Source organism: Palaemon carinicauda, chromosome 4, assembly GCF_036898095.1.
Source record: "Palaemon carinicauda isolate YSFRI2023 chromosome 4, ASM3689809v2, whole genome shotgun sequence".
Lineage (NCBI taxonomy): Eukaryota > Metazoa > Arthropoda > Malacostraca > Decapoda > Palaemonidae > Palaemon > Palaemon carinicauda.
This window is the reverse complement of record NC_090728.1, coordinates 28,886,394-28,958,482: the sequence shown is the minus strand read 5'-3', so window position 1 is coordinate 28,958,482 and position 72,089 is coordinate 28,886,394. Positions and strand designations below refer to the sequence as shown.

The following is a 72,089-nucleotide window of genomic DNA, read 5'->3' as shown; positions in this document are numbered from 1 at the left end:
CTTTATCGCCTACTATCTGCCGAATGTAACCCTTAGGTCCCTGGACACATTTACTCTAGTACACATTGAAGCTACTCAGTAGGTGGTATAAACTACCCTTGGCTCCTCTCATGGGACCAGTAACTGTGAGTCAAGGGCTGAGGTTATGTATAGGACTGGATGAAACTGAAGACTGACTGGCTTTTTCTTTTCCTTTCAATCTTCCCCTCTCTTGGGGTACAACATCAGAAGATTTCTCCATCTGGACTTGATCTCACATTCAGGTAAGCCGAAATTGCTCATAGCTATTCCATTCCCAAACATGGGAGAGTCTTTTCCCACACTCCTTTTGAGGTGGAATGTGATGTAGTTTGGCAAACCCATAATCATAAAATGGACTTCAAGTTGCAACATCTTCAAACCCATTACAGTGGAACCTCTACATACGATCTTAATTTGTTCCAGAAACTGCTTCATATGTTAAAACAATCGTATGTTGGAGAAAATATTCCATAAGAATACACTGTAATTTGTATAATTCGTTCCACAGCCCAAAAACCTTTAATAACTCCTTGATAAATTACTACATATAATTATACATAATAGTAACATAATTGCATAATATGAAAGAATGTTGTAAAAAAGATAATTATAAAGAAATAATGATTTTTATAGTCACTTTACCTTAGAGACAGGCCAACGCAGGTGTAGATTTGCTACGCCAGGAGGATACCCTCTCTCTCTCTCTCTCTCTCTCTCTCCTCCTCTCTCTCTCTCTCTCTCTCTCTCTCTCTCTCTCTCTCTCTCACTCTCTCTTCTCATCTCTCTCTCTCGCTCTCCTCTCTCTTCTCTCTCTCTCTCTCTCTCTCTCCTCTCTCTCCTCTCTCTCTCTCTCTCTCCTCTCTCTCTCTCTCTCTCTCTCTTCTCTCTCTCTCTCTCTCTCTCTCTCTTCTCTCTCTCTCTCTCTCTCTCTCCTCTCACTCCTCTCTCTCTCTCTCTCCTCCCTCTCTCTCTCTCCACTGTTAGTGTAGAGAGGAGATTTATTTGAAGAACATGTTAATGCTATGTTTAGAGAGAAACAAAAAGAGAGAGGACTTTTTTAAAAGAGCTTGTTAATGCTATCTTAGTTTTCTTTGCTTCACTTTTTTCTTTCTTCTGTTCATCACGCTGGCCCTTCTCACAAATGATCGTTGCCAACAATCCCTTTGTCCTTTATCCCTATCAACAAAAGGCATTCTATCACTTCCAGGGTATTGCTACGATGTCTTATAATAATGGTGATCCCCTTCGATGGTATATCTGCTTTAATGGCTGCCTTCTGCTTGATGATCGTCGAGATCATAGGCCTATTCCGGCCATATTGTTTAGCCATATCACTCACATGCACACTGCTCTCATGTTTTTCTATAATTTCTTGCTTCAATTGTAATGAAAGAATTGCCTTCTTTCTTTTCTCACCACTACCTGTCCTGAAACTTAGCTTCTGAGGCACCATGCTTATAGGTAAAATCAAAAAGGAAATGTGAGAAAAGGAAGAAAATAAGCACTGTTAATAACAGACCCAACAGAGGACAACCACACAATACACACAAGAACAGAGAACAGAGCACTCGACGCTCAATGGGGTCCCTCTTACGTGCTGCCATCTACTGGCGTAAACAAGATCTACATCGGATGTTGGAGCATTACTTTGGGTGTCGAGACAAAAATTTGATGGAATTTTACTTCGGATGTTGGAACAATTGTATGTAAAGACAATCGTATGTAGAGGTTCCACTGTACTTGCCAGGCCTACTACACAGAGTACTCCAGCTCAAGTACAACCTCTTTTTTTTGGGGCTCAAGCCATGTCATCCTGATGGAAGTTCCTTAAAGTAGCTTCCTAAGAGATATATGTACTACAGTGATATTCCCAGAGAATTTTACCTTTAGGTATCCAGAATTCTAACTCCTGGCGCAAATATCCTTAAATTTTCTCTTAAGGATATCGCATAATATCAGAGGACGTATTCTTGACATGCCACATAGCAATCTGCACTCCTAATAGCATTTACACTTCAAGGGGGGTGTGGCAGAATAGAAGGGGAGCCGTATCAAGGTTACTCCCGTTCTTGTACTACTATTGAGTATGACAACAGCGCCATTTCCGAGATGGCGGACATTCCTTATTTTGTAGCGATTTCGCTCAGTGGTGTTCCCTGGTGATCTAACTTTTTCGATCGTTTTGCAGGATTATAATTATGCATTCTCCATCTCCTTCCGAAATTTTCTCTTAAGGATATCGCATAATATCAGAGGACGTATTCTTGACATGCCACATAGCAATCTGCACTCCTAATAGCATTTACACTTCAAGGGGGGTGTGGCAGAATAGAAGGGGAGCCGTATCAAGGTTACTCCCGTTCTTGTACTACTATTGAGTATGACAACAGCGCTATTTCCGAGATGGCGGACATTCCTTATTTTGTAGCGATTTCGCTCAGTGGTGTTCCCTGGTGATCTAACTTTTTCGATCGTTTTGCAGGATTATAATTATGCATTCTCCATCTCCTTCCGCCTCTGGAAAGTTGAGTATTGGGTCTTTACTATGAGTATATTTTAGTTCCTGTTTCACAGTGAAATTAGAGTAATTTTTTTGTGCTTAGGAGCTAGGCTTGTTGCCAGAGGCACCATGGGCGCTGTCGTTCGTTAGGCATGTGATATTTAGTTAGTAGAACAACTTCCCGGTTTTAAATAGCATTAATTAATTTCTAATTATGTAAGCTATTTAGGCAAATTATACTTGTAAAGACATTTATAATGTGCATAATTTTCTTTTCTATGTCGATCATATACTTAGAGTTTCGGTGAGTTAGGTAACCGAGATATCGTCTCGCCTAGGTAACCTAACCTAGGCGTTTTATTATACGTTCAGACATTTCGCTGGTTGCCCTCGTGTATTGTTTTCAATTCAAGTGGAGATAGATATCTCCTAGAATTATATGAAACATTACACGTCTCCATGGAGGTTTAAGGGTAATCTCTCCTTCCCTCTGAGCGTAGCTTCAGGCTACAACCCTTGTGGGTCGGCCCTGAATTTTATTCAGGCATGACTAGCCTAGGGTTTTTCTGTCTCTTCCCTTAACCACAGGTTGTGGTATACCAGCAGGTTTTGGGATTCAGTCAGAATCTCAGAGTATTTAGTCTTGTGTTGGCGACCTGCCGGCAGGGTGAATGGGTCATAGGATATCATCATTCCCCTGCCGGCTAGGCTGCCGACATTAAAGGCTAGCCCTCCCTAGCCGCACTTGAAGTGTTGGTATACCATCTTCTCCTTGCGGTCTAGAAGACTAGTCCTGTGCTCGCAGCCCCCTAGGCTGGCGAATAGTATTCTTCTTTTGCCTAGGATGGCGTCAGCACTGGAACTCTGTTTCTCCCTTAACTGTATTGGTAATCTCTAGGTTGGAGAACTGAGTCTCTCCTGTCACCTAGGATACCGCGGATACTAAAACAGAGTTTCTTTAAGGCGTGGTAGGACTGACAACTTTGCCAGCTCCTACACCTTATACAGGACCCTGTTCCCTCTCCCTCTGTCCACTTTATGATGGCCGAGCCATTGTCTTTCACTGGGCCGGCGTCCTGCAACCTTACCGTTGCCGGTGGGTTGCCGGGGCCGGCCAGACTCCCTCTTTACGGCCGTTTTCCGGCTGCCGGTAGCTATGTTAGCTGCAGGCAGCCATGACAACTGCCGGTGACCATGTTGAATGTCGGTGACCATGTGTCTTTCAACTGCCGGCGGCAATGCATACTGCTGGTAGCCTCATCATCTGTCGGCAACTATGGTCTCTGCCGGTGGCTGGCGAATGCTGGCAGCCATCGGTGGCTGGCGGCTGCCGGCAGCCATGATGGCTGTGAGTTGGAAGTCCCTTCTGTCCCCAAGGTTCTTCAGTTCTCCCTTGGACTGCTAGCCACAGGTTCTGTTGCTGGAGTACCGCCGGCCAGGCCGGCACAGATAGGTGCTGACTCAGACGGCAGCACGCCGACTGTACTGGTATTGCTGGAGGCTAGCCTGCCGGCAGTGTATCGGCGGCACCTTGCCGGCAATAGTACTGTAGCTGGATGGAAGCCTGAATGGTACATTCTCCCCTTCCATTTGAACCTTCTTTCTGGAGAAAGGCAGTAAAATTAGACCTTTACATCCTTAATTACTGTACAGTATACATACACAGTAAGGAGTAGCCTTTACTCCATGCTATCTCTCTCTCTTTTAGCTAGCATGCTGGATATGCCGGCAAGATCTAGCTATGCCGGCAAGATCTAGCTATGCCGGCGACATGCCGGCTGAACTACAGTATATGCTATACAGGTAGCCAGTATATCTGCAGTATAGAATATACTGCAGATAGAAAACTACTATATATATTATACTAGTAGTTATTTCTAATATTTCTTGGGTATCCCTACACAGGTATTTGCTGAGCCCAATCCCATATTGAATTAATATAATTTCTTCAATATTCTGATTAGAAATCAGTTTTTAGATTACCCTACAATATTAAATATTTTCAAGGCCGGGGGGTTACACTCCTAACCCTTAAAGGGTAGAGCCTTTATCCTTGAGTCTCCCTGACCAGGAAACTCTATGATTTAATATTGTAAGGAAGGCCTCGGCAATTTTGTTGGGTGGGATACACAAATATATGTCTTTATTTTTCCCTAGACCAGTTGCGTCATGCCAGCTGGACCGCGCTGTCAAATGCTTGCTACAAAAGCGGCATACTGGCCGAACTACAATATATGATTGTACAGTAGCCAGTAATTTGCAATATATATATACTGCAAATAGAAAACTACAGTACGATTATACAGTTGTTATTTCTAACATAGCTTGGGTACCCTTGTGCGAGTTTCTGCTGGTGCCGCTCCTATATTGAAAGAATAGTATTTCTTCAATATTCTGATTGAGAATCAGACATCCTGAGCCCACAGTGTTAAGAATTAAAAGGGACAGTGAATTTGTACTTCTCTACCCCTAGGGGTAAGAGCCCTTTTAGTTGGAGTTCCTTGATAGAGGAATCTCCCTATAGTTAATACTGAGGGGAGGTAACAGCATTTGCTTGCAGGGGGTACACAAGTATGTGTCTCCTACTATCCCTTTAGCTTACTATCCTAAGCTATTCTGTAAAAGATGACTTTTGCAGTTTGATTATCAGTGAGATAATCCATTATATACTCATTCTGTTTTCCTTTCATTACAGGAGGAACACCAGATGACTTTTGCTGCAGTCTTCTGCAAGGCCAAGAGTAAGTATTTTTACGGTCATAATACTTGCAGGTTTCATGCCCCCTGCAATATTATTTCCGAATCCCTACATTATTGGAACTCGCAGGTTTGCAATATATGTCGGACATTAATGTCTGAAGGTTTCGAGAATCCCAAGTCTATAGGGACTAGGGATACAGCTCAATACAAATTACGCAACTGGGTGAGAGGCTTCCAGAAAATCTCTCCGGGACCTTACCTACTTAATGATAGGATGCGTAAGCTACTATTTCCGAAGGCAAGTAAGGAAATAGTGGTGCCTCAGGCACCAATTACATCCTCTGGCGGCCAGATAGCCTTTGGGAAGGAGGGCAGGAAGTGCCCGGGGGTAGAAGGGGAAAATGTCGTGTCAGAATTGCCTCCGCCTATGCCGGCTTTAGAGCCATTGATGTCGACATCTTCGTCTGCTACCCCTCTATTAAATAGAATGTAACAATTATGTATCCAAGTTAATAATCTAATAGAGAGCTTTCGTAAACAAATGAAAAGCAGGAAGTAAAATGCAAGATAAAGCCTTGCAAAGCTTCTCTTGTCGCTTCCCTAGGGTCATTCAAACGACCCATGGATCAAGACCTACCGACATGCTCCAAAACCAATCCCTGGAGGTTTGCGGAGCTGATGCCAATTTCAAATGGCAAACTTTACATCTTGGAAAAGATGGGTGCTGTTCCTTTGGACAAAATCCAATTTTGGCCAAGCTTTGATGCTTTCCCTAATTGTTTTGTTTGACTGAGGTATGAACCAAAGTCAAGAAAAGGAATGGAATCGAAGGAGGTCATGATTCTCGACCATGATAAGGCACAGGCTATCCTGTCAAGTAGCCTGAAAAAGTCGGGTTACTCGGAGTCGAAGGTATTCTCACTGGATAACAGGCACCCTTCCTTTCTTGCTCCTGCTTCAATTTCATTCCCTTTATGGGGAAGGCATTTAAATTTGTTGCCGAGGCAGTAGGCCATGTCCTGCACTCGAGGAGTGCAAGCTTCTGTCACCAGCCTTTCCCAGACTGGAGAAGGACTGGAAGGAAGTCCATTCAACTTTCTCAGTAGGTAGATTAGATGCGGATGTCGCCAGTCAACAATTTAACGAACGTCTCCCTAAACTATCCGAGTTTCTCTTGTATAATGAACAAGAGACAAAGGAGAGACTTGCAGCCTCCCTTTCTCTACAAAACTACATAGAGTTGTGTTCAACCTATCAAAATACCCCAGACATGCTCATGGTCCTAGCCAAAATGCATATGGCTGCCATAGTGAAGGACCTTTACGCCTTTATGAAGGCTAGGAGAGTATGTTGAGAGTTTGTTTTCGCTGCTGCAACAGTGAAACAGGAAACAAGGAAGCTAATATCTTTCAACATCTGGGGTAAAGACCTCTTCCCAGACGAGGTAGTTAGGAAAGTGATTAAGAGCGCCACCTTGGAGAACATGAGTCTTCTCCAAAAGTGGGGCATCCTTTCAAAGAGAAAATCTTCGATGGTTGTGGGTCTCCAACCTAAAAAGAAGACGGGAAAAGCTGGAAACATCCGGGCTGTGCAACAATATCCCACAGTTCCAGTGACCACAGTGCCACAGGCAGGTGGTCAAAAGTTTAAACCTACTGATTATTCGAAGCATGAAGATGCTTCTGGTAGGAGGGAGGCTCCTTCAGGATCGTCGGACCTTCGATCCTTGGGTCCAAGGCCTAATCAAGATGGGACTATGATGGGAAACAGAAATGTCTCCACCATCATTTCCTTACCTTCTCCTACAACCCAAAACCCTCCTGGAGGAGTATACCGAGAGCTCTAGAGCATACAGGTGGTAAGGAAACTATAGTCCATAGAGTTCCAGGGAAGGCTGTTTTGTGTTCACGAGAAGGACTCAAGAAATCTCGGAGTCATTCTGAACTTGTCGCCATTCAACAAGTTCATTTAAAACAGCAAGTTCAGAATGTTAATCCTTCTGAACATATGAACCTTGTTTCAAAACGGGGTATTCGTAGTCTTGTCAGACCTGAAAGGTGTCCTTTGGCAACTTCCAGTCAATCACCCCCTCCCCTCCTATCTAGGATTCAAGTTACAGATAGTAACGCACATCCTAGGAAAGATACGTGTCGGACTAGACACAGTCCTAAATATCTTCATAGGATTGGCAGACTTAGTCAGGTAAAATCAAGCCTAAAAATGGTTCAGGCAACAATGTACATGGACGAGAGGCTGGGGTGGGCAGCACCCGAAGTGGCTGGTCTATGTGCATCCAAGGAAATGACTCTGTTCCCGGGACATCGCGGATGCAAGATAAGCTTCTAGAAGTCTCGATTCTGCCCAGCTCAAAGGTTTCAATGGTTGAAAAACCATTGAAGCCTGTGGTCACATCAACTCTCCTTTCCCTTGGGAATATAAAAGAAGATCGCAAGGTCAGTCAAGAGACTCAGATAATCAGTTAGATTTCCAAGACGCTAACAGGGAGAAGCTCTGAACTCTCCCCAGTTTGCAATAGTGACAGACCTAGTGCTAAGAGCACAGCGGAAAGATGCGTCAAGAGCCTGGCGAAAATACGCATCAAACGCTTGAAGAGATCTAAAAAGACCGATATCGGTCCCTCTTTAATCGCTTCTCTAACAAAAGTCAAAGCCCGAAAGTCCCATGACTATGCTGGTCCTGTCATGAGTGGGGAAGCTGTCTCCACACAGATCAGACTTCCTACGACTGATCTGGGACACCGAAGCGATAATGAGACGTCGCAATCGACAATGCTAAGGAACGTCTCATACAGTCTAGGTGAAGTTACCCATCGCTTTCTTAAAGGGATGGCACTTGTCAGCAGTTCATATACAATTGATCCACAATGTGACAGTGGATGCTCTATTTCGGTTCAAGCCAATAGAGTTGGAATGGTCCATGGACGCAGACCTATTCCCTCCCAGATGGGAACAAGTTCCGGAACTGCAGATCGACCTCTTCATCACGAGCGTCTTCAAGAAACTACCTCGATATATAGCCCCATACGAGTGTAGTTTATAGACAGCATGTCTCTAGTATGGAAGGGATGGACTCGGGTATTCCCGTTCATCCCATCCAATCACCTGCTGAAGGTCCTCAACAGGCTCAGATACTTCCAAGGGGGAGTAGCTCTATTGGCTCCCATGTAGCCCAAGAGCAATCTGTCCTCCTTAATGAAGGAACTGAAGCTGAGGCTGGCCCTAGTTCTGAACCCAGGTCTATTTCAGAAGGTTCAGAAATTAATTGCCTTCGTTTTATCATGGAGAACCCGAACCCTTCATTTCATGATTTTCTTGCCCTAGCAGTTAGAAAAAGATTTGGGATCTCAGAAGACAATATAGAATTCTTAGAAGAATACAAGTTGAAGTCAACTAGAAGACAATATGAGTCTTCTTGGAAAAAGTGGATTGCGTTCGTGAAAGCAAAAGGACCGAAAGAAATTTCAATGAACTTCTGTCTGTCCTTCTTTGTCCACCTTCATAATCAAGGTCTGGCCGCCAACACGATAACTACGTGCAAGTCAGCCTTGACTAGACCTCTTCTATATGCCTTTCAAGTGGATCTGGTGAATGAAATCTTTAATAAGATTCCGAAGGCATGTGCAAAGCTTAGGCCTGCAGCACCACCAAAGCCCATCTCTTGGTCTTTGGACAAGGTCCTACATTATGCCTCATCGGTGAACAATGAAGATTGTTCCCTGAAGGATCTAACCCAAAAGGTTTTCTTTCTGTTCGCTATAGCCTCCGGGGCTAGAGTTAGTGAAATAGTGGCCCTATCTAGAGATGAGGGCCACATTCAGTTCACAGAAGTGGAAGAACTGAATCTTTTCCCTGATCCAACCTTTCTTGCTAAGAACGAGCTACCCACTAAGAGGTGGGGTCCCTGGAGAATCTGCCTTCTGAAGGAAGATGTCTCTCTATGTCCTGTAGAGTGTCTAAAAGTCTATCTTCGTAGAACTTCAGACTTCAGGGGAGGACAGCTCTTTTTAGGAGAAACCTCTGGATATCTTTCTGTAAATATTTCATTGGTTTAAAAAAGAACATGACTGACTTAGAAGCCAGGTCTCTTTTTATGGAACATGTTGAAGTAAATAGTAAATCGACTTTTATATATACTGATGGCTCCAAGTCTGATCCTGGCATTGAATTTGGAGTATATAGTAGTTTTTTTAATTGTAGAGGTGCATTTCCTCTAGTATCTTCCATATTTACTGCCAAACTTTATAGCATACTAACCGCTATTGAGAAAATAGCGTTAGAAGAGGAAGGCAATTGTCCTACAAGCCTTAGAAGTTTTTAATGCCAGTACAGTAACTGTTTAGTTTTAAAGATTTTAGAGTAGCTATTTATTATTGGGCTGATAGGTTATTTATTATTGGGCTGATAGGTAAAACAGTTCGATTTTGCTAGGTTCTGGAACACATAGGTGTGACTGGAATTGAGTAGGCAGATTTACTGGCAAAGCATGCTGCAGCTGAGTTACTTCCTAGAAGGTATCCCATTCTCTGTGATGATTTTTCACCTAGCATCAAGAATTTTATTTATAATAATTGGTAACAGCATGGGGATGGTTTAGTTGATAATAAGATGAGAGAATTAACAGATGTTATATCTCCTTTAAGGTATAACATGATGCCCCGAAAGTGGGAGACCTCTCTTTGTCATCTCTGCATTGGTCACACTTGGTTGACACACAAGTATCTGCTAAGTGGCCAACACCAGCCATATTGCGACAACTGCTTGGTACACTTGACAGTGAGACATTTGTTGAATTAATGCCCAACTTAGAGCACCTTAAGAGATATATATCTGTTTGAGGCTTGAGGTGAGGATGGCAGGTTCATTCTTTCCAAGATTCTTGGACAGCTTGTGTTTTACTATGCCAGCAGTATTTTTAGATTTATCTCCAAAGCAAGTATTCTGAAATATATTTAAATTTCCAAAGTATATCTTTTGCTTTTATGGTTTTAAATTGAATACTCTTTTGTTCTTAAGTTTTAACAAACAATATTGGCGTCAATGACCTTCGATGTCAGGATACCAGAGAATTCTAAATCAATCAATCAGTGTAGGTGGATCATCACTTAACACAGGATCACCATGCGCACGATCTCCACACTCCTGGTTTCCACTCACAAAGGGTCCATGCGTTTCATGATCAGTCTTTTATATGCTTGTCAGACACAACCAGATCAGACACCTTGCATGTGGACCCCTTGCATGTGTTCTTCATTGGCTTTCAGGTCACAGAACTTCTAGCATCTGCTTCATAGCTGGGGACCGACCATCTTCACCTTCATTAACTCCGTTCAAGATGAATATAGCAATTATCGTACAGATTGCCATCAGGAAGAAGACTCCCCACGCTGGGTGAACTTGAAGGATACGTACATCTAGTTACCCATCATTTGGTCCTACAGGAAGTACTTTCTCTTTGTCTTCAGGGTTTTGATTAACAGTTCAAAGCTTGGGGCTTTGGACTTTCTACCGCTCATGAATGTTCAAAACCTCTTCTGATGCCTACTCGAATGAAATTCGCCTCATGGGATTTCTCAATGATATACTTTTCCTGTCCATATCCAGGAAGTAATGCACCAGGAGTGAGACTGTTGGTTCTCCATTTTCTATGGTCTAAAAATCATGTTCAATCAGCAACTCCAGTCTCATAGCCAAGCAGGAAATAGAGTAATGGAATATGCTATTAACACATTAAATGATTGTATCAACAAAAATAGGGAGGTAGCGCAGCTATTCCTGTACGACCAAGAACTTCTGTCTTGACTGTGGCAATGTCTTCTGAGACCTCTCTTGTTATTGCCATACCAGTGATACCTCTGGGGTTGTTGGAAGTGTCACTGGTCAGCAGTGAAACAGGAAACACAGTGTGATCTGGTTGGGGACTGATTGATGAAAGCCTCCCAAGAAGAGTTTCACTTGAATCCTGCCTCCTGGTATCCTGCTATTTGCAGACTGCTCCAAGAAGGGTGGGGCATACTAGGGGAACCAGATCACCTTGGGGACACGGTTCACAAAAGTAAAGACTTGCTTTTCAACCTACTGGAAGTCCAAGCAACACTATTAGTGTTGCACACTTCCCAACAGGGTTTGATATGTCACCCAGTAGCATGGAACAAGGGCAACTGCACTGTTACGGCTTACGTCTGCAAGCAAAGGGGTATTGGTTCACAGACCCTTTGTGATAGGGCAGGTAGATTCAGTATGCACCTGGGGTGAAAATGTGATAGAGTTGTGTGTAAGGTCCATTCCAAACAAGAGGAATGTTCTAGCAGACACCTTCAATTACAAGGGGCACGAAGTAGGACTAGTGAGGTCCTTATTTTCAAGCATGGCTGAAAGGCTTCTTCCTTTTTGGGGATCACCATAGAATTACCCGGTTGGCTCTTCGTTGATACAAAACTTCCAATATACTGCTCTATAGTTCCAGAACGTCTTCCAGTAGTTTGCTCTCCAGTCCCAGAAATGTCAGCAGTGTTCGAGACACCTTTGAACACACCAGTTTCTTCTGGATGCCCTAGCCTTTTCACCCATTTATATAGTTTACCAATTACTCAATGTTTTGTTAATATCAGCCTTAGGATGACCCTGGCAGCTCCCAAGTGCCACATACCCACATACCTCTTTGAGGTATCGGTAGAACTACCACCTGTTCATGGCATCCTAAAAGGTATACTTCTCTGTTTGGAGCCTCTGCAATGTATAGCAATTTTCCTCATCTTCTTTTGTCAACAGATCACAGATTAAAGAGCTCTGATCCTTCCTTTTGGAGGATCAGGTTTGGCTCAGGAGTAACTCCAAATATTCTTCTCACTCCAGGAACTCAGGCCCATTTTGGAATGTTGCTCGAGTCCTCAGGTCACTTTATTGGACTCTACAAGAACCTTTGACCAGACATTAGATGGATCTAATCCCCAGGCTTCCCCTGAGCATCGGGCTTGGAGTTACGAATAGGTTTACTGCCTGGTATTTTGTATGTCACGAATCATTTTCAAACTGAGGAAGGCCTTCTTTACCTTTGAACCTGAGTTCATATCCAAGATCCAGAATTTAGCCGACACAACTCTAAATTCAAGTCCTCTATTTTTTTTTTCTTTTCTTCCAAATGGGGCCCGGAATAACTCGCTCCTCTGTCCTATGATGACATGATGTCAATACCTAGAGAACTAATGTCCCTTTGTGGAGCACCAGAGCTCCCTCACAGGACAAGAAGAATCTCATTTAAGATAACAGTGGGGACATAAGACTAGAAGAAGAAGAATATCTAACTGGTCACCTCCTCTTTCTTCCCTTCTATTTGGTTTGGGTGAAGCAGTCATTCTATTATGCTATGAATCCTATGTAGGTAAGCTTCACGACCAAGTAACTTTTCTTTATAGATAAGTTTTTTATGCAAGTATCTCCCTTGTATGGAAGGATGGTTGAAAGTATGCAAACCAGTTTCTTATAATATCCATACAATCAAACAACATGTCTTTATAGATATTTGTTCTTCCATGACTGCCTACCAGTCTCCTAGTGGGGACCTAGCTGAACACCTGTAACATCTTCATGCTCAGATAGTTAGGAGGTTGACAGAAGTCATCACTTTCACTTCTCCACAGGACCAAAGTGCTTTGGCATTTCCCAGGTTAGCAAACCAGCCAGTTTGGTTATAAGGACGTCCTCCTTCTTGAGGATGAATCTCCTATGAAAGCACGATGGGTTGTATTTATTTAGGAATAAATCACAAATTCTTTTAAGGTAATTTGCTTTTTTTCTAACTATACAAATCTGAATCCTTTCAAGTTACAGTGTCCACCTTAACCTCCCCACAAGTCCTGAGTTATAGATCAAAGTGAGGGTGCTCTACCTGTTGGGTGGGTAGGACCTACACGTCACAAGAGGCAACTGTGTTAACTCTTTAAGAATATAAACGACCATTCCAACTTCGTTGAAGTCATAGTCCAATTAAAAGACTCTGGTTTGTATACACTAGTTGAAAAAAGAAATATTTTTTAGAATGTTTAATTTTTTAATGGTATATTTAAGTATTGGTAAGTATGGCGTACCAGGTGAAAATGAGAGTGGTGAGAGACTGGTAGACATGTGTGTTGAACAAGAGATGGTAATAAGTGCTAGCTTCTTTAAAAAGAAAGATAAAAATAAGTATACATGGGTAAGAGTGGCAAATGGAAGAGTAGTAGAAAGGGCATTAATGGATTATGTGTTGGTAACTAAAAGAATGTTTGGAAGATTGAAAGACGTGCACGTGTTTAGGGGTATGGCTAACGGTATGTCTGATCATTTTTTGGTGGAAGGAAAATTAGTTGTAGCAAAAGAGTGGGGGAATAGAGTAGGTGGATGTAAAAGGGAGGTAGTGAGGATTGAAGAGCTAATAAAACCGGGGGTAAAAAGTAAATATCAGGAAAGGTTGAAAATGGCATATGATGAGGTGAGAGTAAGAGAAACTGGTAATTTAGAGGAGGAGTGGAAGTTAGTAAAAGAAAATTTTGTTGGGATTGCAAGTGATGTATGTGGCAAGAAGGTTGTTGGAGGCAGCATGAGGAAGGGCAGTGAATGGTGGAATGAAGGAGTGAAGGTGATAGTGGAAGAGAAAAAGAGGGCTTTTGAAGAATGGCTGCAGAGTAATAGTATAGAGAAGTATGAAAAATATAGAGAGAAAAAGGTGGAAGTAAAGCGCAAGGTACGTGAGGCAAAGAGGGCAGCTGACCTGAGGTGGGGTCAGGGATTGGGTCAGTCATATGAAGAGAATAAGAAGAAGTTTTGGAAAGAAGTGAAGAGAGTAAGGAAGGCTGGCGCAAGAATTGAAGAGACAGTGAAAGATGGAAATGGAAGGTTGTTAAAAGGAGGGGAGGCAAGGAAAAGGTGGGCGGAATATTTTGAAAGTTTGCTGAATGTTGAGGATAATAGGGAGGCAGATATAATTGCTGTTCCAGGTGTTGAGGTGCCAGTGATGGGAGATGAGAATGAGAGAGAGATAACAATAGATGAAGTGAGGAGAGCACTAGATGAAACGAGAGTAGGAAAAGCATCTGGTATGGACGGTGTGAAAGCTGAGATGTTGAAGGAAGGGGGTGTGACTGTACTTGAATGGTTGGTGAGATTGTTTAATATGTGTTTTGTGTTGTCAATGGTACCAGTAGATTGGGTTTGTGCATGTATTGTACCACTATATAAGGGTAAGGGAGATGTGCATGAGTGTTGTAATTCAAGAGGTATTAGTTTGTTGAGTGTAGTTGGAAAAGTGTATGGTAGAGTATTGATTAAGAGGATTAAGGATAAAACAGAGAATGCAATCTTGGAAGTACAGGGTGGTTTTAGAAGAGGTAGGGGTTGTATGAATCAGATTTTTACAGTTAGGCAGATATGCGAGAAATATTTAGCAAAAGGTAAGGAGGTGTATGTTGCGTTTATGGATCTGGAGAAAGCATATGATAGAGTTGATAGGGAAGAAATGTGGAATGTGATGAGGTTATATGGAGTTGGTGGAAGGTTGTTGCAAGCAGTGAAAAGTTTATACAAAGGTAGTAAAGCATGTGTTAGAATAGGAAATGAAGTGAGTGATTGGTTCCGGTGAGAGTGGGGCTGAGACAGGGATGTGTGATGTCGCCGTGGTTGTTTAACTTGTATGTTGATGGAGTGGTGAGAGAGGTGAATGCTCGAGTGCTTGGACGAGGATTAAAACTGGTAGGCGAGAATGACCATGAATGGGAGGTAAATCAGTTGTTGTTTGCGGATGATACTGTACTGGTAGCAGACACAGAAGAGAAGCTTGACCGACTAGTGACAGAATTTGGAAGGGTGTGTGAGAGAAGGAAGTTGAGAGTTAATGTGGGTAAGAGTAAGGTTATGAGATGTACGAGAAGGGAAGGTGGTGCAAGGTTGAATGTCATGTTGAATGGAGAGTTACTTGAGGAGGTGGATCAGTTTAAGTACTTGGGGTCTATTGTTGCAGCAAATGGTGGAGTGGAAGCATATGTACGTCAGAGAGTGAATGAAGGTTGCAAAGTGTTGGGGGCAGTTAAGGGAGTAGTAAAAAATAGAGGGTTGGGCATGAATGTAAAGAGAGTTCTATATGAGAAAGTGATTGTACCAACTGTGATGTATGGATCGGAGTCGTGGGGAATGAAAGTGATGGAGAGACAGAAATTGAATTTGTTTGAGATGAAGTGTCTAAGGAGTATGGCTGGTGTATCTCGAGTAGATAGGGTTAGGAACGAAGTGGTGAGGGAGAGAACGGGTGTAAGAAATGAGCGGCTAGAGTGGATATGAATGTGTTGAGGTGGTTTGGCCATGTTGAGAGAATGGAAAATGGTTGTCTGCTAAAGAAGGTGATGAATGCAAGAGTTGATGGGAGAAGTACAAGAGGAAGGCCAAGGTTTGGGTGGATGGATGGTGTGAAGAAAGCTCTGGGTGATAGGAGGATAGATGTGAGAGAGGCAAGAGAGCGTGCTAGAAATAGGAATGAATGGCGAGCGATTGTGACGCAGTTCCAGTAGGCCCTGCTGCTTCCTCCGGTGCCTTAGATGACCGCGGAGGTAGCAGCAGTAGGGGAGTCAGCATTATGAAGCTTCATCTGTGGTGGAAATGTGGGAGGTTGGGCTGTGGCACCCTAGCAGTACCAGCTGAACTCGGTTGAGTCCCTGATTAGGCTGAAGGAACATAGAGAGTAGAGGTCCCCTTTTTGTTTTGTTTCATTGTTGGTGTCGGCTACCCCCCAAAATTGGGGGAAGTGCCTTGGTATATGGATGGATTTAAAAAAAATTTTGTTGATGTTATTCTTATATTTGATTACTTACCCACCACTAAATCACACACCAATGTGTGATTTAGCTTATGATTTTAAGGTAATTGAAGGTATGGAAACAGAAACAGGATTATTATTATTATAAAATCTTGTTTCTATACTTACCCTTCAATCATAATGTATGCCCTCCTCTTTCTCCACTTGAAATTTTTCTCTTTATGATATGTATTGATATAAACAAGTTAGATTCATGGGACAAAGACACTTCCTGGCTAGCCTCCTGTGTTTTTACCAGATGACATGGCATAGTAATACTATGGTTGATGATCTTTTAGGAGAAAGATTGTTATGAAATTTCTTTATTTATTTCCATTTTAAGGTTATGAAGTTCAAATTTGTAAATCAGTTGTTTATGATTCAAAGGTAAGCACTGAAATACACTTATATATCTTATAATAAAAATGTTTTTTATAATTAATTTTAAATGAAAATTACTAAATTACTTGAAAATTAATTTTGCTGTTGTTAGTAACTTTATTGGGAGATACCCAAGATGAAATACTGTATGACTTGTGCTTATATCATGGCCTAATAGGTCATAGACTAGCCAACAATAAAATATTCCAGTAATCTGGGTCTATTAAAGATTTAGTATGCTTCTTTACCTCTCATTAGTCTAGGTGTCTGAAGTTTGCTGTAAATATATTTCTTATATCTTAAACACACTGCAGTCATCTCTTAACATTTTCAAGTTGGTTACATAGCATAAATACTAGCACGGGTAAAAATTTTGCAAATATGGGCTGCCTCTTGAAGATAACTCATAGATTCCTTATTTCCATGTACACAACTAAAGAAATCCTCTTTGTTTACCTTCAGAATTATTGTAATTGTCACAAAAGCTATGAAAAAGATAAAAATTATCATAATACAAGTATCTATTGTTTACATGTTTCAGAAACATTATAATGGCACGATACCTGTTAAAAGGGTCCTTTACATGCTTTTGGCCCTTTGCAAATAATTGAATTTGCATTTGTTAAGGAAGGAATTTATTTTACTATAGCTTGTTTGTTTGTCAAGCACAGTTCTAAAACAACTCTTCAGGAAAAGACACGATGAAAAAGGATGGGAAAGAGTTAGTCATTGAAGGTGTTTTGACAAAAGAAAAGCTTGATTTTATTGGGTTGCTGTGTGATCCCCAAGACTAGAATAGATAGTAGGTTTGCCAGGGTACCAACCACCCATTGAGATACTGCCACTAGGGAGTAATTGGGTCGTTTGACTGGTCAGACAGAATTACATTGGCTCCTTCTCTCTGGTTACGGCTCATTTTCCTTTTGCCTACGCCTATCCTTTACATATTCTCCTTTGTCCTCATACACCTGACAACACTGAGACTATCGAACAATTCTTTTTCGACTCAAGGGGTCAACTACTGCACTGTAATTGTTCAGTGGTTACTCTCCTCTTGGGAAGGGTAGAAGAGACTTTAGGTATGGTAAACAGCTCTTCTAGGAGAAGAACACTCCAAAATCAACCATTGTTCTCTGGTCTTGGATAGTTCCTTAGCCTCTGTACCGTGTTCTTCCACTATCTTGAGGTAGAGTTCTCTTGTTTCAGGGTACACTCGGGCACACTATTCTATCTTATTTCTCTTCCTCATGTTCTGTAAAGTTATATAGTTTACATTTGAAAGATCTATTTTTAATGTTATTATTCTTGAAATATTTTATTTTAATTGTTAATTACTTCTCTTGTAGTTTCCTTATTTCCTTTCCTCACTGGGCTATTCTCCCTGTTGGAGCCCTAGGGCTTATAGCATCCTGCTTTTCCAACTAGGGTTATAGCTTAGCAAGTAATGATAATAAAAATAATAATCCAATACTACATGATATACCAAAGATATATTGTCTTCCATGTCCTAGGGCCAGTGTATTAAAGTGTAATAAGGGAGACATACGTGTTCAGGCTTTATTGAACCCGTCACAGCACCTCCAATGTTGAATTTGTCTACCAACAGAACACACCTTACTCACCAAGAACCAATACTAACACCTGGGACAATGCTTATTGGGCATATTTTCCTTGCCTGGGAAGTATCTTTACATTCCAGGATCAAGTTTCATTTATGCCGCTCTTCCCTTCACAAGTCCTGGGAGGTGGAAGTTTGTTCCTTCATCAAATCCCTGTTTTTTATAATTAGGTTGCTTTGTGGTCCCCAAAGAATAATACCAGAGCAAATTACTGGTATTATTATTATTATTATTATTATTAACTCAGCTATAACCCTAGTTGGAAAAGCAGGATGCTTATAAGCCTGAGGGGTCCAACAGGGAAAAATAGCTTTGTGAGGAAAGGAAATAAGGAAACTACAATAGAAGTAATTAACAATTAAAATAAAATATTTAAGAACAGTAACAACATTAAAATAAATCTAATATATAAATTATAAAAACTTAAAAAAAAAGAGGAAGAGAAATAAGAAAGTATTGTGTGCCCGAGTGTACCCTTAAGCAAGAGAATTCTACCCCAAGACAGTGGAAGACCATGGTACAGAGGTTATGGCACTACCCTAGACTAGAGAACTATGGTTTGAGTTTGGAGTGCCCTTCTCCTAGTAGAGCTGCTCACCATAGCTAAAGTGTCTCTTCTACCCTTACCAAGTGGAAAGTAGCCACTGAACGATTACAGTGTAGTAGTTAACCTCCTTGAGCGAAGAAGAACTGTTTGGTAATCTCAGTGTTGTCTGTATGAGGACAGAAAGAATGGGCCAGACTATTCAGCGTACGTGTCGGGAAAAGAAAAACGAGCCGTAGCCAAAGAGAGGGATCCAATGTAGTACTGTCTGGTCAGTCAAAGGTCCCAATAACTTTCTGGCTGTAGTATCTCAATAGGTGGCTGGTGCCCTGGCCAACCTACTACCTATTTAAGGTAGACTCATGTGCCACACAGGTCAAGTCACCTACAGTCAGGCAAACATCCAGTTCATGCATGAACAGGTGAAAGATAAAGGCTAACAAGTCGATCATTTCATGAGAGAATATCCCTGGTTCAGCACCCTAGTAGTATTATCTCCAGTATCAGGATTGGTTTTTGGTGATGACGTGTTATCTTTTCTCTGATGAATTTCTATATTTGAGAAGCTGTGACAGGTTCAATAGAGACTGAGCTCATGGTTCTTCCTTATACAGTGATACCCCACCCAATGTCGTTAATTGGTTCCAAGAGACTCGACATTAGGTGATTTTCAACTTAGGTCAGCTTTTCGTCTTAGAAAGTGACTTACAGTATATGTTCCCTATTCACATACTGAACACAAAAAAATACTTAAAGCATGCTATTATATTATATAACGGATTCTAAGCGAAGCGAAAAATCTATTTTTGGGGGAGATAGCCATGTCGTCCTGATGGAAGGTTCCTGTTGGTAGCTTTCTAAGGGATATTTGGCTACAGTGATATTCCCAGAGAATTAACCTTTAGGTCTCCAGAATTCTAACTCCTGGCGTGAATATCCTTAAAATTTCTCTTAAGGATATCGCATAATATCAGGGGATGTATATCTTGATACGACACATAGCAATCTTCACCCCGAATAGCGTTTTTGTTTCGAGGGGGAAGAGTGACGAAAACAGAAGGGGAGCCGTTATCAAGGTTACCCTTCCTCCCGTACTATTATGAGTATCCAAGATGGCGCTTATTCCTTGTAGCATTGAGCATATAGCAGTTTCGGGAGGGATTTTGCCTAGGCCTTTTCTATGGAAAAGGAGGGCGGGTCCATCAGGAGGACATGGCTATCTCACCCAAAAATAGATTTTTCGCTTCGCTCAAAATCCGTTTTTTGGGCTCAAGCCATGGCGTCCTGATGGAAGTTTACCAGAGAATTACTAGAAAACACTGTATCTGTGAATCTTCATTGGTGCCTTAACCTTGGGACAGATTTTTCTATAGTCATCCGGACCATTGAGACATATGACGTTAACGTTATACGTCATTACCACTAATCATAAGCAATGTTAGGGCTTCCTGCCCTCTGCAGGGAAGAGTCATACTTGACAGTAGAAAAGGGGGCTCAAGATTTGCATATACTGTATGAACAAATATAGTATCAACTAGATATACAAGAGTCTCACGGTTTGTATATACTTGTTGGAACAAAAGTATCAACTATATTTATTGTCCGTAAACATACAATAATATGAGGTTTACTTAGGTAAGTAAGTAAGAAAACTCTGGCTATACTTTATTTGTGTTAATTGTGGGGCGAAATAAGACGCAATTACACATTAATAGACATTTATTCACGAAAAATTACTAAAGATAGCATAACGTGTAATATATGTTAATATATTAGGAGAATCATACATATATACAACTTAATACAGAACAAATTTTCTTCCTGAAAGGGAAGAAATGATTAATGCCACTATGAAATTTGAAAATTTAATAAAATTTTCTAATATAGTTTTCTGTAATTGTTGGATATTATCAACACTGTGTAAAGTACACACGGCACAAGTGTTATCTGTATAATTCTACACCTGGGATTTTTGAACAGTCTTTAGTGTCACCATGGTGACACTCACTTAAAAAGTATTGCACTGGAAGGTGTCAACACCTTTTCACCATAATTGAGAGTCCCAATCAATTCACTGTTCATCGCAGCACTAGACGACAGGTTTTAATACACTACCTGCCGCCACCACATAATGCTTCAACTCATGCACTTGCTTTGCATAATGTTTGTAGAACACTCTGGTTGACTTCCATCCAGTGTATGAGCGAAGACGCTCAAAGTCCATTTACTGAAAAAAGTTCAGTGATGAAGCAATTTTTCTTGGATCATGACCTGCGGGTGTCCTGTCAGGATCTGCTCTGCGAATAAAGTAGGTGAGCTTCGCCCTCAGTTGTTTTTAGGATAGGTTTGATCCTGAAGTTTCTCCTTTAAAGAGCTGTCCTCCCCTGAAGTCTGAAGTTCTTCGAAGATAGACCTTTAGACATTCTACTGGACACAGAGAGACATCTTCCTTCTGAGGGCAGATTCTCCAGGGACCCCATCTCTTAGTGGGTAGCTCGTTCTTGGCGAGAAAGGTTGGATCAGGAAAGAGATTCAGTTCTCCCACTTCTGTGAACTGAATATGGCCCTCGTTTCTGGATAGGGCCACTTTTTCACTAACTCTAGCCCCCGAGGCTATAGCGAACAGGAAAATAACTTTTTGAGTTAGATCCTTGAGAGAGCAATCTTCATTGTTGAAGCATAATGTAGGACCTTGTCCAAGGACCATGAAATGGGCTTCGGAGTAGCTGCAGGCCTAAGTATAGCACATGCCTTTGGGATCTTGTTAAAGATTTCGTTCGACAGGTCTACTTGGAAGGCGTATAGAAGAGGTCTAGTCAGAGCCGACTTACACGTAGTTATCGTGTTGGCTGCCAGGCCTTGTTCATGAAGGTGGATAAAGAAGGACAGACAAAAGTCTATTGAGATTCTTTCGGTAGTTTTGCTTTGATGAAAGCAACCCACTTTTTCCAAGACAATTCATATTGTCTTCTAGTTGACTTGGACTTGTATTCTTCTAAGAAGTCTAGAGTGGCTTTTGAGATCCCAAATCTTTTCTTGACCGCTAGGGCGAGAAAATCATGAGATGAAGGTTTTGGGTTCTCTGTGATGAAGCGAAGACAGTCGACTTCTGAACCCGTTGAGATAGTCCTGGGTTCGGTAGAGGGACCAGCCTCAGCTTCAGTTCTATTATCAGAGGGAACCAGTTGCTCTTGGGCCACTTGGGAGCCACTAGAGCTACCGTTCCTCGGAAGGATCTCAGCCTGTTGAGGACCTTCAGTAGGAGATTGGTCAGAGGGAACAGGTAAATCCGGTTCCATTTGTTCCAATCGAGGGACATGGCATCCGTTGCCTCCGCTAGAGGGTCCTTGTATGGGGCTACATATCGAGGTAGTTTCTTGTTGTTGCTCGTCGCGAAGAGGTCGACCTGCAGTTCCGGGATTTGTTGTAAGATGAAGGAGAATGAGTCTGCGTTTAGGAACCATTCTGACTCTATCGGCTTGAGCTTGGATAGAGCGTCCGCCGTCATATTGCTGAACCCTTGAAGGTGAACTGCTGATAGATGCCATCTTTTCTTTTCCACCAGACGGAAGATGGCTAATATCACATGATTGATATGGGGCAGTCTCGATCCTTGTCGGTTCAGACATCTCATTATCACTTCGCTGTCCAGGATCAGCCTGACGTGGGCTGATCTGCGAGGAGAGAGTTTTTTCAACGTCAAAAGGACTGCCATGGCCTCCAAAATGTTGATATGAAAAGTCTTGAACAGAGAAGACCAAGTCCCTTGGACTTCCCTTTGATGGGAGTGACCTCCCCATCCTTCCATCGAGGCATGCGTGTGGATGGTTATCGATGGCGGAGGTGATTGTAAGGGCACAGTCCTCTTTAGGTTCTTGGCCTTCGACCATGGCTTGGGAAGTGATCGTAGTAAGGTTGGTGTTGGTCATTTCTTATCTCTTCGAATCTTTGATGCGTACCTTCTCGAGACTTCTGACGCATCTTTCAGCTGTGCTCATAGCACTGGGTCTGTCACTGCTGCGAACTGGAGAGAGCCCAGTACTCTTTCCTGTTGGTGTCTTGAGATCCTGTCGGATTTCAGTAGTCTCTTGACAGATCCTACAATCTCTCTCCTCTTCACTGGGGGAATGGAGAGGCAGTGTGACTTCAAGTTCCAATGGATTCCCAGCCCTTGAAACAACTGAGCTGGAGAAAGTCGAGACTTCTTGAGGTTGATCTTGAATCCTAGATGTTCCAGGAACTGGATCACTTTCTTGGATGCTTGCAGACAAGCCATCCTGGATGCTGCCCACACCAGCCAGTCGTCCAGGTACGCTGCTACCTAAACGCCTTTTAGGCATAGTTGTTGAACGACTGCGTCTGCAAGTTTCATGAAGATCCTTGGGGCTATGTTTAGTCCGAAGGGCATGGCTCTGAAGACATACTTTTTCTTTTGTAGCTTGAATCCTAGGTAGGAGGAGAGGGGGTGGTTGACTGGAATATGCCAGTAAACATCTGCCTTTTGGTAACAGGGTCCTTATGTGCTGAAGAGTTAACATCCTGAACTTGCTGTTCTCAATGAACTTGTTGAGTTTGTTGAGTGGCGACAAGTCCAGAATGACTGAGTTTGTCGGAGTCCTTCTTGGGAACACAAAACAACTTTCCCTGGAATTTGATGGACTTTGCTCCCCTTATTACCCGTTTGCTCAATAGTTCTAGGGTATATTCTTCCAGTGAGGGGGTGGAGTGTTGGAAGAAATGAGGAAATGATGGTGGAGCCTTGCTTCAGCTCCATCCAAGTCGGTTCTTGATTAGGCTGTGGGCCCAAGGATCGATGGTCCAACGATCCTGAAATTGTTGGAGCCTCCCTCCTACCTGAAGCATCTCATTGCTTCGGTTGTCCGGAGGATTTACCTCCCTGACCGTGTCCTTCCTTACCTCGTGAGGGGTGTTTTGAGGAGCCCGTCTGGAGCCTCTACCTTTGGGACGAAAGGTAGTGGTCTGCCTCTCAAACCCATGGTTGAATGCTGGTGACTCGGCAACCAGCTGCTGAGGCTCCATCTGGAATGTGGTTTGTGGTTGAGCAACCACTTGGGGCACCATGGTCATGGTGACTGTGGGATGTTGTTGCTGGGCCGGCCGAGAGGGTAGTCTAGGTCTCTTGGTCTTCCTCTTAGGTTGGGGACCCGCATCCGAGGAAGACTTTCGTTTGGATGACATGCTCCACTTCTGGAGATTTCTATTCTCCGTGGCAGCTTTGTCAACTACCTCCTTGACCACTTCATTTGGGAAGGGGTCTTTACCTCAGATATTGGAAGCTATCAGTTTCCTGGGTTCGTGTTTCACAGTTGCTATAGCAAACACGAACTCTCTGCATGCTCTCCTGGCTTTCATATAGCCGTACAGGTCCTTTACTAAGGTGGCCATGTGCAATTTGGCCATGACCATGTTCATGTCTAGGGTGCTCTTTAAGCCTGCGCACATTTCCATACAGTTCCGTAGGGATAGGGATGCCGCTAGTCTCTCCTTTGTCTCTTGCTCCCTACGCAAGTCTGACAGCTTTGGGAGATTCTTGTTGAACTGGCGTCCAGCGATATCTGCATCCAGCTTCCCTACCGAGAAGGTTAGGTGGACTTCTTTCCAATCCTTATCCTCCATGGGCAGGGCTAACGACAGGGGTCTACATTCTTCCAGTGTAGGACAAGGTTTGCCTACCTCTACTGCCTTGGCAACGGCTTTAAAAGCCTTCGATGTAAAGGGGAAGGCTATTGAAGCTGGAGCAAGAAAGGTAGGATGTTTCTTGCTCAGGGCAGACACCTTAGAGTTCGTGAAGCCCACCTTCTTGAGGCTGCTCAACAAGAGAGCCTGTGCCGTGTCGTGGTCGAATACCATGACCTCCTAGGGTTCCGTCTCTTCCTTCGACGCTGGCTCCTGCTTCAGTCGAATGAAGCAGTCTGGGTAAGCATTGAAGCTTGGCCAGAACTGAATGTCGTCTATGGGGACGGCTTCCATCTTCTCCAATATGTAGAGTTTGCTGTTGGTGATCGGCATAAACTCTGCATACCTCCAGGGATTAGTTTCGGAGCAGGGTAGGAGGTCTTGGACTCTGAGTCTCTTGTATGACCCTTGGGAGGCAGAGAGTCGAGCTTCACGGAGCGCTCTCTCAAGTTTCGCTTCCCTAGCTTCGCCTTGCTTGGGAATGCTCTCCATTAGAACCGTAAGATTGGCCAGTGCCTGTCTCATGTTGTCTGATGGAGGGGCAGAAGATGTTGAAGGTAACGGCTCTGGTGCCGGCACCGACAGAAGGGACTCCGACTCGACTTCATCATCTTCATCGGGAGGTAGAGTAGACTCCTCCTCGGGATCATCCTTGAGAAGATCCTTTTCAGTGTCTGTGGACACTAAAGACATCCTTTCCTGATGGATGTCTATGCCTTGTAACGTGTCACTGACATCCGTCTTGATGGCAATCTGGACGCCGGGGAGTTTAGGTCGTACGTGGGGTACGACAGCTTCATACCCGCTTTCGGGAACAGCAAGTCGCGCATCCTTTCATTTGGAAGGTACGGTCCCGAAGAGTTCTTTTGGAGCCCTCGTACCCATCTGCGCAGCTTTGCTCGTGCTACATCCCTCGACTCCGCTGACTTGGGGTCTTCAAAACCTTCGGTCACCAAGGTCCGGCATATATTGCAGTCTTGTGGGTCCCAGTACCGCAGGATTTCGGTCTGTTTGTTGCAGGGGGCATGAGACTTGCATGCTTTGTGGCCACAGAAGTCCTTACTCCTGTGGTTGCAAAAGATGATGTCGAACTTCATCTGGTCCTCTTGTAAAGAGAGGAAAATTAAATGAGTATGCGGTTGTTTATCTCACATGATAAGCAAATTATGCAAAATATTAATATTAATATTTTAACCATTATAGCTTAGGATAGTCAAGCTAGAAAGGAACTAGTTAAGACACATACTTGTGTTTTCTGTCCAGCCAATTGCTGTGACCTCCCCCAAAATTAAAGCCTTAGAGTTTCCCTACTCAGGCAAACTCAAGAGAAGGGTTCTAACCCTTAGGGGTAGATAAGTGTATCTTAACACTGACCCATCTTAGGTTCTTTAATATTGTGGGGTAAATTGTTAACCGGTTAACTATCAGTATATTGAAGGAAATCTTTCCTTTCAATATAGGGTTGGTCTCAACAATAGACTGTGCCAGGAAGCACATGGCATGTTGGAAAATAACTACTGTATAATATATACTATAGTTTTCTGTCTGCAGTATATACTATACTGCAAATATACTGGCTATTGTATAATCATATATTGTAGTTCAGTCGGCATATTGCCGGCTAGGCTAGCACCTGGCGGCACGGTCCAGCCCGCATGTCGCCGGCTGGTTAGTACCTGGTGGCATCGCCCCATGCCAGCTGGGTTAGTACCTGACGGCACCGATCCAGACGGTATGTTGCCGGCTGGGTTAGTACCTGGCGGCACTAGCTGACAGAGAGAGAAAGCATGGAGTGAAGGGCTACCTTATTAAATGTTTGTTAACAATAAATAAGGGTGTAAATACTTAATCTTAATGCCTTCCTCCAGAATGAAGGTTCAAATGGAAGGGGAGAATGCATTATTTAAGCTTCCATCCAGCCAAAAATCCGTTGCCGGTCATTGCCGGCTTCGGGACTGTGGATGGCAATCCAAGAGAGGACTGAAGAACACTCGACAGTAGAGGGGTCTCCCACCGGCAGCCGTCACAGCCGGCACAACCTTTCCCGGAGCCTTGCGTCCATAAGGGAAAGACTGAGTGACTATACAGCTGCTTATGTAGGAGCCCGGCCGGCACCACAACCTACCCGGCTAGCGGTGAGATTGTAGGACGACTGCCACAGGGTTGCGATGGCTTGGCCATTGCTAAAGGACAGAGAGGGGCAGGGAAAGGGTCCTGTATCAAGTGTGGAAGAAGGCAGCAGGGTTGCCGCCACTACCACACAAGGGAGAAACTGTTTCAGTATCGGTGCCATCCTATGTGGCAGAAGAATATCTATTTTTCTGTGTAGGGTCTGCCGAAACAGGGCTAGTCTTCTACACCGCAGGGGAGAAGGTGGCGGCATCATACTACCACTTCAAGTGCGACCTAGGGAGGCATAGCCTCCTATGCCGGCAGCTGTAAGCCGGCAGGGCCGCCGGCAGAAAGACTGAATACTCTGAGGTTCTGTCGAAAACCAAAGCCGGGATACTCGCCGGCAAGGGTGGGAAACAGAAAACACTAGCCTAGTCAAGCCGGAGTGACTACTGTATGGCGAGACCAAGATAGGGTTGTCGCCCATGGCGGCACTCAGAGGGAAGGAGGGATTACCCTTAAATTTCCACAGGAGACGAGTATCGAGTTATATAAATAATTCTAGGAGATATCTATCTACCGTTGAATTGATAAAACGATACACGAGGGTAAACTGGGATCATGTATGAAAGTATAGTAAAGCGCGTAGGCTAGGTAGCCTAGCGCGGGGCGAGATTTCAGTTACCTAAATCGCCGAAACTCTAACGTATACAATCGACATAAGGAAGAGGAAAATATATGCATAATTATATATATCTTTACTAGTATAATTGTGCCAAAATAGCTTTCATAATTTATTAATGCTATTACAACCGGGAATGTCGTTCTGCTAACTAAATAACACATGCATCATGAACGACATCACCCGTGGCGCCTCCGGTGATCGGCCAAGCTCCAAACACATAAAATTACTCTAATTTCTCTGTATTGCAGGAGCTAAAAATTATAGACTGTAAAGAATAAATACTCAACTTTCCAGAGGCAGAAGAAGTTGGAGTTTGCATTATAAATCCTCAAATTAATGATCACAAACGTTAGATCAACATGGAAAACCACCGTGCGAAATCACTACATAAATAGGAATAAGCGCCATCTTGGATACTCTTAATAGTACGGGAGGAAGGGTAACCTTGATAACGGCTCCCCTTCTGTTTTCGCCACTCTTCCCCCTCGAAACAAAAACGCTATTCGGGGTGAAGATTGCTATGTGTCATATCAAGATATACGTCCCCTGATATTATGCGATATCCTTAAGAGACATTTTAAGGATATTCACGCCAGGGTTAGAATTCTGGAGACCTAAAGGTCAATTCTCTGGGAATATCACTGTAGCCAAATATCCCTTAGAAAGCTACCAACAGGAACCTTCCATCAGGACGACATGGCTTGAGCCCCCAAAAAACAGATACTAATATGAATAGGCTTCTGTTTGAAGTACAGTACTGTACAGTTCATAGAAACAGACCTAAGATCTGGGAAAACAACGTAACATGGATTTAATTTTTGTATATTATACTTAAGGATAAGAGACATTAAGCTGGAACTGATGTAAATTAAACTGACATGAAGAGAGGTATTACTGTACTTACTGAGTCTGCACTGGCCCTGGGGCAGGGAAAACTATTTCCTTGGTATTTTATGTTATATTGGATTACCTGTTCTATTCTTTGATAGGAAAGTCCTTGGGAACCACACAGCATCTTCCCAAAAAGAGGTTTTTCCTTTGTCAAAACACCTTTTTTTTAAACTACAGTATTACTAATTCAACTCATTAGAGGCCCATTGGACTTATTATGATCCTTGTTGGAGAATTCACATTGTCATATAGGCCACAAGGAAGAGATGAGCATGTGTAATATAATGAACTGCTTGTGTGACAGTATACAGTAATTTCATTTCAAAATATGGGTAAAATATAGGTTGGACTCAAAGTTTAACAGATATTTTTACTTTATTATACAGTGTAAAGACATTTTAAAAAGATATTTTAAAGCAATCTTCTTTTTTTTTTATAGAAAATCACCATGAATATGACATGTCGCTATTGCTACCAAACTGAACCTTGGGAACATACTTGTGAAGGCACTGACAATTGTCAAGCTGTCAGTTCACCCAGAGCAATGTTCACGTAAGAAACTTTATTGTGTTGTTTATTTGCAATTATGCCTACTTTATAGTTTTATTTCATAGAGTGGTTTGTTTAAATTTCTGTAGAGTCACTCTTAAAGTGAAACCATGCTAGGCGGTATATCTTAGCAATCCATGTTTGCCAACAGTTATGATGATGATGAGAGTCACATTTATTTAAAGGAATCTTACTTTATACAGTAGTCACAATGCTAATAATATCAAAGCAACTGGTTCCTGACTTTTAAAGAAAAAGGTTAAGATCGATTTCTCTTCCTCCCCCATACTGGTAGTGCCTCAGTATCCTGAATTAACATCTTTTGGGAAAAACACTAACCTCTGGTGGAGGAAGTACCCAGAACTTCATTCATCACTCATTGCACCTGTTGTTAACACCCCATCTTCTTCAGCTCAGCTTAAATTTTATTATTTTTAAGAAATACTGGTATTTTTTGTTGCAGTTTTTGAGCTAGATAAGCAAGTATATTTTCCTTGTGTTTTGAGATACAGTAATATTCCAAAGGTTTAGTTAATAGATGTTCATAGGAGATATGATACCACATTCAATTTTTGTCATGTACCATAAGTGATCAACTACAGTATGTTTTTTAATCAGTGAGTGTGGCAAATGTGCTAAATGTTTGAAAATGTTATTGGAGAATAAAATTAGTACAGTTTATACTAGAATTAATTATATGAATTTTAAAACGTAAGAGAAATTCTGATGCCAAGTGATCGTTAATTTGTTAGGAATGAGATTGATGGCCTTAAATCATAGAGCACTGGTTTTTATAGAACATTTTTCAAGTTTAATGAAATAGATTCTTATTCCTATGATAAAGTTTAGTCGAGTAAAGAAGTCGCAATACAATTGCCAGTACCAGCCTAACTTATATTTTAAAGTATAAGCTAAAAGCACACAAGTAATAATTCACCAACAGTTTATAATTATTGTGATATTTCTCAGAGCAATAGAGAATAAAATTCTTTGCATTAAGGTTACTTCCTTTATCTAATGAAAAGGAATATCTCATATGATTTCAGATTCTTGGGTAACAGAACCTTCAATTACATCAAAATTTTGTTACTAAAATTCAGTTTTCAATATTAATCTTACCCGATGATCATGTAGCTGTCAACTCTGTTGCCCGACAGAAAAATCTAAGGTCGGGATACGCCAGCGATCGCTATACAGGTGGGGGTGTACACAACAGCGCCATCTGTCGAGTAGGTACTCAGGTACTTCTTGTCAACAAGAACTCAATTTTTCCTCTGTCGTGCCACCGGCAAGACCTACTTGGATACGCTGTTGTTTCTGGAGTTGTTTTTCACGATTTTGGTGATGTATTCGCTCTAGATTTTAGCTTTCGCTATTCAGGATCTATTATCATTAGCTTATCAAGCTTTTTGATTAGATTTGGATTAATTGTTAATGAACTTTGCTAGATTTTGGATTTCCCCCTTGGCTAATTCAAGAATTCAAGATGTCTGACCATTCTCAAGTCCCTAAGTACAGGCAGTGTAGCGTTAGGGCTTGTTCTAGGCGTCTTCCGAAGGCCTCCATAGATCCTCACACCGTTTGTTCCAATTGTAGGGGTAAATCCTGTCAATTGGAAGATCGATGTGAGGAATGCGCTGGGCTTTCGGAATTCGATTTTAACGAATTCCTAAAGAATGCACATAGGCTAGAGAAGGATAGGATCAGGAGGAGTTCTTCTCGCTCGTTTGATTTTTCCTCTCCCCATGCCCCTCAACCTTTTCCTTCCCCTGTAGTGGTGACTCCCGACCCTGCTACTAGTGCTCAACCCTCCATGGCGGACATGATGCGTGCCATTCAGGCTCTTGGTGACAGAGTGGAGTCATTAGCTAATGACCGGAATCAACTTTTGGCCGATGTCAAAGAGTTGAAAGCGCAAAGTGCAGTGGGAAGTGTAGTGAGTGCAAGTGAAGTGAAAAGTGTCAGTGTCAGTGTTGCGCATGAGGGTACATCTGTTCGTGCCAGTCGTCCTCCCAGTCCGGGACCTCTTGCAAGCTCCCAAGCCCAGGGGAGAAGCAATGTCGAAGGACCAAAGGGTTCGACAGGCCTTGATTAGCGTACGGATGTACCCTCAGTGGTTGCGGACGTATCTGTCAGAGATCGTCCCATCCACAAACAGACGAGTGAGCCCCCTCATTCCTCGTCTGTGGAAGAAGTTTCTAGGAAGAAACGTTGGACCAAGGTCTCACGACCTCTCAAGCGTAAGGTCCCTTCCGAGCGAGTCCAACGGCCCAGGTGTAGCCACTGGGTCAGTTCGGACTCGCCGCAGTCTTCCGAAGACTGCACACCTCCCAAGAGAGGTAGAGTGGTTCCGCAGCAGGCAATCACTCCGTCTGTTGCCGCACCAACCACGGTAGACCCTAAGTGGTCCATGCTGCAGACTATGCAGTCTCAGCTTGCTTCCTTCATGCAGGAGTATCGTGCTGAGAAGGTTGACACTGCACCTGTTAACCTACAACCTGCCACGGTTGTGCGCTCAGCAGATACTGCGGCTGCCTGCTCCCACACTCCACCTGTGAGAGCTCCACCGCCGATGCGCAGTCGACCCTGCCAGACGCATGTTCATGCTGCACCCTCCGTTGACATGCGTGAGCTTCCGCATCAGCAGTGGGAAGGTGCTGTCAAGCTGCCGTGTTTTGACGCAATGCGGCATGCTCCGCAACCCACGGCAGTCCCTCCCACGCACCAGCACTCCGCTTTTGTTGTTGCCAGCTCGCAGACTGACCAGCAGCGGCATGATGTTGGATCCGGTGCAGCTACGCATGCACCCGTGCTGCCGGATTCAGCCGTTCAGCTTTCTGCTCCACCTTTGCCACTTCCTCCTCAGCATTCGGATGATGGAATATCTGATGAAGACGAAGCTGCGCATTTGGACGATCCGCACTCCGACATTGAAGAACCCAAGTCTACGCCTCCCTCCTTAGACTTTAGGAAAGTCCTTGCACTGTTTAGGGAACTGTATCCGGAACAGTTTGTGTCTGCAACCCCGCGCTCACCTCCCTCCGAGTTCGCTTTAGGCATGCAGTCAGCAGCTCCTGCCTTCACGAAACTCGTACTCGCGCGCTCATCCAAGAGAGCTTTGAGGGTACTGGGAGAGTGGTTGCAGTCCAAGAAGCAACTGGGGAAGACTGCCTTCATCTTTCCGCCTACCAAGCTTGCTTCCAAATCTAGCGTCTGGTATGCCACGGGAGAGGAACCCGGCTTGGGAGTTCCTGCCTCTGCCCAGGGCGACTTCTTAAGTCTGGTTGACTCTCCCCGCAGGCTGGCTATGAGATGATTTAAGATTTGCAGGTCCTTTTTTGACATGGACCATCTGTTGAAGGGAGTTTTTTGTGCTTTTGAGATCTTCAACTTCCTCGACTGGTGTTTGGGAGCGTTAAGCAGAAAGACTTCCCCTTCGGATAAGGACTCTGCCATGCTTATCATGTCTAGCATGGACAAAGCCATTCGGGATGGGTCTGGTGAGCTTGCGGCTTCGTACGTGTCTGGAGTGCTTAAGAAGAGAGATCATCTTTGCTCCTTCTTGTCTGCGGGGATCACACCATGCCAGAAGTCGAAGTTGATGTTTGCTCCGCTTTCCAAGTGTCTCTTTCCGGAAGAGCTGATCAAGGGGATTGCTGCCTCGTTGATCCAGAAGGATACCCATGACCTAGTGGCTTCTTCCGCACGTAAAGTCTCTTTACCTTCCGTGCCTAGACCTAGGATGGACACACCAGCATCTAGGTTCATCCCGCCCTTTCGTGGCAGAACCTCCAGCAGAGGAGGTACCCGTGCCGACAGTCATCGTGGCAAAAAGAAGAAGGGTTCCAAGTCCTCAAAAGGCAGAATCTGACTGCCTTCCTCTCCAGACAGCAGTGGGAGCCAGGCTCAAGAACTACTGGCAGGCTTGGGAGAGCAGAGGTGCAGACGCTCAGTCTGAAGTTGCTAAGAGAGGGGTACAGGATTCCGTTCTGGCGCAATCCCCCTCTAGCAACTACTCCCATCAACCTCTCTCCCAACTACAAGGAGGAGGACAAGAGGCTAGCTTTGCGGCAAGAGGTGTCTCTCTTGCTACAAAAGGGAGCGGTAGTCATAGTCCGGGACCATCAATCCCCGGGCTTCTACAACCGTCTCTTCCTGGTAGCGAAGAAGACAGGAGGCTGGAGACCGGTGCTGGACGTCAGTGCTCTCAATGCTTTTGTCACCAAGCAGACGTTCACAATGGAGACGACGAAGTCGGTTCTAGCATCGGTCAGGAAGGAAGACTGGATGGTCTCGTTGGACCTAAAAGACGCGTACTTTCATGTCCCCGTCCATCCAGACTCCCAACCTTTCCTAAGGTTCGTCTTTGGAAAGGTCGTGTACCAGTTCCAAGCCCTGTGCTTTGGCCTAAGCACGGCACCTCTTGTGTTTACCAAACTGATGAGGAATATTGCCAAATTCCTTCACTTGGCAGACATCAGAGCCTCCCTCTATTTGGACGACTGGCTTTTAAGAGCTCCGTCAAGTCGTCGCTGTCTGGAGAATCTCAGATGGACTATGGATCTGACCAAGGAATTGGGTCTCCTGGTCAATATAGAGAAGTCCCAACTCGTCCCATCCCAAACCATTGTCTATCTAGGTATGGAGATTCAGAGTCGAGCTTTTCGGGCTTTTCCGTCGGCCCCCATGATCAGTCAAGCCCAAGAATGCATCCAGAGCATGCTGAGAAGGAACCGATGTTCAGTCAGGCAGTGGATGAGTCCAACAGGGACGCTTTCATCGCTGGCCCAGTTCATCGAGTTAGGGAGACTCCACCTCCGCCCCCTTCAGTATCATCTAGCTGCTCACTGGAGAAAGGACATGACGCTAGAAGCGGTCTCAGTTCCTATATCCGAAGAGATGAGGTCTGCACTGACGTGGTGGAAGAACAGCATTCTTCTCAAGGAAGGTCTACCATTGGCTGTTCAGACCCCCGACCACCTTCTCTTCTCGGACGCATCGGACACGGGCTGGGGTGCGACACTGGACGGACGGGAATGCTCGGGCACGTGGAATCAGGAGCAAAGAACACTTCACATCAACTGCAAGGAGCTATTGGCAGTTCATCTGGCCTTGAGAAACTTCAAGTGTTCCTTCTAGGCAAGGTGGTGGAGGTGAACTCCGACAACACTACAGCCTTGGCGTACATCTCCAAGCAAGGAGGGACTCATTCGAGGAAGTTGTTCGAGATCGCAAGGGACCTCCTCACTTGGTCAAGAGATCGAAAGATTTCGCTGGTAACGAGGTTCATTCAAGGCGACATGAATGTCATGGCAGATCGCCTCAGCCGGAAGGGTCAGGTCATCCCCACAGAGTGGACCCTTCACAAGAATGTTTGCAGCAGACTATGGGCCCTGTGGGGTCAGCCCACCATAGATCTATTCGCTACCTCGATGACCAAGAGGCTCCCGCTTTATTGTTCACCGATTCCGGACCCAGCAGCAGTTCACGTAGATGCCTTTCTTCTGGATTGGTCCCATCTAGACCTGTATGCGTTCCCTCCATTCAAGATTGTCAACAAGGTACTGCAGAAGTTCGCCTCTCACGAAGGGACACGGTTGACGTTGGTTGCTCCCCTCTGGCCCGCGAGAGAATGGTTCACCGAGGTACTGCAATGGCTAGTGGACGTTCCCAGGACTCTTCCTCTAAGAGTGGACCTTCTGCGTCAGCCGCACGTAAAGAAGGTACACCCAAGCCTCCACGCTCTTCGTCTGACTGCCTTCAGACTATCGAAAGACTCTCAAGAGCTAGAGGCTTTTCGAAGGAGGCAGCCAGAGCGATTGCCAGAGCAAGGAGGACATCCACTCTCAAGGTCTACCAGTCAAAATGGGAAGTCTTCCGAAGCTGGTGCAAGGCGAATGCAGTTTCCTCAACCAGTACCTCTGTAACGCAGATAGCTGACTTCCTTTTACATCTAAGGAATGTAAGATCCCTATCAGCTCCTACGATCAAAGGTTACAGAAGCATGTTGGCAGCAGTCTTCCGCCACAGAGGCTTAGATCTTTCCACCAACAAAGATCTACAGGACCTCCTTAAGTCTTTTGAGACCTCAAAGGAGCGTCGGTTAGCCACACCAGGCTGGAACCTAGACGTGGTTTTAAGATTCCTGATGTCAGCAAGGTTCGAACCGCTTCAATCAGCCTCTTTTAAGGATCTCACATTAAAGACTCTTTTCCTCGTTTGCTTAGCAACAGCTAAAAGAGTCAGTGAGATTCACGCCTTCAGCAGGAACATAGGTTTTACATCTGAAACGGCTACATGTTCCTTGCAGCTTGGTTTTTTAGCTAAAAACGAGCTTCCTTCTCGTCCTTGGCCCAAGTCGTTCGAGATCCCAAGCCTGTCCAACTTGGTTGGTAACGAACAAGAGAGAGTACTTTGCCCAGTAAGAGCTCTTAAGTACTATTTAAGACGTACAAAGCCATTACGAGGACAATCAGAAGCTTTATGGTGTTCTATCAAGAAACCTGCTTTACCGATGTCTAAGAACGCAGTTTCTTATTACATCAGGCTTTTGATTAGAGAGGCCCATTCTCATCTGAAGGAAGAAGACCATGCTTTGCTGAAGGTAAGGACACATGAAGTTAGAGCTGTCGCTACTTCAGTGGCCTTCAAACAGAACCGTTCTCTGCAGAGTGTTATGGATGCAACCTATTGGAGAAGCAAGTCAGTGTTCGCATCATTTTACCTCAAAGATGTCCAGTCTCTTTACAAGAACTGCTACACCCTGGGACCATTCGTAGCAGCGAGTGCAGTAGTAGGTGAGGGCTCAACCACTACATTCCCATAATCCCATAACCTTTTTTAATCTTTCTCTTGAAATGCTTTTTATTGTTGTTTTTTGAGTTGTACGGAAGGCTAAGAAGCCTTCCGCATCCTGGTTGATTTGGCGGGTGGTCAAATTCTTTCTTGAGAAGCGCCTAGATTAGAGGTTGTGATGAGGTCCTTTAGTATGGGTTGCAGCCCTTCATACTTTAGCACCTAGGAGTCGCCCAGCATCCTAAGAGGATCGCTAGGCTCAGTAAGGAAGACGTACTTAAAAAGGCAGAGTAATGGTTCAAGTCGACTTCCTTACCAGGTACTTATTTATTTTATGTTTGTTATTTTGAATAACTGCTAAAATGAAATACGGGATACTTAGCTTCTAATGTTAACATGTATGCTGGTCTCCACCCACCCCCCTGGGTGTGAATCTGCTACATGATCATCGGGTAAGATTAATATTGAAAAATGTTATTTTCCTTAGTAAAATAAATTTTTGAATATACTTACCCGATGATCATGAATTTAAGGACCCTCCCTTCCTCCCCATAGAGAACCAGTGGACCGAGGAGAAAATTGAGTTCTTGTTGACAAGAAGCACCTGAGTACCTACTCGACAGATGGCGCTGTTGTGTACACCCCCACCTGTATAGCGATCGCTGGCGTATCCCGACCTTAGATTTTTCTGTCGGGCAACAGAGTTGACAGCTACATGATCATCGGGTAAGTATATTCAAAAATTTATTTTACTAAGGAAAATAACATATTCTTGCCAATTCTAATTAGATTCTGAGATAAAAGATGTCATAAGTTCAGATATATTATTTTTTACTTAAACTTCCGTATCTCGACTTAGTGCTACTGAAAAGCCTTTATGCACAGTAATCATAGATGTTTCATGTTGTACAGGAAATTTCCTGCCAGACGAAAGAGTCAATTACATTCAGAAAACTTTTTGACAAATTTTGAAGCTTTTGGGATGCACTGTTTATAAAATTTCAAAAGTTATGACTGAAAAACCACATTTTAAAAGGGAAACAAACACAAGAATACCACCTAACCTTAGGTTCCTCACCTAACCTAAACTAGGAGCTGTATCCTAACCTACTTATTACTGGGGGATGTCTCCCCTAGGCTGCCATATCCTTAACATATCCTAAGACTAAGTCCCAACCTTGTGTTTGCTTCTTAACTGGCTTCAGTCCTGGCAAGGTAACACTAAATCATATTTTGTAAATCATAGAACTAGCTTCATAATGATATATTTTAGACAAAGGTAAACCTTTTATATTTTAGACAAAGATTAACAACATTTTCACCATAATGAAAGTTGATTTGAGAAGTACTAAGAAAGTTTATGCTTGTCCCAACCAACTGCATACACGACTGATTTCTCCCACAATAAATATTCATCCGATTTGTATAACTTTAATGTAAATGTAGAAGCCGCTACTACTAGGGGATGTGGGACTAATAATAGAATCAGTAGGGGCAGATATTTACCAGGTACCTCTTTTATGAAGAATAGCAGAAGGCGGCATAATTGATAATCAAATTAACTCAAAAGATTTGGATAATTTCCTAACATATACAGAAATACGTTAGAGATTCAATTAGTCTATTAATCAAATACAAAGGCAGTTAGAAGAACTTCACCAGCATAACCACTTTGTCATTCAATGGAAAAATTGTCATTATAGAACAGAGGCCCTTTCTGGTTATGTGTTAAGATAAATGTATTTTGCTTGTATTACACTACTATTATTACTATTACTCGCTAAGCTACAAACCTAGAAGGAAAAACAGGATATTATAAGCCCAGGGGTCCCAACAGGGAAAATAGCCCAGTGAGGAAAGGAAACAGGGAAAATGAAATATTTTAATAACAGTAACAACATTAGAATAAATATTTCCCATATAAACTATAGAAACTTTAACAAAACAAGAGGAAGAGAACCAAGATAGAATAGTGTACCCTCAAGTAAGAGAACTCTAACCATTATCCAAGACTAGAGAACAGTGGTTTGATTTTGGAGTGTCCTCCTAGAAGAGCTGCTTACCATAGCTAAAGAGCCTTTTTTACCCTTGCTAAGAGAAAAGTAATTAATCCTTTGTGTGAAGAAGAATTGTTTGGTAATCTTAGTGTTGTCAGGTGTATGAGGACAGAGGAGAATCTAAAGAATAGGACAGACTGTTAGTGTATGTGTAGGCAAAGAGATATTGAACCATAGCGAGAGAGAGAAGGATCCAATGTAGTACTGTCTGGCCAGCCAAAGGACCCCATAACTCTCTAGCAGTAGTATTTCAACCGGTGGCTGGTCCCCTGGCCAACCTACTACCAATATCTTATGGATATGTAATGTTCAGTTTTTCTGGCTAATTTACATTATTTGGTATTTAATATAGATTATATATTTGGCTTTTAAAGTAAAGTTAAATTATGTAGTTGGTATTTAATGTAAAGTGAATTATGATATATGATGTTTAGCATAATGTGTGCAGTGATTTCGGTGATCCAACTGCACTCTGCATTTACATGCTAGGAGCGCAAGAGGTCCTCCGGTAATGATGGTATCAACTTATGATGTTTCTTTGATATGAACCGTAGGTTAGGAAAATGTGTTTCAATTTTTGACATTTGCTTTGTAAATACCGTACACTAAATCTCATGAATCCGTATACTTTTCCTCTGGCTCGTCGGGTTATCCAGACTTATCTTTTTCTAGACAAAAGTGTTGTTTCTATTGAAACGTTGGGGTAAAATAGTTAAAATAAATTTCCTTAAGATTTGATTTCATTGAAATAATTTAGTACTTTACAGTATATATATGCAAGCAGTAATCTCTTGTTATTAAAACATAACTTGGTATGGTTTTTAAGTATTTGTAGGATATCGCAGACCTTTTATTTCCAAAGGTTTATCTCCTTCTGTTGTTGCATTCAGGGCATGCATTTGATGGTGCTAAAGATATGCATAAGTTTAGACAAGTGACTTCATATACCGGGTATTCTTTCCTTGCTAGTACAATACCTGAACAAGGGGATCCTTCTATTGCAGATGATCCTGACTGCTAATCCATCAGTTTCATCACCTTTTCCTTTATTATCCATTATTACATATTTTTTTCTTGGAATACTAAGAATGTTATTATTTTATAAGTACTGCCATTTGCTGTATTGTCACTTTAAGGTTACTTTATACTAGTACTGGGTCTCTGAACCACAACATTTCCTGGTGTGTCTGAAATGAAAGATGTACATGTATCAATAATTTTTCAAATCTTAAGATACTTAAAGTTACTTATGTATTCAGGGTTTTTTTTTTTACCTAAAACACAACTCCTTGCTTGTCTTGGAAGACACAGGCTCTGATCTCTGAGTTTGTCCCAAGCTACATTTAAACAGGTCCTCCAGTTCTCATTTGCAAACATGGTGTTCAACAGCTCTGTCCTTTCCAACTAAATTGTAATTTTCAATATTAAACTTAGCCGGTGATCATATAGCTGTCAGCTCTGCTGCCCGACAGAAAAACCTAAGGACAAAATACGCCAGCGATCGCTATACAGGTGGGGGTGTACATCAACAGCGCCATCTGTCGAGCAGGTACTCAAGTACTCCATGTCAACACAGAACCAATTTTCTCTCTGTCGTGCCACTGGCAAGACCTACTAAATACGCTGTTACTAACTGGATTTGTTTTCACAACTATTTGGTGAAGTACACTATTCCAGTTTTGAGCTTTCGCTATGCAGGGGTTTTATCTTCATCTCAAAACTTGAACTCGTTTTGGATAGATTTAATTATGGTGACAAAGAGAGTATGGACTCTCTTTCACTTTTAAATGGCCGACCCTTCCCTTAGACGGAAGTGTGTTTAGGTTTTTAGTAATTTTGCTTAACACGTTATAGATCTATATATTTTATATCTCTCCGCCTTTATTAGGCCTCTTCGATTAACTTTCCATTTATTATAAACATATAAAAATAAATTTTTATGTTTTGTTTATATGCGACCTTTCCTGATAGTAGGCGGTCCTAACTTGGAACCGAAGTTAATCAACGTTGAGCCCGTTATATCGTATATAGCCTTTAAAGAATTTAAAACTTTTTAAATTTAATGTTTTATGAAAGAATTTCTTTGATAGTCTCGTACTGTTTTCAAAGATGAACTAACGTTTAGTTTTTTAGACTACGCAGTTGTTGACGTTCAGGACGTTCAACATGCGCTCTATCGTTACGATATAGAGAGAGTGTATCACGGTTTCACTTTGCAGTAAGAGTAAATCGATTCTGACGTTTCGTTCATTCTTTCTTAGCTTAAATGGTTTAAATTCTAAATTAAAGGAACTTTTTATTTGGAAAACCTTTCAGTTTTTTCCTTTAGCCAAATAACATGTTTTGACGATATATAATTGGGCTCTTCTCTCAGGTGCGAAATCAAGAGAGAAAGAGAGAGAGAGATAGAGACGGAGGGAGAGAGAGGAGAAAAAAACGTTCCGTTCAAGCGGGTAACGTTGTTCTCGTGTTCCTCTCCTCCCTAGTCGCTGTACGGGGAAGAAGGTAAAACGTTTCTAGGGTTTTATTCTTGTCCCCAGGCTATGTGCGGTGAGAGATGGTAAACGTAGTTTATTTGAACTAGTGTTTAGTCTCTTTTCCAGCCACTGAATTCTTTATCTTTATATATGTTTTCTGTTTTTGCTAGTATTAATTTCGATTTCAGTGAAATAAGTGCAAAACAGAAAATCGAAGTGATAAAGTGATATGCGCAAAGTGTTACAGTGTTGCGTCCGAGGGTTCGTCTGTTCGTGCCTGTCGTTCACCTAGTCCGGGACCTCTTGCAAGCTCCCAAGCCCAGGGGAGAAGTAATGTCGAACGACTTATGGGTTCGTCAGGCCTTGATCAACGAACAGACGTTTTCCCTCCGTGGTTTCGGGCGTATCTACCCAAGATCACCCCACCCACACAAAGACGAGAGAGCCCATTTACTTCTCGTCTGCGGAAGAGGTTTCTCGTAAGAAACCTTGGACCAAGGTCTCGCAGCTTATTAAGCGCAAGTCGGTCCCTTCCGCGCAAGTCCAACGGCCCAGGTGTAGCCACTGGGTCAGTTCGGACTCGCTGCAGTCTTCCGATGACTGCACACCTCCTAAGAGAGGCAAAGTGGTACCGCAACAGGCAGTAACACCGTCTCTTGCCGCACCTGCTGCTGTAGACCCTAAGTGGTCTTTGCTACAGTCTATGCAGACACAGTTAGCATCTTTTATGCAGGAACGCATTAGCATCTTTTATGCAGGAGTATCGTGCGGAGAAGGTTGACGCTGCACCCGTTAGCCTACAACCAACCACGGTTGTGCGTACAGTAGACGCTGACGCTACCTGCTCCCGCACTCCGCCTGTGAGAGTTCCACCTCCCATGCGCAGTGTACCCTGCCAGCCGCACGTTGACGTTCACAGACGCACGCTACCCTCCGTTGACGTTCGCGAGTTGCCACAACAACAGGAGGGTGGAGTTAAGTTGCTTTGTTTTGACACTGTGCGTCAACCTCCGCAACCCACTGTGGTTACCGCTACTCGCCCGCAGCAGACTAGTCAGTCAGGAGTAGAGGCTTTGCTTCCCCACACAGCTATGGTTGTTGCCAGCTCACAGACTGTCAAGCAGTTACATGACGTTGCCTTCTGGTCTGCTACTAATGCACCAGTGCTGTATGTCCTCACGCACCTGTTGTGGTTGACAGTTCAGTTTTTGACAGTTCACAGACTGTCAAGCAGTTACATAACGTTGCCTTCTGGTCTGTTGCTAATGCACCAGTGAGACCCTCACTGAGATACCTAGCTTTTCTCGGACAAGGTTCCTGTAGATGAGAAAGTGCTGTTCTCCCTCCTACTGATATTCCTTTGAGGACTCTGTCATTTGGAGAGGAGCCTTAAGCTGCTTAGCCTCCTATGGACTTTAATTAAATCATGATGATTTTTTAAGGATCTTCGTCCGGATCTTGTAACTGCTGCTCCTCGTTCGCCTCACGTCAGAACTTACACTAGGCCTAGCTACTTCGAAGCCGTTGTTGTTAAGCTAGTGCTCTCTCGCTCTCCTAGAGAGCGTTACGTTGGCTAGGCGACTGGTTTTTGCACCAGGAGGAGTTTTAGGGATACAGCCTGTGATTTCCCTTCTTTTAAACTGGCTTATAGAGCGAGAGTCTGATAGGACACGAGAGAAGTTCTCGGCTTGGGAGTTCATGCCTCTGCCCAGGTAGACTTCTCAATTCTGGTAGACTCGGCCTGGCGCCTAGCCAGGAGACGCTCCAGTTGTTTACAGGTCAACTTCTCAACTTTTGTCGAGCCTTTGAAGTTTTGCTGTACTATTATGCACACACAACAAGGCTTCCAGGGATGGTAAATGGTTCCGCCTCAGTCGCTAACCCCGTCTGTTGCCACACCTGCTCCCGTAGACCCTAAATGGGCTTTGCTGCAAGACATGCAGTCCAAGCTTGTGTCCTTGATAGAGGACTTAAATACGGAGAAGAACCTTCTGGCCAACAACCTTCCTACCGGTTGGTTGTGCGCCCTGTTGACGCTGAGGTATCCTACTCGCGTCTGCCAGTTGAGGTGGTTCCTCCACCGATGCGACCCAGTGTGGGTTGCCAGTCGCACGTTGACGTTAAGCGACGCTCGGAGGTGGTTGTTGACGTTCAGTGTGTCACTAGGAAGACGTTCAACAACCAGCAGAGGTGACTTGTTGTGACGCAGTGCGTCAACCTCAGCAACCCGGTAGGGTGTTGACTGCACAACCCAGACAGTCTAGACAGTTTCGGGTTGACGCTGTACTTCCTCGCGCACCCATGGTTGTTGACAGTTCACAGACTGTGCAGTAGTGCCATGATATTGCGTCCGGCTCCGTCACGCATCCACCAGTGCGACCGGATTCAGCGAGTCAGACGTTGCCCACTCCGTTGCCGTTTCCTCATCAGTTTCAGATGAGGAACCCTCTGATGAGGACGTTGCTGAACAAGACGATCAACCCCCAGCCCTGCTATCCATCCAGAAGATGCTGAAGAAAGAACGCTGCCCAGTCAGGCTGTGGATGAGTCTGGTAGGGACACTGTCATCCGTGGATCAATTTGTGTCACTAGGAAGACTACACCTCCGTCCTCTTCTATACCATCTAGCTTTTCACTGGAAAAAGGACAAGACGCTAGAAGCGGTCTCGATCCCGGTTTCCGGAAAGATAAAGTCTGGTCTGACTTGGTGAAAGGACTATATCAACCTTAGAGAGGGTCTTCCCCTGACTGTTCAGATCCCAACCACGTTCTCTTCTCGGACGCATCGGACGTAGGCTTGGGTGCGACATTAGACGGTAGGGAATGCTCGGGATTATGGAACTCGAGTCAAAGGACAATGCATTTCAACTGCAAGAAGCTACTGGCAGTACGTCTGACCTGGAAAAGCTTCAGGTCTCTCCTTCAAGGCAGAGTGGTGGAGGTGAACTCGGACAACACCACGGCTTTGGCGTACATCTCCAAGCAAGGAGGGACCTACTCTCTGACATGGTACGAGATCGCAAGGGACCTCCTCACCTGGTCAAAAGGTCTAGACATTTCACTAGTAACGAGGTTCATCCAAGGCAACTTGAATGTCATGGCAGATTGTCTCAGTCGGAAGGGACAAATAATTCCAACAGAATGGACCCTCCACAAGGATGTATGCAAGAGACTTTGGGCCACCTGGGGCCAGCCAACCATAGATCTCTTCGCAACCTCGATGACCAAGAGGCTCCCAATATTTTGCTCACCAATCCCGGACCCAGCAGCAGTTCATATAGATGCCTTTCTACTAGATTGGTCACATCTAGATCTATATGCATTCCCTCCGTTCAAGATTGTCAACAAGGTACTGCAGAAGTTCGCCTCTCACGAAGGGACAAGGTTGACGCTAGTTGCTTCCCTCTGGCCCGCGAGAGAATGGCTCACTGAGGTACTTCGATGGCTAGTAGACGTTCCCAGAACACTTCCCCTAAGGGTGGACCTTCTACGTCAGCCACGCGTAAAGAAGGTACACCAAGGCCTCCACGCTCTTCGTCTGACTGCCTTCAGACTATCGAAAGACTCTTGAGAGCTAGAGGCTTTTCGAAGGAGGCAACCAGAGCGATTGCTAGAGCAAGGAGAACATCCACCCTTAGAGTCTACCAATCGAAGTGGGAAATCTTCCGAAACTGGTACAAGTCAGTATCCGTATCCTCGACCAGTACCTCTGTAACTCAAATAGCTGACTTTCTCTTATATCTGAGGAAAGAACGATCTCTTTCAGCTCCCACTATCAAGGGTTACAGAAGCATGTTGACATCAGTCTTCCGTACACAGAGGCTTAGATCTTTCCAACAATAAAGATCTACAGGACCTCCTTAAGTCTTTTGAGACCACGAAGGAGCGTCATTTGGTTACACCTGGTTGGAATTTAGACGTGGTACTAAGATTCCTTATGTCAGACAGGTTCGAACCGCTACAATCAGCCTCCCTGAAAGATCTCACCTTTAAGACTCTTTTCCTGATATGCTTAGCCACAGCTAAAAGAGTCAGTGAGATTCATGCCTTCTGCAAGAACATCGGATTCTCATCCGAAACGGCTACATGTTCTACAACTTGGTTTTCTAGCCAAACACGAGCTGCCTTCTCGGCCTTGACCAATATCGTTCGATATTCCAAACTTATCGTATGGTTGGAAATGAACTAGAAAGAGTCTTATGTCCTGTAAGAGCTCTTAAGTTCTATCTAAACCTTTACGAGGCCCGTCTGAAGTTTTATGGTGTTCAGTTAAGAATCCATCTTTGCCTATATCAAAGAATGCTTTATCCTATTTTATCAGACTGTTAATACGAGAAGCTCATTCCCATCTGAATGAGGAAGACCAAGCTTTGCTGAAGGTAAGGACACACGAAGTTAGAGCTGTCGCAACTTCAGTGGCCTTTAAACAAAATAGATCTCTGCAAAGTATATTCGACGCAACCTATTGGAAAAGCAAATCAGTGTTCGCGTCTTTTTATCTTAAGAATGTCCAGTCTCTTTACGAGAACTGCTACACTCTGGGACCATTCGTAGCAACGAGTGCAGTAGTGGGCGAGGGCTCAACCACTACAATTCCCTAATTCCATAACCTTTTTTAATCTTTCTCTTGAAATGTTTTATTATTGTTTTTGGGTTGTCCGGAAGGCTAAGAAGCCTTTCGCATCCTACTTGATTTGGCGGGTGGTCAAAGTCATTTCTTGAGAAGCGCCTAGATTAGAGGTTTTGATGAGGTCCTTTAGTATGGGTTGCAACCCTTCATACTTCAGCTCCTAGGAGTCGCTCAGCATCCTATGAGGATCGCGAGGCTCAGTAAGGAAGACGTACTTAAAAGGCAGAGTAATTGTTCAAGTCGACTTCCTTACCAGGTACTTATTAATTTTATGTTTGTTATTTTGAATAACTGCTAAAATGAAATACAAAATACTTAGCTCTTAATGTTAACATATTATGCTGGTCTCTACCCACCCCCCTGGGTGTGAATCAGCTATATGATCACCGGCTAAGTTTAATATTGAAAAATGTTATTTTCATTAGTAAAATAAATTTTTGAATATACTTACCCGGTGATCATAGATTAAAGGACCCTCCCTTCCTCCCCAATAGAGACCCAGTGGGCCGAGGAGAAAATTGGTTCTGTGTTGACATGGAGTACTTGAGTACCTGCTCGACAGATGGCGCTGTTGATGTACACCCCCACCTGTATAGCGATCGCTGGCGTATTTTGTCCTTAGGTTTTTCTGTCGGGCAGCAGAGCTGACAGCTATATGATCACCGGGTAAGTATATTCAAAAATTTATTTTACTAATGAAAATAACATTTCAGGTGAAATGTAATTGCTGTAATTGTTATTATGATAGATTTTTTCTTTAGATTTGTTTTTTAAGTAAATTCATCTCTTATGAGTTTCCCCTTCCCACAGGATTGCTTTCTTGCAGCGCAGTGATCAGGCTACTTTCTTGAATTAGTTAAATTTGTTCACTTATTTACTGCTATGAGCTACCTAAAAAAAAAAATTTTGTTGGAACGGAATTGCCCTAGATCCAAGTCAGTGCATCTTGTAAGAAATATTAATGAATCTGGGCTTGTATGGCAAAAATATTTCAACCATACTTTTATTTGGGTACCAGCTATCTAGGTCCATTTACCAACAGTTTGTTAGGTGTTTTCAGTACTGTATTAAGAATGAATACCTTTGCGATTTCATTTTTTTGTTTATTATTTTCAGGTCAAATTGTACAGTCAGTAGTGATATACTTTGTCTTGGGAATCGTAGTTTCCAAAAGAGATTACCATGTAACTGGACATCGGGATATAAATGGTCAACAGCCTTACTTCTGTCTATCACTCTTGGAGGCTTTGGTGCTGACAGGTTAAGTATTCAAATGGTTTCTTTGTTTAAGTCTAGGGAAAACTGTTATTGAAACTCTCTTTGGTCTGTAATGTATGGCATGATTAGCTACTCTTGACACCCTTCCTGTTTTAACCTTTTTAGATTTGACTCTCGTTGACTTTAAATGTTCTAAGCAGTATTTTCCTTTAATAGCTGTATGTTATTTTTCATGTTTAATGTCATTTTTAGGGTTTGTATATGGTTCGGTCCCCAAGGACTTTCTTGTTAAAGGCTATAACTGGGAAATCAATGTGACACAGAAATACCAAAGAAATATTGTCTTCCCTTCTCCAGGGCCCATGTATCAATGGGAAAAGCATGGTCTTATTATTATAAGGAAGACCCACAGGTTCAGGATATATTAAGACCATTACAGCATCTTCAATGCTGAATCTGTCTGCTAACCTATGGCATTTCTTCTATGGGAAACAATGCTAACACTGGAGACACTTCTACTAGGGCTTTTTATTCTCACTGTTCTTAGGGAAAGTGTGAATGTAATAGAGTTATAGATATTTATTTTGATTTTTTTTTTGCATCTTGTTAACAGGGTATATGATGCTGTTACAGTTCCAGCTTTTATGGTAGCATGGGAAATGTTTAGGTTGAAGTTCTTTTGTCACCAAAATCAAATAGATCACATAGCCATTAATAAAGTGAGAAGTAGGACTCTGAGAAATGTAAGAAGCTATAGAAGTGCATATATTGGTAGTGATCACCAGCTCCTCATTGCCACACTGAAATTAAAACTGAAAACACCCAACAGACATATAGATATCATACCCAGGTTTGATACAATTAAACTTCTAGAAGATGATCACAGAGAAACTTTCGCAATTGAATGTAAGAATCAATATGATGAAGAGCAGACAATTAATTTAAGAATCGTGTGATATTAAGAACATATATCAGTGAGCTGGTAGTGAAGTTTTGGGACATGCAGTTTCAAGGAGAAAATCATGGATATTATTATTATTATTATTATTATTATTATTATTATTATTATTATGCCCCCTGTGGCCGCGGGGCATAAAAACAATTAGAATAGCGCCAACGTATCCTTGTGTGTCGTAAGAGGCGACTAAAAGGGACGGGACGAGGGGGCTGGGAACCCCCTCTCCTGTATTATAATCCTGTGAGACATCAAAGAAGTGGAGCTGGGGGGAGAGTGACTGCTCCCTGCACTTTAGTTTTGGGTTGTTTGAATGTGCGTGGATGTAGTACGATAGAGAGTAAAAGATGTGAGATTGGAAGTATGTTTAGGAATAGAAGGATGGATACATTGGCTTTGTGTGAGACAAAGATAAAAGGGAAAGGTGAAGTGATGTTTGGTGAAATGTCTGGTAGAGTGTCTGATATTGAAAGGGGAAGAGCAAGAGGTGTGGCTTTATTGCTGAGTGAATTGATAACAGGTAAAGTAGTGGAATGGAAGGAGATATCATCTTGGTTAATGTTGGTAAGGGTTAGGTTGGGAAGTGAATGTTGGGCTTTCGTCAGTGCGTATGGGCCAGGTTGTGAGAAAAGTGAAGAAGAGTGGAATGAGTTTTGGAATGAATTAACTAGGTGTGTAGATGGACTGGGTTGAAGGAATTATGTAGTTGTCATGGGTGACTTAAATGCTAGAGTGGGGGCTGGAGAGGTAGGTGTCATTGGGAAGTATGGCGTACCAGGTGAAAATGAGAGTGGTGAGAGACTGGTAGATATGTGTGTTGAGCAAGAGATGGTGATAAGTTCTAGCTTTTTCAAAAAGAAAGATAAAAACAAGTATACAGAGGTAAGAGTGGCAAATGGAAGAGTGGTAGAAAGGGCGTTAATGGATTATGTGTTGATAACTAAAAGAATGTTTGGCAGATTGAAAGACGTGCTCGTGTTTAGGGGTATAGCTAACGGTATGTCTGATAATTTTTTGGTGGAAGCAAAATTAGTTGTAGCATAAGTGTGGGATAATAGAGTAGGTGGATGTAAAAGGGAGCTAGTGAGGGTTGAAGAGCTAATAAAACCGGGGGTAAAAAGTAAATATCAAGAAAGGTTGAAAATGGCACATGACGAAGTGAAAGTAAGAGAAACGGGTAATTTAGAGGAGGAGTGGAAGTTAGTAAAAGAAAATTTTGTAGGGATTGCAAGTGATGTGTGTGGCAAGAAGTTTGTTAGAGGCGGCATGAGGAAAGGCAGTGAATGGTGGAATGAAGGAGTGAAGGTAAAAGTGGAAGAGAAAAAGAGGGTTTTTGAAGAATGGCTGCAGAGTAATAGTGTAGAGAAGTATGAAAGATATAGAGAGAAAAATGTGGAAGTAAAGCGCAAGGTAAGTGAGGCAAAGAGGGCAGCTGAACAGAGATGGGGTCAGGGATTGGGTCATTCATATGAAGAGAATAAGAAGAAGTTTTGGAAAGAAGTGAAGAGTGTAAGGAGGCTGGTTCAAGAATTGAAGAGACAGTGAAAGATGGAAATGGAAGGTTGTTAAAAGGAGAGGAGGCAAGGAAAGGGTGGGCGGAATACTTTTGAAAGTTTACTGAATGTTGAGGATGATAGGAAGGCAGATATAATTGCTGTTGCAGGTGTTGAGGTGCTGGCAATGGGAGATGAGAATGAGAGAGAGATTACATGAGAGGAAGTGGGGCGAGCACTAGATGAAACGATAGTAGGGAAAGCATCTGGTATGGATGGTGTGAGAGCTGAGATGTTGAAGGAAGGGGGTGTGACTGTCCTTGAATGTTTAGTGAGATTGTTTAATATGTGTTTTGTGTTGTCAATGGTACCAGTAGATTGGGTTTGTGCGTGTATTGTACCACTATACAAGGGTAAGGGAGATGTGGATGCGTGTTGTAATTCCAGGGGTATTAGTTTGTTGAGTGTGGTGGGAGAAGTGTATGGTAGAGTACTGATTAATAGGATTAAGGATAAAACAGAGAATGCAATCTTAGAAGTACTGTACAAGGTGGTTTTAGAAGAGGTAGTGGTTGTATGAATCAGATTTTTACAGTTAAGCAGATATGCGAGAAATATTTAGCAAAAGGTAAGGAGGTGTATGTTGAGTTTATGGATCTGGAGAAAGCGTATGATAGAGTTGATAGGGAAGTAATGTGGAATGTGATGAGGTTATATGGAGTTGGTGGAAGATTGTTACAAGCAGTGAAAAGTTTCTACAAAGGTAGTAAAGCATGTGTTAGGATAGGAAATGAAGTGAGCGATTGGTTTCCGGTGGGAGTGGGGCTGAGACAGGGATGTGTGATGTCGTCGTGGTTGTTTAACTTGTATGTTGATGGAGTGGTGAGAGAGGTGAATGCTCGAGTGCTAGGACGAGTATTGAAACTGGTAGATGAGAATGACCATGAATGGGAGGTAAATCAGTTGTTGTTTGCGGATGATACTGTACTGGTTGCAGACGTGGAAGAGAAGCTTGGTCGATTAGTGACAGAATTTGGAAGGGTGTGTGAGAGAAGGAAGTTGAGAGTTAATGTGGGTAAGAGTAAGGTTATGAAATGTACGAGAAGGGAGGATAGTGCGAGGTTGATTGTCATGTTGAATGGAGAGTTACTTGAGGAGGTGGATCAGTTTAAGGTCTTGGGGTCTGTTGTTGCAGCAAATGGTGGAATGGAAGCAGATGTACGTCAGAGAGTGAATGAAGGATGCAAAGTGTTGGGGGCAGTTAAGGGAGTAGTAAAAATTAGAGGGTTGGGTATGAATGTAAAGAGAGTTCTGTATGAGAAAATGATTGTACCAGCTGTGATGTATGGATCGGAGTTGTGGGGAATGAAAGTGGAAGGAGGGACAGAAATTGAATGTTTGAGATGAAATGTCTAAGGAGTATGGCTGGTGTATCTCGAGTAGATAGGGTTAGGAACGAAGTAGTGAGGGAGAGAACGGGTGTAAGAAATGAGTTAGCAGCTAGAGTGGATATGAATGTGTTGAGGTGGTTTGGCCATGTTGAGAGAATGGAAAATAGCTGTCTGCCAAAGAAGGGGATGAATGCAAGAGATGATGGGAGAAGTACAAGAGGAAAGCCAAGGTTTGGGTGGATGGATGGAGTGAAGGAAGCTCTGGGAGATAGGAGGAGAGATGTGAGAGAGGCAAGAGAGCGTGCTAGAAATAGGAATGAATGGCGAGTGATTGTGACGCAGTTCCGGTAGGCTCTGCTGCTTCCTCCAGTGCCTTGGAAGACCGCGGAGGCAGCAGCAGTAGGGGATTCAGCATTATGAAGCTTCATCTGTGGTGGATAATGTGGGAGGGTGGGCTGTGGCACCCCTAGCAGTACCAGCCGAACTCGGTTGAGTCCTTTGTCAGGTTGGGAGGAACATAGAGAGGAGAGGTCCCCTTTTCTGTTTTATTTGTTTGATGTTGGTGACCCCCCAAAATTGAGGGAAGTGCCTTTGTATATGTATATATGTATGTATGTATGTATTATTATTATTATTATTATTATTGTTATTGTTGTTGTTATTATTATTATTACTTGCTAAGCTACAACCCTAGCTTGAAAAGCAGGATGCTATAAGCGCAAAGGCTCCAACAAGGAAAATAGCCCAGTGTGGAAAGGAAATAAGGAAATAAATAAACTACAAGAGAAGTAATTAACAACATAAGAGTACCCTTATACTAATAATGTAAGCCTATCAAAGTTAATTGAATGTGCAATTTGATTGGTGCAGTCTATAAATGGGTCAGTAACAGGACTAGTGTGGATATTGTGAAATTTAGCAGGTTTCTATTTTTTTATAAGAATCAGTCCTCAAAAGAGGATCTTATCTCCTTTTCATGTTATTCAGAGCTAGCATGTTTTTAAGAGTACTGTACTTGTTTCATCAGTAAAAGCACTAATTTGACAAGAAGATCCTTATGAGGCTTAATTATCCTTGGCTAAACTCTTCTCCTAGAGTAAATTGTCCTTTATAGCTATTAAGGGGTTTTAGTTCCATGCTTCATGCTGTTTTCAAACATTTAGGGTAGTATTTATCTGTTGCTAGTATTATTGCAGATGTGTTTTGGTCCTTTGTTATTTAACCCTTTTACCCCAAAGCTATTTGGAATTTTCCAACCCTTAACCCCCAGGCGTTTTTTTTTTCAAGCACATTTTGCAATATATATTTTTTTTTTTATTGCGCTAACAGCCGTAATTTTCATCATAGAGAGATCAGGTTGGTCTCATTATTTTGGAAAATGTCTGAAGTTTCTCATAAAGTTAAAAATATGCAAAAAAAAATGTAAATAGCAGTTTTTTGCAAGTACGTACCGGTACGTCCATGGGGGTAAAGGGATGAGTTTTGTGGAACGTACCAGTACGTCCATTGGGGGTAAAAGGGTAACCCAGTAGTCAAAGGAAATTTTTGGAATCTAAATACTGTATAGTATTACATTTTTTTGAAAAGGTTCATATTAAAAACCTTTGGAAAACTTAATGTTAGAGATCGTAATGCTAAAACTTTTCTTTTGGTATTATCATCATCTGAACAATGTACTGCAAGCTCTTTCTAGTAAGTTGAGTTTTATCAAACATAAGAGGATCTTATCGATTTTGCATGCTTTCAGAGCTAAGAATTATTTGTAGACTAAAGGCTTACCATAAATTTTCAAATTCTATATTTGGAAAAGGAAGTTATGATTACATCCGAGAATAGACTTCTTGGTCAGGTGAGGGCTATTAAGTATTATTTGGCCAAAACTCTGAGCATTAGTGGTAATGTTCCTTATTTATGTTGTGGGGTTCGGTTGTCAAAATGCTATCTCTTGGCAAAAATTGGTAATGCCCACATTAGGTTGCAGCCTACTCAGAGAAGAGACTTGAAGGTCAGAGTGTATGATATTAGAAGTGCAGCTACATTGCTGAAAATTTGTAAGAAACTTTCTTTGGAAAAAGTTTTAGCTACAGCTTAGGGCGTACCAATCAGCATTCACTAACTTCATCTTGAAGATCATGGTTCTCTTATCAAGATTACTGAGGTTTAGGAGACTTAGTACCTACTGACAACTTAGTTTAATGAAAGTTAGGTTTCCTTTAGTTTTCTTAGTGGATGAATTTGGATACTCTTATGGATATTTAGCAACACAGTCTGGAATATTAAGTTATAACTAGTTGTAATGGTTTTATACTGAGACACTAGACTTTAGTGGTGAATCAGGTGTATATACAGTATTGAGTTTTGTTCCGGCACTAAATACAAACCCTTTTGATATTTATAGGAATTATACTTTCGGCGAAGCTGGAAAACTAGCCATAAGACTTTGAAGCGAGGTATATAATTAGCTTCCCGCTAGTTAGCGAGGTGGTAGGGGGTTAGCCCACTACCCTGCTCACTCACACACTAGTGTTGTCTCGTCACTTTATGCTTTTGGCTCGGTGCAGAATGGACATTACTGCTCTTCGCATTTCCAACTATTTTTGACTTGCCATTTTTCTTAATTATTTTTTTGCTTTTTCTTTACAGGTGTACTTGTTTCTCCTTACTATCCATCATGCAGACCTGTCCGGGACCTGAAGGACGCATCTGCGGTACCTTCATGTCTTCCTCAGAGACCGACCCCCATTCGTTTGTCCAGCCTGCCGAAGATGGCGTTGTGATCAGGATAACACCTGCGATGAATGCCGAGAGTGTTCTTCCTCCCAGTGGGAGAGAGTTGGGCTCCAGTGCTAGAAGAAGTCCAAGAGAGAGTCTTCGTCAAAGGGGTGTTTCTTAAAGTCAAAGAAGACTTGGACTTCTCCCTTGATCTCTTCCCGAAGCTACTGCTCGATCTGTCTATTCTGGGGAACGGTCAAACAGGAGTGTAGACCAGTTAACACCAGGTCAACCTCCGAGTTCAAGGTACAGTGTTGCTTCCCCTAGAGAAGCAGCTTTTCCCCTTTCCCCAGGGGGATCCTTTTCTATTTCTGATGTTTATCAGATCTGGCCTTCTTTGAGTGTGTCCAATCCCTCTTCGAAGGAGACATTGATGGAGCTTCTTCAGCTGGGTGCTGAGAGGAAAAGGACTCCAGCCTCCTTGGAGGTCGAAGCCTTTTTGCCAATTAGTGTTGATTTTTGCGTCCTTTGAGTGTCTGCCTCCTTTGCCGTGAGCATTGTTGTTCCTCCGCCGTCACCTGCTGCTGCTAAAGACTGTGCTCTTCTATTTGCTGAGTCTTCTCAGTCTTTAGGGGGAAACAAAGTCTAAAGCACTCTTCTCCTACTGGTGTTCACCTCTCTCGTCTGCGAATGAGGTCCTCCCCTGATTCCCTTCTGCAGAGACCTTTCAGACGTCGCCCTGCCTCTCCGCAGGCGTCCAGCCTTTTAGAACTTGTCTCCCCCCTGCCAAGGATTCTCGTCTCTGCCGATGTTCTCCACCTCCTCACCAGCATACTGTTAACGACAGGATTGCTACTCCTCGTCAAGGGAACATAGCCCTCTTCGCCATTTTAGAAGTTCTCCTTAGCCCTTGGTCCGTAGAATCTACCCCGACGATCCTAGAGACCAGCGATCTTCTAGACACTCTCCTGTTCATGATCGCCACTCGCCATCACGTGATTGGCACTCTTCTGTTCGTGATCGCCACTCCTCTGCTTGTGATGATTACTCCCTTACTTGTGGTCGTCACTTTACAGCTACTTGTCATCTCGTGACCTTCATTTGTCACCTCGTGACTCGTGTCACTCCTGCTTGTCATCGCTACTTGGCAACTTCTCATCATTCTCCATCTAATAGGCATTCGTCAGCTTCTCGTCGTTGACCAGCTCCCCATCGTTCGCCAGCTCGTGATTGTCACTCACCATCTCGTGATCGTCATTCTCTTCCTAGTGACTGTTACTTTACAGGTCGTGATCGTCATGTGCCAGCTTGTGATCGTCACTCGTCAGCTCGTGATGGTCACTTACCAACGTCTGATCCTTTCTCACCAGTTAGTGATCGTCACTCGCCATATCGCGATCACCGTCTTTCTTCCAGGGTCTACTCACCGCGCTGTCCAGCTCATGAGCCTGCTCGTCAGCCTCAAGGCTCACTAGACCCAGGCCTCCTATTCCGGTCCTTCCAAGCCAACATAGGGATATCTAGTACCTTTTCCTACTACCCGGCAGGAATCTTCAAAGGCTCAGACAGTTTCCTTTCTTACTCGCTCTTCCAAGCCAGAGCGAAATGCCATGCTGGTGCCCATCGCAGATAAGAAACGTTACTTTATTTCTTTTCAGATTCCAAGGCGACAGTCTCCGAAGAGGTGATCTCCATTCCCTTCCCTTCCTAGTGAGATCCTGTCCTTCTGAGGTCAGGAAAACAGCCATCATGGTTCGACACCTTGGTGAAGGCAGTTTGTCGAGTGGTCTCAGACGTGGCCACTCCAACATTGGACCAGATTTCGGTAAATACGCCAAGGATCCTGTTTGAGAAATTGGTGTCCAATTCATCCACTCCTCTATCTGTCCCCAGATGCAAAGCATTCTCCTCAGCCTTTCTTCCGTCTGGCCTTAGACGCAAAGCATCAGGCTCGAGCCCCATCCAAGGCTTCAACACCGAAGATGTTTTTCTCACCCATCAAGAAGGTAAGATGAGCAACTAAAAGGGTGGCTCCTTTCCAACAATACCTCTCACAGGTACAGTTGACGCTGGTGCTTCTGACCAAGCAGAAGAGGAGAATGAAGAACCAGACACCTCCGGGTAACACCTTCCATCCTTGTACAAGCCGAGGTTCGAGATCTCCAAAGTGTCCTTGTTTCACCCATCACCAATAGAGGTTGTCCCTCTGGAGCTTAGCCCTGTCTCTAAGGAGACAGAGCACTCGGAAGCAGTCCCTTCGGCAAGAGGTCAGCCCTCTTCTAGGTGGGGGGAGTCTTCCAGATCATTGCCTCTGGAGGAATTCCTTCCACCCGAAAGGATCTTCAAAGGCTCAGACAGCTTCCTCTTTTACTCGTTCTTCCAGGCCAGAGCGAGAGGCCATACTGATGCCCATCACAGGTAAGAGACCTTACTAACCTTCTTTTCAGATTCCAAGGTGACAGTCTTCTAAGAGGTGATCTCCATTCCCTTGCCTCCCTATCAAGACCCTGTCCTTCTGATGTCATGGAAACCGCCGTCCTTCCGAGGTCAGGAAAGCAGCCATCATGGTTCGACGCCTTGGTGAAGGCAGTTTGTTGAACAGTCTCAAACGTGGCCCCTCTATCATCGGACCAGATTGCGATAAGTACGCTAAGGATCCCGTTTGAGAAATCGGTGTCCAGGTCATTCACTCCTCCATCTGACCCCAGATATAAAGCATCCTGCTCAGCCTTTCCTCCGTCTGACTTTAGACGCAAAGCATCCGGCTTAGCCCCTTCCAAGGCTCCATCCCCGAAGATGTTCCTCTCGCCCATCAAGAGGGTGAGATGAGCAACAAAAGGCGGTGCTCTGTTCCAACAAGACCTCTCATAGGTACAGTTGATGCTGGTGCTTATGGCTAAGCAGAAAAGGAGAATGAGACCAGACTCCTCTGGGTAACACCTTCCATCCTCGTACAAGCCGAGGTTCGAGATCTCCCGCCGCCCGTTTAGATACAGTGGTACCTCTACATACGATCTTAATTCGTTCCAGAAACTGCTTCGTATGTTAAAGCAATCTTATGTTGGAGCAAATATTCCCATAAGAATACACTTTAATTTGTATAATTCGTTCCACACCCCAAAAACCTATATTAACTCCTTAATAAATTACTACGTATAATTACACATAACAATAACATAACTGCATAAAATGAAAGAAGCATGTAAAAAATATAATTATATTATAAAGAAATAATAAATAAAAAATGTGTTTTATTGTCACTTTACCTTAGAGACAGGCCAACGCAGGTGTAGGATTTGCTACGCCAGGAGGAGATGGACGATCGGCGAGAAGGTAGACATGGTGTTAACATGTTCTTTAAATAATTACTCTCTCTCTCTCTCTCTCTCTCTCTCTCTCTCTCTCTCTCTCTCTCTCTCTCTCTCTCTCTCTCTCTCTCTCTCTCTCTCTCTCTTTTGTTCTTCTTCACTGTTAGTGTTAGAGACATCTATTATTTTTTTCTGAGAGAGAGAGAGAGAGAGAGAAAGATTAAACAAAAATGTGTTGTGTACTTATGATTTTTAACAGTGTCAACGAGTTGAAAGACAATTAAATGTAACCAAAAAACAATATCAGCGAATCTGAATTCCTTTATTAACTAAAACAAATATTGATACAAACACACTCGTGTGCGTATGCGCAAACACACACACACACGCAGGAGGAGACACGATCGGCGAGGAGGTAGAGATGGTGACTGCGATAACGTACCGTAACTTACACTACGGAAACTTTAATCTAACTTAGCTTATTTATTTTTTTTTATTTTTATATTTCATATTATTTATATTTTTTTTCTTTTGATTTTTAATTTTCATCACTTTCAGTGACGAGTTACGATACGTTATCGCAATCACCATCTCTACCTCCTCCCTTACCGTCTGTCTCTTACTGCGTAGCAATTCTTGCACCTGTGTGTGTGTTTGTGCATACGCACACGAGTTTGTTTGTATCAATATTTGTTTTAGTTAATAAAAGAATTCATATTAGCTGTTATTACTTTCTTAGTTACATTTAATTGTTTTACAACTCGTTGACGCTGTTAAAAATCATATGTACTGTAAAAACATTTTTGTTTAATCTCTCTCTCTCTCTCTCTCTCTCGGAAAAAAATAATAGACGTCTCTAACACTATAACAGCGAAGAAGAACAAGAGAGAGAGAGAGAGAGAGAGAGAGAGAGAGAGAGAGAGAGAGAGAGAGAGATTTTATTTAAAGAACATGTTAATGCTATGTTTAGAGAGAAACAGAAAAAGAGAAAAGATTTTTTTAAAAGAGCTTGTTAATGCTATCTTGGTTATCTTTGCTTCACTTTTTTCTTTCTTTCTGTTCATCACGCTGGCCCTTCTCACAAATGATCGTTGCCAACAATCTCTTTGTCCTTTATCCCTATCAACAAAAGGCATTCTATCTCTTCCAGGATATTGCTATGATGTCTTGTAATAATGGTGATCCCCTTCGATGGTTTATCTGCTTTAATGGCTGCCTTCTGCTTGATGATCGTCAAGATCATAGACCTATTCCGGCCATATTGTTTAGCCATATCACTCACATGCACACTGCTCTCATGTTTTTCTATAATTTCTTGCTTCAATTCTAATGAAAGAATTGCCTTCTTCCTTTTCTCACCACTACCTGTACTGAAACTTAGCTTCTTAGGCACCATGATTATAGATATAGTTTTGCCTATTCTTTACAGATTCTCCTCTGTCCTCATACACCTGACAACACTTGAGATTTCCAAGGAATTCTTCTTCTCCCAAGGGGTTAACTACTGCACTGTAATTGTTCAGAGGCTATATTCCTCTTGGTAAGGGTAGAAGAGGCTCTTTACCTATGGTAAGCAGCTCTTCTAGGAGAAGAACACTCCAGAATCAAACCATTGTTCTCTAGTCTTGGGTAGTGCCATAGCCTCTGTACCATGGTCTTCCACTGTCTTGGGTTAGCGTTCTCTTGCTTGAGGGTACACTCGGGCACACTGTTTTATCTAGTTTCTCTTCCTCTTGTTTTGTTAAAGTTTTTATAGTTTATATAGGAAATACTTATTTAAATGTTTTTACAGTTCTTAAAATATTTTATTTTATTTTTTATTTGTTTCCTTTCCTCACTGGGCTGTTTTCCCTGTTGGGGCCCCTGGGGTTATAGCATCCTGTTTTTCCAACTAGGGTTGTAGCTTAACATTTAATGATAGCATTTGATGATAATAATAGCAATAATAGTAATAATAATAATAGTGATAAAGTGTCCGTGTTTCACCCATCACCAATCGAGGTTGTCCCTCTGGAGCTTCGCCCTGTCTCTAAGGGGACGGAGCACTAAGCAGCAGTCCCTTCGTCAAGAGGTCAGTCCTCTTCTGGGCGGTGGAAGTCTTCGAGATCATTGCTTCTGGAGGAATTCCTTCTGTTTCAGCGAGAAACGAAGGACTCTAAGATGGTGCCTAGGAACAACTCAACCAAGCACGATCTCTTCAAAATAGGTCACAAGGCACCTCCCCATTACTGACTAGGACATCAGCAAGCGACGCTCCCATAGCCTCCTATAGGTGAGAGCTCATGAATGGATGATGATATCGATCATGATGATGACTATCTCCCTAGGGCTGCTAGTCCTAAATATGCAAAGGCAGAACTAAAGGAGTTTTAGTACTCTCTCTGACAAGTCTTGGCCTGCTTGAGGGCCATCAATGGGTTAGCTGACCATATGATGGCCCCTCAAGAGGACAAGAACACTGTACTTGACCACGGTTATGGCACACATCGACCTCCCAAGGCCAGCGCATCTTTGTCCTTGTCTCAGGGGTTGAAGGGTGTCTGGAAGAGGGCGTTCGCCCACATTGGCGACTCTAGTTCCCTCCGCTCAGGCTCGTCCTCCAATCTTCTACTGCCACCGTTCATGCAGTAGAGGAGATACTACGAGGTCTTGGACGAGCCATTTGGCCTCTCGATCCATCTGTAGAGGCACTGTTTAGAGGAGTCTCCTTTGAGAGGTTATCTGAGCTCTCAGTCTCCTCTGCATCTGAGGTCCTGAACATAGAGAAAGTAGCAAAGTATGCCATGCAGGCTACTTCGTGACAGGATCTGTGGTTAGGATCCCTCATACACCTCGTTAGAACCAAAGATTGGCCTAAGGAATCTATGAGGAAGTCGATGGAAACCTTCCTTTTGTCGGGTAACCGTACAATCAAGTTTCTCGCGTACCAGGTAGTCAGCCTGTGGGCAAATACCATTCTCAGGCGTAGGAACTCGGTAATTGAAGGTTCCACAGGCAGAGGTGAATAGACTCAGAAGCTCCACTCTTGATGGCTCCTCCCTTTTCAGTACGGAAGAGGTTGAGCGGGCAGCAGAGCGCTGGAGGAAGTCCAACCAGGACTCCCTTCTCATAGATCCTTGACATCTCGGGCCTACCGCGTCTAAGGTGTCTTAAGAAGCCCTTTCCTGCCAAGGATCAAAAGGGTTCTATGTCCTCTTGTGGAGAAAGCGTGGCCGAGGCCTCTTCCGCTAGGACGGGCAATCCTCCCACTTGTCCACCAGTGGGGGGATGCCTGAAATGCCACTGGCAGAGGTGGTTGCATCACAGGGCCAAACCCTGGACAGTCTCTGTGATTCCTTCAGGGTATCGTGTCCGGTTCATTCAATCTCTCTCACTCCATTGACTCGGAATCCAGTTCCATCAAGCTTTTATGGGAAGGGATCCGCAAAAGAGCAGGCCCTACGGGCCAGAGTCCATACCTTGCGGGAGAAGGGCGCTCTTCAAAGGGTCCCCGATGGATTCCCAGGCTTCTTCAGTCGACTCTTTCTTGTGAAAAGGCGTCTGGAGACTGGAGACACTGAACAAGTAAGTTTGTTCTACAAACGGCAGACACGGTCAGACAAGCGTTAAGATCACAAGACTTCATGTGCACACACAAAGAATACCATCTCTACTTGGATTCGCATGGTCATAGACCTTGCATTGAATCCCGATCCTCCTCCAACTCGATAACCCAGAGCTCGTGACATTAGGGGCATTAGTATGTCCCTAGCTTTCAAGAATTACTCGGTGATGCAGGTACCACAAACAGCCATGTGGAAGCGTCAAACGTCCTTCACCGCCCACTACCTGCAAGATGTGACCCACAGGAACATTGATATGTTCTCCATTGATCCTGTGGTGGCTGCACAACAAGTGAATGTGAAGAATGACTGGCTCTTTTCTTTCTTTCATCATCCCCTCTCTTGGGGAGCAGCATCCAGGGTCCTTTGCAAGCTGGCCTCATCTATCTGCAAGTAAAACCATTTCCCTTGTGTAACCTAGTATAGAAATAATACTTGTTACATCTTAATACCTCCTGGTGTGGAGGAATTGGGTAACATCTATTGTTGATTCTAAAGATTCCTGTTTCTGAGAACTCTTACCTAGACAAGTCACATTGCTAGTATCACAAGCACACACATTGCTCAGGTTGCTAACTATGTGTTGCATGGACCTTAGCCAGGTATCAGATTTTTTCTCCTTGTTATGTGCGGAGCACGTACGGGAAAAACAAAAGGTCAAAAGCCAAGCAAGTTGGTTCAGACTTACACCCTCCTAAGGGGTGAGTCAATCCCTATGAATAGCAAAAGGGTTTGTATTTAGTGTCAGAACAAATAACAAATTTGGAAGTATTTTTCCTAATGATACAAACCTGTAGCTATTTGTACAAATTGGCCCGGCATCACCTCTCCCCCTGAGAAATTCTGCCTGCAATCAAAAGTGATGAGACAACACTAGTGTGTGAGTAAGGCACTACCCCCCTACCCCACCCCTCTAACTAGCAGGCTAGTCTTCCAGCTTTGCTGAAAGTATAATCCCTAGTAGATAGTTACAGGTTTGTATCGTTAGGAAGTTGCCATTAGTCTCAAGGAAAAGTGGGAAATTTTTATTTTGGGGGGATAACATTGCTGTTGAGTTGTCTTCAGGGACAATCCAGTAATATCAGGCGAGTATAGAAATATTTTTTAAGACCTTTTTTAATTTTTTCCAAAATAAATCAAAACAATCTCCACAAAAATTCCAAAATAAAACAAGGTGCTGAAAAGAACAAATAACGACTTTTTCATAATGCAATAACAAATATACATGAATATTTTGGTAGTAATTAGTGTAGTATTACCACAGAAAAATGAGAATATTGTAAGAGTTGTAAAATTTGTTTAGAATTTTTATCAATAAAAAGAAATAGAGTGGTGGGAAATTTGGGTATGATTGCCATATTGTATTCGAATATACTGGACAGTATATTTTAGATTTTTTTATCCAATGAAATCTTAGTTCATGACATCTGTCTCTTTAAAGAAAATTCTTTTCCATTGTCACTTATTCAATTTTGTGTTTCAGATTTTACCTCGGGCACTGGCAAGAAGGCATTGGAAAATTGTTTAGCTTTGGTGGTCTTGGTGTGTGGACAATTATGGATGTGATATTGATTGCTATTAGATATTTGGGACCAGCAGATGGGTCTCTGTATATATAAAATTAAGGTATGGCAAAATAAATGTAAATTTTAAACATTTTTGGTTTTTCCACAATTATTTATGAGTATAATAAAATGTCTAACTATTACAATAATATGAAAAGGTTTGACCATTAAGTGATAAAATTGATAATATATCTTCATAAGATGTACAGAGCTATAGTTTTAGTCAAGAAAACCCTGACTTGTGTGGTACATTTTAGATGGTACTAATGTAAGCATAAGGTTTAGAGACTGAAAGGAAAAATGCAAGAAAAATGTACAGCAATACCACTTTTATTAAAAGCAACTAAACCACTTATTGCAGTGGCTCAAAACAAGGTGAGGCTAATTAGTCAAAAACATGTATGCATGCAGATTGTGACCTGTAAAAGTTTATCTTCTACCACATACAGCTATATAAACTGTAACAGTTTTCCATAGAATAAGTTCCACCGTAGTCAAAGTAGATGACTTACAATCACAAAGGAAAAAGTGGTGTATATAAGTATATTGTACTCTCTACAGTATACATCATTTCTCCACACCCATACCTGCTTTTATTACCCAATGGACACAATATACAGGTTGATTGCAAGATTGTAGAAATAAAATATAGTCTTTAATTACAATATTATTTTTATGACCTTCCCCTGATATTCATATTGCTTCTTCTCTAGAAGTTTGGTTTATCAACATTTACTGCCAAATTTAAAAACAATTTCCTATTGTTCCATTACTAAATACAAACCCTTTTGTTCTATATAGGGAATATACTTTCGGCAAAGCTGGAAGACTAGCCATAAGACTTTTAGCGAGGGGGTGGTACTGACCACCCTGTTCTCGCATAAATCTGTGTTCTATCGTCACTTTTGCTTTTGGCTGGGTTGAGAGAGGACAGTGTCTCTCTCTACCCTTAACCTTTGACTGGCTATTTTATTAATCTTTTTCTCTTTTCAGTTGTGACTGTTACTGTTGGGGTTTGGCATGCAAACCTGCCCAGGATTTGAAATGCGCCATTGCAGCACCTTCATGTCCGCGGTCGAGACCGACCCTCACTCCTTGCGCCTTGCCTGCAGGGGGCTTTGTTGTAGAGATTTGGGAGACGGCGCAAGAAGTCTAGTCTAAGAGGGATTTGTCACCTTTGGGATCATCCTCAAAGGTGTAGAAACCTTGACATCCTTCTTCATCGTGTCAATTTTTCAACGCAACTTCTGCTTGCTTGGTCTCCCCAGGGGAAAGATCGAGTAGGAGTGGAAGCCTTTTGACCCCCCAGACAACTCTTAGGATTAGAGGATGTCGCCACTGGGCCAAAGGGGAGATCTTCTCCGTTGATGATGTCATGCATCTTTGGCCTTCCTGAGGGATTGCTGGTCCCCTGTCTAAGGAAGGTCTCCTGGAGTTGATTCATTGAGGACACATAGAGGAAGTGCCCACTGGCTTCTTCAGAGGTTGACTTCGTTCTTCCTCCCGGAGACTAAAGGTATTACGCCGGCAGAGTCTCTAGTGTCCTGACCTGGTTCTGTCTCTTTTCCAACTTAGTCACTTTTTGCACAAGCGGCCTAGGCACTTTAGCAAGGTTAGGTTCAGACTAGCACTCCTTGAAGTGCTCATTCAGGAAGGGTAAATGCGACTGACCCAGAGCTTGACCCCGGTCTTGCACTGACGACGACGCTCTCCCTAAACCTGAAGACGCTTAGCCGGCAGAGGATGTGCAGTTGTCATGTCCTTCTCAAGAGGGAACAATTTTCTTGTTCGTGAATTAGGTCTTCCTGAGTGGTCAGCTCTGTGCTGCATGACGAAAAGGGTTTTGTATTCATCCTAAGCTTTTTTCTAGCCAGTTGGAACGAGGTTCATCGGAGTGAGATGACAAAGCTGAGGGCAACCACAATCCCTTGCTGTCGTGTTTGTCGGACTTGCATCTCTTTATTCAGCATTCTTAGTTCAGTCACTGTAGTGAATCCTAATGCTGGATTGCGCAGGACTGTTCGCCAAATTCATGCGAGAGTATTGACGAGTAACGCTCACATAGCCCTGGTTCGTGAGCAGATAAATCCAATTCAAGCGAGATCCCTTGCCAACAACAATCTACGTGAACTAGAGTTTTTGCCAACAACAGTGAGTGATCAGCTTTACCCTCGTAGGAGAGTAGACCGCTGTTCGGTGAGAAAGCGATACACGTTGTCGTGTACCCTTCCACCTGTTGAGGTGCGAGAGTGAGCTTCTCTTGCCATCGACGGTCTACGTGAACCTGAGCATTAGCAGAGACTTCTGACTGCAAGCCGTACTGCAACAAAGCATGAGTGCATAATTTCATCATGCAATAATGGACGAGGGAATGCCCTTTTGCAACCATATGTTTACCTTGAACCACCTGTTTGCCAGTAAAATAGAGTGCGCTTGCCAAGAGTTCACCTTCCTGTAGTACGTCTACGAACCTCGGTTCATACGTCCACAATAGAGCACGAGTCTATCTGTGCACCCAGCAAAGCGTAAGCACACTCCTCCCGGGAGAAATGACGACAACAGGTCACAAGGTCTTCCTTAGTGAGCGCCTCGGAAATGAACTCCAGATCGTGAGTTCTCTCAAGGTGCCCCGTTAGGTGTTCCTCCCTTCAGCAAGGACATGCCATGGTTTCACGAGCTGGTCAGCAGTCCAGCAAGTGGTAGTCTGTACCACCCAGGTCCCTTAGGGGAACGATCCAACGATGACTGTTCGGCAGATTCTGCTAGAGGTATCGACCTCCTCGATGTACATCTTCCCCATCCAACCCGGTACGAAAAAGCAATGTGTCAATGCAACCAAGGGACAACGGGCTCCTCCGGGCATTTACCCCATACGACCAATCAAGGAGTGTAAGCTTCTAAATCCATAACTTAGGAAGCTAGAGCCAGACTTCTCTAGGTGAGAGTTGACTCTGGTAATGGCTCGAAAGAAGAGGAGGCAGAGATAAGCAACACCTCACCCTGGTGACACAATTCATCCTTGAACCAGCAGAGGCTCCAGATCAGCAAGGGAGATCTTCCTGACAGAGAACTATTGTCTGTCTCCGATTGAGATCATCCATGGAGACTACCTAGCCTTCTCGCAACGCAATGCAGGCTGCTTTGTAGCTTGATCTATGGCTGGGATCCTTGGGCTTCATGGTCCACTCCCACGATTTATTGAAGGAGTCAGCCAGGAAGACTTTGGAGTCTTTCTTTTTGTCAGTTACCCGAATTCTTGAGTTTCTGTCGCACCACGTTGTCAACCTGTGGGCGAATGCCATACTCATGTGAAGGGATACCGTCATCGCGAAGTTCCATAAGCAGGTGCCGAAAGTGGAGGTTTCCCGGTTGAGGAACTTCACTCTTAAGGGTTCTTCTCTATTTGTTTCAGAAGAGATAGAGAGGGCTGCTGAGTGATGGAGAAAAATCAACGAATGATTCTCTCCTTCATAGGGCCATGACATTGAGGCCCTATGGTAGACCTTCTCAGTCATCTTGGACTCAGCTAGGAACTTCATCTTCTCACCCATCAACTTCTAGGTCCTCCAGACCTGCTAGGGTGTCTTAACCTTTTTACCCCCAATGGACGTACTGGTACGTTCACAAAACTCATCCCTTAACCCCCGTGGACGTACCGGTACGTCCTTGCAAAAAACAGCTATTTGCATTTTTTTTTTTTTGCACATTTTTGATAACTTTATGAGAAACTTCAGGCATTTTCCAAAATAATGAGACCAACCTGACCTCTATATGATGAAAATTAAGGATGTCAGCTCAATCTGAAAAAAATATTTTGCAAAACTTGCTTGAAAAAGAAAAATGCCTAGGGGTTAAGGCTTGGAAAGTTCCAAATAGGTTGGGGGTAAAAGGGTTAAGTGGCCCTTTCCATCCAAAGGCCAGAAAGGGACAAAGTCTCTCAGAGGAAAGAAGGGAGGAAAGGGAGGTGGCTGAGATGGTCACTCCCATTCAGGAATGGCATTCCTCCTCACCTACCACCTGTGGTAGGATGCCTACATCACTGCTGGGAGAGGTGGCAGCTTCACGGGATAGAACTCTGGACGGTTGAAGTGATCACTCTAGGGTATTGCGTCCCGTTCATTCAATCTCTCCCTCCTTGGACTCGGGAACCAGTGCCTCTATGCTCCTATGCAAAGGGATCTGCAAAGGAGCTGCCCCTCACTGTCTTGGGGTAGAGTTTTCTTCCTTGAGATGGTACACTCAGGCACACTGTTCTATCTTATATTCTTCCCCCTTGATTTTCTAAAGTTTTTAAAGATTTATTTTAATGTTGTTACTGTTCTTGAAATATTTTGTGTTAATTGTTAATTACTTCTCTTGTAGTTTCCTGATTTTCTTTCCTTACTGGGCTATTTTCCCTGTTGGAACTCTCGGGCGTATAGCATCCTGCTTTTCCAACTAGCAAATAATAAAAGGATTCTGAGCGAAGCGAAAAATCTATTTTTGGGTGAGATAGTCATGTCGTCTGATGGAAGTTCCTTTAAAGTAGCTTCCTAGGGTATATTTGACTACAGTAATATTCCCATTGAATTTTACCTTAAGGTATCCAGAATTCTAACTCCTGGCGCGAATATCCCTAACTTCTACTTTTAGGGATATTGCATAATATCAGAGGACGTATTCTTGACACGCCACATAGCAATCTTCGCCCCGAATAGCGTTTACTCTTCGAAAGGGAAAGTGGCAAGAAACGAAAGGGGAGCCGTTATTAAGGCACCACTCCTTACTGTTTTGAGTACCTTGATGACGTCATATCCGTGCGCCATCTTTATTCCTTGTAGCGTTAAGCGAGGTGCTACAGATACAGTACTTTCGGTAGGGATTCATCCAGCCCTTTATAAAAAGGAGGGCGGGTCCATCAGGATGACATGGCTATCTCACCCAAAAATAGATTTTTCAATATTAAACTTACCCGATAATCATGTAGCTGTCAACTCCGTTGCCCGACAGAATTCTATGGAGGGATACGCCAGCTATCACAATACTAGAAGGGGGTGTATTTACCAGCGCCACCTGTGGCCAGGTACTCAAGTACTTCTTGTTGACACCTCCTCAATTATTCCTCTGTCGTGCTTCCGGCAAGACGTTCTGGGATACGCTTATGTTCTTGGAGTATTTTCACGACTTTGGTGAAGTATTTCTCTTTGATTTCGGCTGTCGCTTTACTGGAAACTTCTATATTAGCTTAGTTAGCTTTTGGAATTAATTTGATTAATTATGGTGACGAGAGAGTATGAACTCTCGTTCACCTTTCAATGGCCGACCCTTCCCTTAGCGGAAGTGTTGGTGTCTAAGAGAGTATAGACTCTCTTTCTTAATTTTGCTTAACAAAAGTTATAGATTTATTTTATATCTCTCCGCCTCTTATAGGCCTCTTCGATTAACTTCCTTTTATTATAAACTCATTAAAATTAATTTTTATATTTGTTTATATTCGACCTTCCTAATAGTAGGCGGTCTTTTACCGAAGTTAATAATCTTTGAGCCCGTCATTTCGGTTTTACCTGTTAACATATTATGCTATTTCCGCCACAGAGTTTGAAAGATTTTCTTTGACAGTCTCGTACTGTTTTCAAAGTTGAACTAACGTTTTGTTTTGTCTCTGCAGTTGTTGACGTTCAGAACGTTCAACTTGCACTCTATCGTTACGATAGAGAAAGAATGTTCACGGTTTCACGTTGCAGTAAGAGTAACCGTGTCTAGCGTTTTGTTCATTCTTTCTTAACTTAATGGTTTTGATCCTAATAAAGGAACTTTTCAGTTTTTTTTTCCTTTAACAATAATATGTTTTAACGATATATATGATTGGGCTCTTCTCTCAGGTTCTAAGTCAAGAGAGAGAGAGAGAGAGAGAGAGAGAGATAGAGACGGAGGGAGAAAGAGGATAAACGTTTCATTCAAGCCTGCCAGGCGTACGAGTAACGTCGTTATCGTTTGCTCTTCTCCCTAGTCTCTTTAGGGGAAGAAACTAAACGTTTCTAGAGTGATCTAGTGTTTAGTCTCTTTCCAACCACTGAATTATCTTTCATTAGATTTTTCTGTTACATTGTAATTCTGTTTTCGCAATTACTAACTTTGAGAAAGGATAGAATTGCGTATTTCAGGTACAAACCACTTAAAGTTTCGAGTTCAGTGAAATAAGTGCAAACAGAAATCAAAGTGATAAGTGATTAGTGCGTGAGGGTACTTTTGTGCGCGCCAGTCGTCCTCCCAGTCCGGGACCTCTTGCAAGCTCCCAAGCCCAGGGGAGAAGCAATGTCGAAGGGCATAAGGGTTCAGCAGGCCTTGATCGGCGCACAGAAGTATTCTCGGTGGTTGTGGGCGTGTCTTACCTAGACCGTCACTCCCACCCGCAGACGATTGAGCCCTTATTTTGCTCGTCTGCAGAAGAGATTAGGGGAGATAATAAAGGCAGAGTAACGCTGGTCTCAGGTCTCAAGACCTCTTTAACGTTAAGTCCAGACCTATGCCAGACGTACGAAGTTAAAGTTCACAACCCGAATGCAGTCATTGGGTTAGCTCTGACTCTCCTCAGTCATCAGTTGATTACACTACGCCTAAGAGGAGTAAGGTTCTGCCACAACAGATCTCTGCTGTTAAGGCTTTACCTCAGCAGAACTTAGTGTCTGCCGACCCCAAGTTAACTCTACTGCAGTCCATACAGTCACAACTTTCGGTCTTGATGCGTGAGTGTCGGGCTGAGAGTGTTGCACCTCCGCCTCCGCCTACACTCCCCCCCGCCTATGATCGCTCCGCCTGATCACAGTACCACCTGCCAGGCGTACGATGTTGTGAACTCTCCTACAGTCCATGCAAGCACAGCTTTCGGACTTGATGCGTGAGTGTCGGGCTGAGAGTGTTGCTCCTCCGCCTCCGCCTACACTCCCTCCACCTACACTCGCTCCGCCTGATCACAGTACCATCTGCCAGGCGTACGATGTTGTGGACTCTACTACAGTCCATGCAAGCACAGCTTTCGGACTTGATGCGTGAGTGTCGGGCTGAGAGTGTTGCACCTCCTCCTCCTCCGCCTACACTCCCTCCGCCTGTTCTCGCTCCGCCTGTGCTCGCCCAGCCTGCACCTGCTCCGCCTGGTCGCAGCACCATCTGCCAGGCGTACGATGTTGAGCCACTTTCGGAGTTCGCTGTTCCCAGTGTTGTTCAGCCTCAGCCTTCTTTAAGGCAACCCTTGCTTTGGGATCAGGAGAGTTTTTCCACTCTTCCTCCGCCTCCCCTTGCTGCTCCACCAGTGGTGCAACTCTCGGTTGGGGTACAACAACCTCTCCCCTCCGTGAGTCTGTCTGCTCAACCATCGCTGCAGCGAGCTCAACCCTCCTCAAGGCAAGCTCCTCTACACCCTGGACTTGCGCCTCAGGAGCCTCAGCTTGCGAGAACTTTACCTTGTTCTGCGCAGCCTCTTCCTCATCGCGCTCCGCTCACACCACAGGTACTGGAACTTGCTACTCCGCTTCCACCAACCGCTCAGCAAGCGCAACCCTTGGGTTCAACCACTCATGCTAGGAGTCAGCCTCCTCCACCCATGCGCCTTCCTTCTGCTTGTCTTTTATTCAGCCTTTGCAGACTGAGCCTCAGGTGTTCCCTCATCGGAGTCTTGAAGAGGAAACCACAACTATTGTTGTTCCAGCTCGTTCTGACTCTGCTGTTCAGCATACCTTACCTCCATTTTCATACCATGGTTTAAACCCCATGCAAGCATGCATAAAGCACTCTAGCACTGGTCATGGAATTTCTGAGAAATGTTAAACGCCATGCACACGCTCTGCTTTCCTTACAGCAGGCTCTGCTTACTACATGCTCAGCATTCAGCATGCTCTGCATTCAGCATGCTCTGCATACAACATGCTCTGCATACAGCATGCTCTGCATTCAGCATGCTCTGCATACAACATGCTCTACATACAGCATGCTCTGCATACAGCATACTCTGCATACATCATGCTCTGCATACCTTACCGCATGCTTCTCAACACATCTTGGGTTGTTGCCAACTCACTAGACTGTCAAGCAGTTTCATAACGTTGCCTTCTAGTCTGCTGCTTTTGCACCAGTGAACCCTCACTCAGAGAACTTAGCTTTTCTAGGATAAGGTCCCTGTAGATGAGAAAGTTCTTTTCTCCCTCCTTCTGATATTCCCTTGAGGACTCTGTCATTTGGAGGGAGCCTTTAGCTGCATAACCTCTTATGGACTTTTATTTAAGCATAACATGCTTACAGGGAAGGTAATGGTTCCACTTCAGCCGCTAATCCCGTCTGTTACCACACCTGCTCCCATAGACCTTGAGCTGTGTTGCATGACATGCAGTCCAAGCTTAGTCCTTGTTAGAGGATTTTTTGTTTACGGAGTCAATGTGTCACGGGGAAGACGTTCAACAACCAACAGGGACTTGTTGTGACGCAGTGCGGCAACCTCAGCAACCCGTTAAGGAGTTGTCTGTACGACCCAGACAGTCTAGACAGATTCGGGTTGTCACTGTACTTCCTCGCTTGCCCATGATTGACAGTTTACAGACTGTGCAGCAGTATCATGATCTTGTGTCCGGCTCCGTCAGACGACTGGCTTTTAAGAGCTCCCACAAGTCGTCGCTGTCTGGAGATTTTCAAATGGACTATGGATCTGACCAAGGAACTGGGCCTCCTGGTCAATTTTGAGGAGTCTCAGCTCGTTCCATCCCAGACCATTGTCTCCTTGGGTATGGATCTTCAGAGTCGAGCTTTTCGGACTTGTCCGTCGGGCCCAAGGATCTTCCAAGCCCTAGAATGCATCCAGAGCATGCTGAGAAGGAACCGATGCTTAGTCAGGCAGTGGATGAGTCTAACAGGACACTTTCATCGCTGGCCCTGTTCATCGAGTTAGGGAGACTCCTCCTCCGCCCCCTTCAGTATCATCTAGCTGCTCACTGGATAAAGGACATGACGCTAGAGACGGGCTCAGTTCCTGTTTCCGAAGAGATGAGGTCTTCTCTAACGTGGTGGAAGAACAGCATTCTTCTCAAGGAAGGTCTACCATTGGCTGTTCAGACCCCCGACCACCGTCTCTTCTCGGACGCATCGGACACGGGCTGGGGTGCGACACTGGACGGACAGGAATGCTCGGGAACATGGAATCAGGAGCAAAGGACACTTCACATCTATTGCAAGGAGTTGTTGGCAGTTCATCTGGCCTTGATAAACTTCAAGTCCCTCCAGCTTAACAAGGTGGTGGAGGTGAACTCCGACTACACCACAGCCTTGGCTTACATCTCCAAGCAGGGAGGGACTCATTCGAGGAAGTTGTTCGAGATCGCAAGGGACCTCCTCATTTGGTCAAAAGATCGAAAGCTCACGCTGGTAACGAGGCTCATTCAGGGCGATATGAATGTCATGGCAGATCGCCTCAGCCGGAAGGGTCAGGTCTTCCCCACAGAGTGGACCCTTCACAAGAATGTTTGCAGCAGACTTTGGGCCCTGTGGGGTCAGCCAACCATAGATCTATTCGCTACCTCGATGACCAAGAGGCTCCTCTTGTATTGTTCTCCGATTCCAGACCCAGCAGCAGTTCGCGTGGATGCCTTTCTGCTGGATTGGTCCCATCTCAACCTGTATGCATTCCCGCCGTTCAAGATTGTCAACAGGGTACTTCAGAAGTTCGCCTCTCACAAAGGGACACGGCTGACGTTGGTTGCTCCCCTCTGGCCCGCGAGAGAATGGTTCACCGAGGTACTGCAATGGCTGGTCGACGTTCCCAGGACTCTTCCTCCTAGAGTGGACCTTCTGCGTCAACCTCACATAAAGAAGGTACACCCAAACCTCCACGCTCTTCGTCTGACTGCCTTCAGACTATCGAAAGACTCTCAAGAGCTAGAGGCTTTTCGAAGGAGGCAGCCAGAGCGATTGCCAGAGCAAGGACGACATCCACTCTCAGAGTCTATCAGTCTTAATGGGAAGTCTTCCGAAGCTGGTGCAAGGCCAATGCAGTTTCCTCAACCAGTTCCACTGTAACCCAGATTGCTGACTTCCTGTTACATCTAAGGAACGTAAGATCCCTATCAGCTCCTACGATCAAGGGTTACAGAAGTATGTTGGCAGCGGTTTTCCGCCACAGAGGCTTGGATCTTTCCTCCAACAAAGATCTACAGGACCTCCTTAGGTCTTTTGAGACCTCAAAGGAACGTCGGTTGTCCACTCCAGGCTGGAATCTAGACGTGGTCCTAAGGTTCCTAATGTCATCAGGATTTGAACCGCTCCAATCAGCCTCTTTTAAGGACCTCACATTAAAAACTCTTTTCCTCGTGTGCTTAGCAACAGGTAAAAGAGTAAGTGAGATCCACGCCTTCAGCAGGAACATAGGTTTCACATCTGAAACGGCTACATGTTCCTTGCAGCTCGGTTTTTTGGCTAAAAACGAGCTTCCTTCCCGTCCTTGGCCTAAGTCGTTCGAGATCCCAAGCCTGTCCAACATGGTGGGGAACGAACTGGAGAGAGTACTTTGCCCAGTTAGAGCTCTTAAGTACTATCTAAGAAGGTCAAAACCATTACGAGGACAATCAGAAGCCTTATGGTGTGCTATCAAGAAGCCTTCTCTACCAATGTCTAAGAACTCAGTTTCTTACTACATCAGGCTTCTGATTAGAGAAGCAAATTCTCATCTGAAGGAAGAAGACCTTGCTTTGCTGAAGGTAAGGACACATGAAGTGAGAGCTGTGGCTACTTCAGTGGCCTTCAAACAGAACCGTTCTCTGCAGAGTGTTATGGATGCAACCTATTGGAGAAACAAGTCAGTGTTCGCATCATTCTATCTCAAAGATGTCCAGTCTCTTTACGAGTACTGCTACACCCTGGGTCCATTCGTAGCAACGAATGCAGTAGTAGGCGAGGGCTCAGCCACTACATTCCCATAATCCCATAACTTTTTAACCTTTCTCTTGAATACTTTTTATGGGTTGTACGGTCGGCTAAGAAGCCTTCCACATCCTTGTTGATTTGGCGGGTGGTCAATTCTTTCTTGAGAAGCGCCAAGGTTAAAGGTTGTGATGAGGTCCTTTAGTATGGGTTGCAGCCCTGTATACTTTAGCACCTTTGAGTTGATTCAGCCTCCCAAGAGGAACGCTGCGCTCAGTAAGGAAGACGATCTTATTAAAGGCAGAGTAACGGTTCAAGTCGACTTCCTTACCAGGTACTTATTATTTCATTGTTATTGTGGATAACTGATTATATGAAATACGGGATACTTAGCTATCCTTTAGTCTTGTACACTGGTTTTTCACCCACCCCCCTGGGTGTGAATCAGCTACATGATTATCGGGTAAGTT

At 43.6% G+C, this 72,089-nt stretch overlaps 1 protein-coding gene across 1 annotated transcript; it reads left to right on the top strand.

The window, feature by feature from the left end:
* Positions 1 to 28,421: 28,421 nt before the first annotated feature.
* Positions 28,422 to 60,830, top strand: amx (almondex). The gene is made up of 3 exons (XM_068372106.1): positions 28,422 to 28,541; positions 45,614 to 45,757; positions 60,660 to 60,830. Exons 1-3 carry the CDS (start codon positions 28,438 to 28,440, stop codon positions 60,793 to 60,795), a joined length of 384 nt encoding a protein of 127 aa, XP_068228207.1. The 5' UTR covers positions 28,422 to 28,437; the 3' UTR covers positions 60,796 to 60,830.
* The last annotated feature ends 11,259 nt before the right edge of the window (positions 60,831 to 72,089 follow it).

What these genes read in the sequence shown, in the direction of transcription:
- amx (XM_068372106.1), top strand. Translation starts at nt 28,438, where the DNA reads ATGAATATGACATGTCGCTATTGCTACCAAACTGAACCTTGGGAACAT. An exon ending in TCACCCAGAGCAATGTTCAC is followed by an intron (nt 28,542 to 45,613) that starts GTAAGAAACTTT and finishes TATTATTTTCAG; the next exon opens with GTCAAATTGTACAGTCAGTA. An exon ending in GGAGGCTTTGGTGCTGACAG is followed by an intron (nt 45,758 to 60,659) that starts GTTAAGTATTCA and finishes TTTGTGTTTCAG; the next exon opens with ATTTTACCTCGGGCACTGGC.